We start from the raw sequence: 72,089 nt of genomic DNA, 5'->3' as shown, positions 1-72,089 counted from the left end.
ATGGGTATACGCATGCTCAAAACGGTTGTCTTCACAAGAATGGATACTGTAACTGAGGGGTACAATTCCCTGACTGTATTGATAAGTATGGTATCATTAAACCACTACCGCTTTATGTACTTTAATTACTGGCCATACAGTACACGATATATGAATATGATGAACACTTCCCACAATGAAATCGGTTCCAAACAAAGGTATAATCAAGTATTTAATGGAGCAAAAGGTACATATTATACTTTACATTATTCTTTGAATGCACTTGTAAGGCAAAGGAATGTGCGTAGGCAAATCAATAATGAATGTCCATTCTCTGGTTACGCAGGAGGTAATTATACAACCTGAATCTTAGGGAATTATATCTATGGTACACTAGTAATATAGCGGGAGATACTGGAAGGGTCCCCCTGGTTGTAAGCCAGCAGGGGTAGAAGATCTGTCGGTAGTAGAACGTCTGGTCAACGATGACTAAGGAGACTCCAGGTACAGGAGCCGGTGCAATAGCCTCTTGATCCACAGACGAATACAGCTGTTCTCCGTAGACTGTAGCTCCACAGTGAAGAAAGCTAGTCGGCCTCAGGCTCTCTGAGGCGCCGACTCGACTTGACTCCTCGCGGGGTAAATCCAACACGTGCAGGCGTCGGCGATTATCCGCTCCATAAATCACAGGACCAAAGCAAATATATTCCAGCCGCAAAGGGCTATGTAGTCGTCGGGTAGATTAATCCAGTGTACATGTCTATACGGTTCTCGTCTAGGTCTCCTCGGGTGAAAGCGCCATGTGGTCAGCCCAGCCTGGATAAGAACTCTAGCTAATACGAGGAAGCGTTGGAGATGCTGGTCACTGTAGAACTTTAACCGCACGATACACTATACACAAATAGACTATTAATGACTTAATAGAAATATGTCGCACTCGACGGTATAGCGCCAAACTCTGACAATTCAGTTATTAATTCGCACGCGGTCTCGATGCTCTATTCTGGGGCCAAACAGGCCATACTTCACCGCACGTTGTATCGTGGGTGAGGCTTCAACTTATTGGGTAACTCACTAAGGGGCTAAGGGCTAAGGGGCTTCTATATACACCTGCGCCGTATTTATACGCACGGTGAACAAACTAGTGCCAATCTCATTTCTGTCGCGTATCCCTGGGCAAGGCCGGGCATGTCCAGACACGTCTTGACGGTGACTTTGAACCTGACTCCGGAGGCCGGTCCCTGGCGCCGGTGGACCGCTGTCCAATAGGAGAATGAAATATTATGGTCTGGGCTAAAGGGATATTCCGTGTATATGTACAAGGAATATACAGGGGATATCAAACGATATACAAATACTATGCAATATATATCAATAAATAAATATATATATTCGGTTTAATCTGATCCTTTGTAACAGCCGCCCCCTAATTAGTCCCACCTAATTAGCTAAGCAGAGACAGATTAACCGCACTGTCCACTACTCAATGTCTGTTGTGAGGGGTCGGTCAGTTCACAAAGTCGTGGGGTCATGGTCGTCATCGATGGTATCGGGGAGCCTTGGCAGTTCTATTAGCCTCGCCACGGGTCGGGTGTAGATCCGCCCTTGGACGAGCACTTCGGCTGCTCGGACCTTTCCGTCGGCACCGGTGATCACTTTGCTTACGCGGCCAGCCGGCCACATAGCTCGGGGTAGTGACTGGTCGATAATCATGACGACTGTTCCTTCTGTCAAATTGTCTCTCTCTTTCACCCATTTCTGGCGGGTCTGTAGAGACGGTAGATAGTGGAGTAGGAAGCTGTTCCAAAACTTGTCAGCCAATACTTGACTGTACCTCCACATTCTTCGGCCGTTCGCTTCTTCAGGCCTGTACATTGTCTGTGGTAGCGCGGGGTCCAGCCGCCCCATCAAGAGTGTGTTGGGGGTGACTGGGTCGACATCTGCTACATCACTTGAGACGTAACCGAGGGGCTTTGAGTTCAATACTCCCTCGATCTCCGTGAGGACTGTCATTAAGACTTCTTCCGCCACGGTCTGGGCCCCAAGCACGGCGTACAGGGCTGTTTTTATTGAACGTACTTCTCGTTCCCAAGTTCCACCGAAGTGAGGTGCGTTCGGGGGATTAAACTGGAAGTCAATCTGGTATGGAGCGAGGTGGGTCTTAAGTTCTGGGCCCATAGCTTGGAAGCTCTCTCTCAGCTCTCTTTCTCCGCCTTTGAAGTTTGTCCCATGATCAGACAACAATATAGACGGTTTACCTTTCCGCGATGTGAATCTTCGGAAGGCCATAAGGAATGAGTCTGTGCTCATGGTTGGAAGGAGTTCTATATGCATCGCTCGGGTGGTCATGCATTTGAATACAATACCCCACCGCTTCTCGGTTCCTCTTCCTTTCTTTATATACAGCGGGCCGAAACAGTCCATACCGGTGGAGTGAAAGGGCTTGTCGCCGAGTCGGAGGCGACAGGGAGGTAGGTCAGCCATCCGGGGTATACTGGGCTGCGCTCGCCACTTACGACAGTCTAGACAGGTTCGCTGGAAGCGCCGCACTGCTTCTCTCCCTTGCAGTATCCAATAACGACGTCTGATCTCCGCGAAGACTCTCTCTGCCCCGGCGTGATGCACATCCTCGTCGTATTTCTTTATGATCAGCTCTGTGACCTTGTGTCGGCTGTTTAAGACTATCAAGTACTTGGCGTCATCCGGTAAGTCTGGAGCTCTCCGCAGACGACCACCCACTCTGATGAGACCATGGGCGTCGCTCTCGGGGGCTAGGTGGAGCAGTCTGCTGTCTGATGGGACGGGCTTTGCTCCCTGTAGACAGTCTAGCTCATCGGGGAACGAGTCTCTCTGGGCTCGTTGTAGTAGAAGAAGTTCCGCTTCTTCGTAGTCAGCTGCAGTAATGTCAGTAGTGAGCTGAACCTCTGGGTGGTGCCACAGGAATGTCTTTAGCTGCGCACTCTCTAGGGTGAGGCAATCGTCTATGTCGGGGTCTGTGGAGACGAGTGTGTTCAATCCACAGAACATAGATTTCTTGTTTTCTGCCTCCTCTTTACTCGCTTCCCGTGGGGTGGGTGTAGGCCACTCTTCTTCCGGGAGCTTGAGGAACTCTGGCCCGTCACTGTATAGGTTGTGACGGGTGAGGTCATCCAGGGACATTCCCCGGGTGATGACGTCAGCTGGGTTGTGTTTTGTGTCCACATACCTCCAGCTTGCTACTTCTGTTAAATCTTGAATCTCTGTGACTCTGACTCCCACGAAGACCTTGTATCTGCACGAATCAGACCGGATCCATGTGAGTACTGTCGTGGAGTCTGACCACAAGATTGTTCTTTGCACCGGAATGGTGAGTGCACGTTGGATTAACGTGGCGAGTTGCGCTCCTGCTAGGGCTGCGCAGAGCTCTAGACGCGGGATAGATTGTTGCTTTCGTGGGGCTATTCTTGAGCGGGCCAGGATGAAAGCAGTATGTATTTCTCCTCCCTCCTCTCGGGCACGCAAGTAGGCCACCGAACCGTAGGCTACTTCGGAGGCGTCGCTGAAGACGTGCAGGTCCATCTGGCACGTCTCCGGCCTCACTGTGGGTGGGAAGTAGCTGCGGCGTATGTTGACACCTGGGAGTGAGCTGAGTTCCGTCTCCCACTCTCTCCATGTGGATGCAAGGTGTTCGGGTATGGGGTCGTCCCAGCCCTGGTCCTTGTCCCATAACGCTCTTACAATCATCTTTGCCCTGGTGGTGTAAGGTAGAATACATCCCAACGGGTCATATTGTCTGGCGAGTGTTCTGTATACACTCCATCTGGTGGTCGGTAGTGCAGTCGACCTTCCCTGCTCCTTGGTCAGGGGTGTGTGTTTATAATGGAGCGAGTCTGTTTTGAAGCGCCAGACTAGTCCTAATGTCATTTCTTGGGCTTCTCCTGGGATGGTCGCCATCCAGGTCTCGCTGCTTGCTGCCTTGTCCTCGGGGGAGAGGCTGCGCAATACTTGCGGGTCGCTGCTGGCCCACTGCCTGAGATCAAAGCCGCCTTTGATCAGGGAGGCGCGGAGCTTGAGTAGAAGGGCCTCGGCTTCTTCTGGCGTCGAGACGCTTTGCAGACAGTTGTCCACGTAGAAACTATTTTCTACACTTTTTCGGACCTCTTCATCAGCTGCTGGGTCCTCTGCGACGTGTTTTTGCAGTGCAAACGTAGCACAGCATGGGCTGCATGTGGTTCCGAAAGGGAGGACTTCCCATTGATAGATGGCTGGTTGCTCATCCCCGATCCTCTCTCTCCATAGGAACCGCAGCAGGGGCTTGTCCTCTGGGGAGAGGCTGCGCAATACTGGGGGGTCGCTGCTGGCCCGCTGCCGGAGATCAAAGCCGTCTTTGATCAGGGAGGCGCGGAGCAGCGCACAACGTCGCCAGTCAATTTTCTTTATGTGTCCCGCTGTGATCCGCTTGTTAATCTCAGCGCGGTACACAGTCTCTTGAGCGGGGTCTCTGGCTAGGCGCCGCTCTGTGTTCAATAGATACCGCTCCGTCGCTTCTTTTGGGGCGTGGAAGGTAGGCATACCCTCTCGCCTCAGGAGTGGAGTTGCGTATCTCATCACTCCGTTGACTTTGACTCTCTTTGTCCCTTGCTCGAGGAGTGCTATAGCGTAAATGTCTTCCTTGGAACGAATGTCTTTCTTTTCGTTCTTAAAGGGCATTGTCTCTAGTGTCCATAGCCTCTCGACATGCTGTAGGAGGGTGGTGTCTTCTTCTGTCACTCTGGAGTGGAGGCAGCTAGTGGCTGCTGTTCGGTTAAGAGACTTAGCGAGGGGGCCTTGTAATGTCCATCCTAGGCGGGTCTCGACTGCTGCAGGACAGCCTCTGGGCCCTGTGTGGACCCGGTCTATCGGGACGATGAGGTCTGCATGGTCGGAGCCTATCAGCAGGGTCGGGGTGGCACCGTCTATGAGCGGTATAGGTAGTTGACGCAGGTGCACATATTTATCCATCAGCTTGGCGATGGGGTAGGTGTACTGCGACAGGCCTATTTCTTGGCTGGTGAAAGCATTAGTAATCCTATACCGTCTCTCTGGCTGCCCGCTTGCTGCGATAGTGAAGGAGACATTCTCGCCCTTTATCGTCTTTAGATCTCTTCTTATTGTCCGAATCGTCATCTGGTTTTCGCTCCCCCGCAGCCCCAGCTGGGCCGCAGCGGATGCGAGGAGAAGGGTCTTCTCTGACCCGTCGTCAAGGACGGCGTAAGTGTCCATGACCTTGTCTTGGTAACTCAGTGTTACGCGGACCACCTTTAAGAGCACTCGGGCGCCCCCGCTGCTGGCGGGGTCAATGTACATAACACTTGCCTTTGTGCTGCTTGAGGGTGCAGGCTTTCTTCTGTTACTGTCGTGTAGGACATCTAGGTGGGCTCCGTCACACCGACTACACCTCTTCTTTAAGCGGCAGTCGGCTGCCATGTGACTGCGCGCACATCGGTAACAGCGTCGGTTGGACTTTATCCATTGACCCACCTCGTCGGCGGTCATCTTCTTGAACGTGTCACATTGTGACAACCAGTGTTCCTTTTCGCAGTACGGGCACACCATCTTCCACTTCTCTTTCATCGAGGGGGTACTGTGGTTCTTGCTGCTCGGTACTGGTTCTGATTGGTGCATGACGGTCACCAATCTTCGGCCATCGTTTGCTCTCCTAGGTCCCTCTCTGGAGCTTGGGGTGCTCCGCATGAACGTATCCAACCGTAGGCTGTTGACTTCTCTCGCCAGGAAGTCGGCTAGGTCTAGGAGGGATGGCTCGGGACCGTTAGGATCACGGTGGTCTCTTTGCCGCCTGAAGCGCTCTTGTCGGGCGGGCGGAAGCTTCTCTAAAATCCTCTCGACATTAGAGTTTGCGTACAGTTCGTGCATAACCTTTTCTCTTTGCGCCCCCAGCATCCCTACCAGGGATTGTACCTTGATAGACAGGTCATCTAGTGAGCGATTGTCTGTGGCTGGGGGTAGGCGGTCAATATGCCTTATCTCTTGTATTACGTAGTCCCATATGCGTCCATATCTTTGGTCGAGTGCTGCTAGAGCCGCTGTGTATGGGGTAGTAGAGGTGGCATAGGCCAGCGCTATATTGTGCGCTCGGGGCACCTTGAGGTGCTTCAGTAGGATAGCATACTTGTACGGTTCGTCAGCTACATCGGACATCATTGTCTCTAAGCACATTCGTAGCTCCGTGTACTGTGCTCTGTTCTCGTGGGTGAAGTCCGGAAACGTCGGTGTGCCAATGTATGATGCCATGGATGGCTGGCACATCGGTGAGCGTTGGAAGAGAGGCCTCCTAGGCGAGTCTCCTCTTACGCCTCTTGGTGGGCTGGTACCTGCGGGGTACCATGGCCCGCGTATCCAGGTGCTATTCCTCGGGGCTGGTCGTGCGTCAAGCTCACCCGTGAATTGAGTCGGGGGTCTGTAGCGCAGAGCCGCGGGGGTAGAGCCTGGGCTGTACTGGACCTCCTGGTCCTGTGGAGTTCTGTGCTGCTGTCGGGCTTGACTCTCCTCCTCTCCCTCTTCTTCTTGCTCTGGCAGGTCCTCTAGATCCTGTAGTCGTCTATTTAGCCTCTCCGCGGTGTAGACCGTTTCTTCCTTGTAGCTGGTCCTCGCGTGGACCGGTCGGGGAAGGAGTTCGGAGGGGGGTATAGGCTCTCTCTGGTGGTCGGGCTCAGGGTCGCTTGATCGGGTAGGGGAGGGTGCCCTTGACCCGTGTCTTGATGAGGCCCTGGAACCCCGTGCGGAGGGAGGGGGTGTCGCCCTGGCGATCAGCTGCTCCATTATCTGCGCTTGTAATCGGTCGCGCTCGGCTTCGCGCTTGGTGAGAGCGAGGTCGCGCTCCGCTTCTCTTTGGGCACCGGCGGCGGCGCGCTCTGCTTCAGCCCGGTCTCTTACCATATTCTCTTCCGCCTGAAGGCGTCTAATCTCTAGACGTATACGATCTTCGTCGCTCCGTTGCTGCGCTTGAAGGCGTTCTCTTTCCATGGAAGAATGTTCGCGCTCACTAAGCGTCTGTGCTTGGAGTCGATCGCGCTCTGTTGAGGCTGCTAGGCTGGCGAGGAATGCCTGTGCCAGCATCTTGTCCGCCTCGCTGGGGGAAGACGCTGGTTGAGGTGATCCGCTCCTGGCAGTACTCGTTGGAGATCTGTTCTCCTGTGGCGAGTCCTGGAGATCCATCTCCAGGGTGCTCTCCTCTTCTTGTAGCGGGTAGAGTTCCATCCCTGGAGAGCTGTCTTTATCCTGGAGCTCTCTCCGGGGACTACTTCTTCGGTCTTGGCGGGGGGTAAAGTCGTGTCAGGTCCCTCCTGGTCCCTACCGTGAGCTTGGTCAGTTACGTTAGAACCCACTAGGGCCTCTATTGGCGGGGTAGCCTGGGCGATAGGGTCGGACATAATTTTACTATCTACTTTTTCCGCGTTTACCGTCTGTAGAAGGCTAGGTAGTATATTGGCAACGTAATCCTCTAAGTACTGAGGTGTCTGCCGTCTACGCTGCGGGCGTAACTTTAGGAGAACCGTTTTGTGGAGTGTTCATCATAGGCCATGTCAATATTAATACCGCTATATTAATATTACACTAGTTACCATCCGGCTCGAAGGACCAATTGTAACTGAGGGGTACAATTCCCTGACTGTATTGATAAGTATGGTATCATTAAACCACTACCGCTTTATGTACTTTAATTACTGGCCATACAGTACACGATATATGAATATGATGAACACTTCCCACAATGAAATCGGTTCCAAACAAAGGTATAATCAAGTATTTAATGGAGCAAAAGGTACATATTATACTTTACATTATTCTTTGAATGCACTTGTAAGGCAAAGGAATGTGCGTAGGCAAATCAATAATGAATGTCCATTCTCTGGTTACGCAGGAGGTAATTATACAACCTGAATCTTAGGGAATTATATCTATGGTACACTAGTAATATAGCGGGAGATACTGGAAGGGTCCCCCTGGTTGTAAGCCAGCAGGGGTAGAAGATCTGTCGGTAGTAGAACGTCTGGTCAACGATGACTAAGGAGACTCCAGGTACAGGAGCCAGTGCAATAGCCTCTTGATCCACAGACGAATACAGCTGTTCTCCGTAGACTGTAGCTCCACAGTGAAGAAAGCTAGTCGGCCTCAGGCTCTCTGAGGCGCCGACTCGACTTGACTCCTCGCGGGGTATATCCAACACGTGCAGGCGTCGGCGATTATCCGCTCCATAAATCACAGGACCAAAGCAAATATATTCCAGCCGCAAAGGGCTATGTAGTCGTCGGGTAGATTAATCCAGTGTACATGTCTATACGGTTCTCGTCTAGGTCTCCTCGGGTGAAAGCGCCATGTGGTCAGCCCAGCCTGGATAAGAACTCTAGCTAATACGAGGAAGCGTTGGAGATGCTGGTCACTGTAGAACTTTAACCGCACGATACACTATACACAAATAGACTATTAATGACTTAATAGAAATATGTCGCACTCGACGGTATAGCGCCAAACTCTGACAATTCAGTTATTAATTCGCACGCGGTCTCGATGCTCTATTCTGGGGCCAAACAGGCCATACTTCACCGCACGTTGTATCGTGGGTGAGGCTTCAACTTATTGGGTAACTCACTAAGGGGCTAAGGGGCTTCTATATTCACCTGCGCCGTATTTATACGCACGGTGAACAAACTAGTGCCAATCTCATTTCTGTCGCGTATCCCTGGGCAAGGCCGGGCATGTCCAGACACGTCTTGACGGTGACTTTGAACCTGACTCCGGAGGCCGGTCCCTGGCGCCGGTGGACCGCTGTCCAATAGGAGAATGAAATATTATGGTCTGGGCTAAAGGGATATTCCGTGTATATGTACAAGGAATATACAGGGGATATCAAACGATATACAAATACTATGCAATATATATCAATAAATAAATATATATATTCGGTTTAATCTGATCCTTTGTAACAGATACCCCTACCTAATAATAGAAAATGCACAGTATAGTATGGTCAGTTTTCTAGTTGCACAAAGGAAGAGAGCTACTGTAGAGAGGACCACAGAATCAGCCCTGTGTTGGTCCCCAGTCTCTGCCCAGTACAGTGTGTGTTTGCGTGCATGTTTCCTAGAATCAAGCCACACTCCGAGAACACTGACAAGACAGGACTTTTATTTTTTCATCCATTAGCCACAGTCACCCCCCCCCCCCCCCCATTAATAAATGAAATCTGTATTTAACTCATAGAAACTGTCGTGTTCGTTTATAGTTAGTGCTTTTCTGATTTTTACTTTGAAATGTAAAGGAAGTGTAAAACACAGACACTTACAGAAGAGACGTTGACACTCACACCTAAGTCTATTTTCAATAGTTTAACTATGCAGATTTAGATTTAATGGGTTCTGCACACCGGGTTTAGAGAGTTTTTTTTTTGTCTTTCAGAGTTTTATTTAAATGTGAATAAGCAAAGTACAAAAAATAAATTGCTCGGAAGCACAAAGACGTTCTGCCCCGAACAAGGAAATGCATGGGTCTTTACATTGTCACAGAAGGGCGTGCTGACAGCGCTTGTTGGTTCCTTTTGAGTTCTAAGCTAATGAGTAACAGCCACCTTTCTAGGGCGGGACGCGTGTATCACTTCCGCAACGGATTTAGTCGGATTTCGGTTTCCGGGTTGGCCTGATTGACCGCGACGGCCACGTAACACGCCGTGGCACGCCCCTGCGGCTTGCCGCTGCGCCCTGCTGTGGCGAGACGCTGGAGTTCACTTCCCCTTTCACATCGCGCCACGCTTATCTTGTCTAGCACAGACTCTAACAGTAACAGTAAGAAGCATTTTGGATAAAAGTATTCTGTACTTCTATATGACAACAATGTATGCCTTTCAAATGTTAAATGATAAATGATTAAATGATACACACTGAAATCTACGCTCTCTCATCCTGCTTTCCACAACGCGACAATATTATTAAACAGCAGCTCTGTCATTGAAGTGGGAAAAGTGAGCCGTATTGTATATTAGTACATTGCATAGTATATTGTATGGTAACTCAGTTACTTCTATTCTGTGCCGCGGGGGCGTGCCACAGCGTGTCACGTGGCCGTCGCGGCCAATCAGGCGAACCCGGGCACCGAAATCCGACTAAATCCGTTGCGGAAGTGATACACGCGGGCGGGACTTGCTGGTAACGGCTAAGGGGTTTCTTGTGAACAGAAACTTCTGTATAATATGTCATTGTAGAAATTCGTTAGGATTTGGTCACATGTATTGTGTAAGCGAGATGGGGCAGTTTGATAACCATATAAGGTAAACAAAAGAGGGACACAATGACGGGTGGAGAAGTAGACCAGGGCCCCGTTCCCCGTACGTGGCTAACTGAGTTAGCCGGATAATCTTCAGGATAACTTGACATAAGTCAGGTTTTTCGGTTCCACGAAGCAAGTTTGGCTAAATCACTATGGCAACAGATCGAAATTTTTTTTACCTGCTTCAGAGCAGGTTTACTTGCATCTATACTTTCCGTAGCCGCATTTCTGGCAGACGCTCTCTGATTGGCCGACGCCAGTTTCTACACTGGTTAAGCGTAGGCACTCTTCGAAGTTGGTTAAGGTTAGAGTTTGTCTTAGAGCATGGCGATAGAACGCCAGGTAGTTTGCAGGCTGTTCAACGCGGAAATGGGCAAAGACACAGCTCGTCACGCGATTGGGCAAACATGTCAGTGGCCAATCAGAGAGCGTCAGTCAGTGGCCAATCAGAGAGCGTTCGCCAGAAATGCGGCTACGGAAAGTATAGACGTGGTTTACTTGAGTTAGCTGGATATAAGCTGGCCACTCCCTCGCAAAGAAATGGCAGCTCCTTTCCTCAGAGATCCCATTATACCATTCTGAATAATGTTTTTGTGCTTAGTTTTTCTAGAGGGGTCGCGAGATGATTTCCATAATGTATTGATTTCATAGAATGTGTGAAATAGGCCTATAATTTAAAACAATTAAAATACATTAAACTGATAAAAGAAATGCTTTTGAAATGTAAAATAATAGACCTAAAATGCTGATAATAAATCATATTCAGCCTATGGATTTACTTTGTCCTAAATAATGCACGTCATAGCTATGGCGCACGCGACACAGACTGTGGTTATTTTAATAACAGAGCATTGCAAATGTGAATCCCACTGGGATATTTTTAATGAATGAAACTTGGATCAGAGGTGGACGGGGCATTTGGCTCTGATCCGTTTCATATTCTCCGCTGTGGATGGGTTAACCGGAGCGTGGATTGTGTTTCATTCAAGCATAAATTGAAGCGTCTTTATGTGTGGATTGTGGATGTGAATTACGAGGAATCTGAATCTGTGGATTGTGGAATTGTATCACTGTCACACGTTATTGTGATATTGTAACTGGGATTAAAATATATATAAGATATAGAGTGCGTTTGTTGGTTCATAGTAATCTGCTTGATTCACAATTTTTATGGCTTTCTTCTGCATTATGAACATTTGGTTAGTGTTTGTTTTATGTTTCCATATACCTACACACAGTAGGTTATGTAACTATGAGCGAACAGTACAAAAAATGGAGTGAGTTCTTGTTTAAGATATATTTAATTTTATATAATATTGCAATGGTTTTGGATGTTTTTCTTTTTACGTTTTTTATATGTGATTTCCAGTTTAGTTTCTCGGCAATTGTCACTCCCAAAAAATTATTAAATTTCAAACTGTTAATAGCCTCCAAGCCTCTCTGACACCGTTATTTCGGGGGTGGTGCCATGAAAACTTTGGGAACCATGTATTTATATAGTACATGATACCTACTGTAAGCACATACAGTACAGATATCCTCATAAGTATCTCTATTAATTCGTATCAATTAGATACTCTGGGCTTGTTTTTATCTACTTATTCTGAAAGAGTTGAACAAATTATTTTTGCTAGCAAGATCTCATTCCATTATTCATTCCATTAAGCCTACTGCCAGCAGGCACATTTAAAGAAATATAATCTGATTGATTGGGGTAATGAGGGACTTAAAATGAGCCTATAGATATTTAACTTGTCTGCGATATCTTCCCGTTAGAAAATCATAGTTTTCGGGGATCGACACCTCCCCCTTTTCAGGTAAAACGGCCACGCGCAATTATCCTGATTACTGAAGTCTGGTTCGAATTAACAAGACCAAATCTTCGAGAAACCGAGATAGCCTGACTTCAATCATCGGGTTAATTTAAGCTGGCTAATGGGACTTTTTATCGACTTAGTTGAACCAGGTACGGGGAACGGGGCCCAGGACACCTGGCAAGATGGTGGTGGCCGCTAAGCGCGCCCCGGTACAAGCTCTGTTTATGTCTCTGTTTCTCTTGTCTGTTCTATTTGTATGCAAAATGTCGATCCTCACCCTCACCCCGATATCCCAGAGGACTTGCTGACCAGTGAACAAGTAATCTGATTACTGATTACTCCTTTAAAAAGTAATCTTAGTTACTTTACTGATTACTTGATTATCAGAGTAACTTAGTTACTTTGAAAGTAACTAGGTTACGAAGTCGTCGTCCCTGCTGCTGCCACAACATAAGAATGACAAAAAAAATGTAGTAAAATGTACTCAGTTTGAGTAAAATGTACTAATAGGGCAGGTAGGTATAGATCTATAGATTTCACAAAAGATAAATGGTCAATAACACCACATGTAGGCTGATATGTAGCCTACCTTTGAGGCCTGCCCTATTCAGATATGGTTCGAATGTTCCTAGTGAAACGGGAGAGGGGTGAGTAAACCAGTGATTATATCTCAGTAACAGAATCTTCTCAAACCTCTTGTCAGAAAGTCTGTTCCTTCTAGGCGTGAGCACCAACCCTCCCAGACTAAAAAGCCGTTCCACAGGAGCACTTGATGGGTTGGAGTGTTATACTTCAAGAAAATGTTCTTTATGTTTGAAGGTCTATCCAGTATCTGAAGCTCATGCTCTTAAAAACAGTCTATTAAACGGTACTGCTCCTCCTATGCTATTATTATTATTATTATTATTATTATTATTATTATTATTATTATTATTATTATTATTATTATTATTATTTATTATTGTGTGCTACTGACAACCTACATACTGCAGTATGGTGTTCCATGTTCATGAATAGTGCAATGCAAAAGATGTTTAACTCAAAGGTGGAACATACCTGCACTATGGCATCTGGAAGGCCTGCAGGCTGCAGTGTCCTTCAGAGTGCATCAGCACTTCAAGTGTGGGTAGTAAAGTTTAAATCCAGTAAAGAAATCCAGCTTTTGCTGTTTGGCTGGTGCACCTCCGAGTCCTGTAGAAGTCGATGCTTCGGCTTTGGTTTTTTTTCTATCCGTTTGGCGTTTGGTCGTGCTGTGCTGTATATTCCAGATGCAGTAGACAGTATTTTGTTTCCTCCGCATAGTGAATGTTTTTTTCACCCGGCTTAGCTGACACACACGTGAAGTAGACTAGTGATTGAACTTCCAGTGCAAGAAAGCGTTACCAGCGTGAGCGTCTCCCTGCTAGCTCGCTATGTTTAGGTCAGCCTGACAATAACAATAATAGCCACCGCCCACCAGCATGGGTTGCGTGCTGTGACGTCACTCCCCAATACAAGGAAAACAGCTCCAAACGTATTTTTGACTGTTGAAAACGAAAGAAAATACTGCATTCCGCCTGCATTATGATGAGATAGTAACGAAATAGTAACGCACAGCCACTTGGACAAGTAACTGCAATCAGATTACTGGCTTGTAAAGATTAACGCGTTAGATTACTATTTTCGGGGAAAAGTAATCAGATTACAGTAACGCGTTACTTAGTAACGCGTTAGTGGCATCACTGTTGCTGACTGCCTGGTCACCTGGGTATCCATGCAAACAGGGACCCCGAAACAGCGGCAGGCCAGTTGGGGTTTTCTCAGAAATGGATATTTTTTAAATAAAAGTTACCATTGTAATTCCATTTTAAAAGGTTTTATGCATAAAACGTTGTTGAAAATGTAAAAAAATTATAAAAATACATGGCAAATTAATGGTAAAATGTCTAGTAAATAATAATTTAATATGTAATATAGAAAGTATATATATACTGTAACTGAGGGGTACAATTCCCTGACTGTATTGATAAGTATGGTATCATTAAACCACTACCGCTTTATGTACTTTAACTACTGGCCACACAGTACATGATATAGATATGATGAACACTTTCCCACCATGAAACCAAGTCCACACAAATGTATAAGTCGAATATTTAATATATAGCAAAGGGTATATACAACGTTCACTTAATGACATTTATGATTTGAATGCACTTGTAAGGCAAATGAGTATTCGTAGGCAAATCAACATTGAATGTCCAATCTCTGGTTACGCAGGAAGCAAATATACAACCTGGTTCTTTAGGGAACTATAGCGATGGTACTTAATGATTATAGCTGGATATACTAAAGGGGGGTCCTGCTGGTTGTAAGTCAGTAGGGGGGGGGGGTTAGGAGAGCCGCCGGCGATATCCCATCTGGCCAACGATTTCTTGGGAGAATTCAGAGTGCTGAACACGGTGCCCACAGAACCTTGGTCCACAGATGAATACAGTTGGGCCCTCTTGTAGACGGTAGCTGCCGGTCCACAACGAAGAGACGTGAGGCGACCTCACTCGGGGTAGAGCGCCGTCTCACCTGGACTCCTCTCGGGGGGTAGTTCCAACACTCACCAGTGTTGGCTGTTATCCATGGCATAAATCAAAGCACCCAAAGCCAGTAGATAATCCAAGCCGTGTAGGGCTCGCCGTCGTCCGGGTAAGGTAATCCAATGTGCAGGTCCACTCGTCCTAGCCCAGAACTCCTCGGATGAAAGCACCACACGTGGTCTGCCCAGCCTGGTTAAGACTCTAGATAATGCGAGGAAACGATGGGGGTACTACTCACTGTATAACTCTAACCGAACGATGCACCATACATAATAGACTATTATTAACTTAATAGAAATACGTCCCACTCGACGGTATAGTGCCAAACTATGACAATTCAACTATTAATCCACACGATGTCTCAATGCCATTCTGAGGCCAAGTTGACCATACTGCACCACACGTGTATCGTGGGTGAGGCTTAACGTCTTGCCACTAGGTTGGAGGGTAAAGAACTAAGGGCTAAGGGACTAAAAAGGAAGTTCTACTTTACTTGCGCCATATATATATGCGCTGTGAACAAATAGTACCATTCGTATTTCGGTAGACGTATTCCTACGCGGAACCGGGGCTAGTAACGACATGTTCGTTGGCACAATTGAACTTGAACCAAGGGGCTTGGCTGCTGGCGCCAAGTTCTTGTCCAATGAGAGAATGAAACTATTATGGGCTGTTAGTAGACTAAAGGGATATTCAGTGTATATGTACAAGGAATATACAAGGGATATCAAACGATATACAAATACTATTAAATATATATCCATAAATAAATATATATATTCGGTTTAATCTGATCCTTCACAACATATACATTATATATATATATATATAATCTAAACCCCAGTCATCAGCCTAGACCACATGTTAAAAGTTGATTAAAACAGAAGTCTTCTTTCATTAGCAAAGGAGGTTAAACCTATAGCAGTGTCCAATTCACCTATGGGACCTTAACCTCATTCCCAGCTTTATCTATCTAGATAAAGCCTAGTAAAGAACTACGGCCGAAAGTGTGTATGGGGTAGAATTTTCGGTGTATGTACTTCCCCTGGAAGCTGCCTCCGAACGGACCAAACTTTTCCCGAATCCTGTCGGCAAACAAGCTAGAACAGGCCGGTCGCCTCTATATTAAAGGCGGCCCAAGAGCCCTTCCGCATACGCCTGATTGGCCCCTGTAACGCACCCAATGCGCATTTTCTTTTTCCCACAAGCGGAAATGGAATACATATTTATCCAAACGAGGACCCGATTTGTTATGTTATTTCACACGCGGAAATGGAATACATATTTATCCAAACGAATACATATTTATCCAAACGAGGACCCGATTTGTTATGTGCTTTCGGGCGTTTACATTAACACAGCCCAGCTGTCAACTGTACTTAACAGCTGTCAACTGTACGCCGTAACGTTATGTGCTTTCGGGCATTCATAACGTTATTTCGCGCGACTGTACATTGTAACGTTAGTTAACACAGCCCAACACATATGTAATATTAATAGGTTTTGCTATGCATAGAATAACAGAACAGATTGACAGGTGGTGACAAAGCACTGCGCATTTATTTAAAAAACATACATACCCTAAGCTATGCATATGTAGCAGGGTGGATTATCCCTGCTTCGTGGGAACGGGTGTGCACAGCCACTGGGTAGCGAGACACAGTAGAACTCTGGCTAGCTGCACCTTCGTCTTTGGGTCTGGAGCGTCAACTGGAGGCTGGCAGTGGGAGTGGATGGGGCCCGGGATTTACCAACCTGGTCTGGTACTCTGGTCTTCCTCTCCCTTCCAGGGCGGTCAGCAGTACTCCCCAACTCGCTCTCACTTCCCCCAATACCTCCTTTAACCCTCCCACACCTAGTGACTGAATTGTAAATAAATAACTTAGTTCCTCCCGCAAGCAGTACCCTCCCTCGGTGACATTAGAAACCTTATAGTAAAAAGGGAAGAGTTGGATAGGAAGGGGTTAATGGTATTAACGTTACCCACACCAAAAGAGTTGTTCATAGGCTCAGGAATGGACACGCACACAGAACTCCCATCTAATTCTTTACTGTTACTTATACTGGTCAGTTACAAAGATTTAATAACAATGGGTCAAATGGAATGGAGTTTTACTATTACCCAATTTGTAACTCAATACCTTATAGACACTTAGATTATACATCCACACCGTATGGAACCAGGTATTGCCGACCTAAGTATAGTATAATTCAATGTGCTTAACTCATCACCCACGTCTGGGTTAGTACCAGGGATAATACCTCTCTCAGGCTTTAATTATATGGTAGTGATAATACCTCTCTAAGGCTTTACTTATGATACAACCGGTCGGTAACCTCCCCACAGGGGAAGGGTTAATTAGATGGGAAAATATTATTAAGAAACAAACACGTTATCACACTCAAAGAAAATGAAAAAGGTGGGCCCACTTTACCAAACAAAACGACCGCCGGTGCAGAGCAGATGCAGAACGCAGACGAAGACAGTCTGCTGACGGCCTGTGCTGGGTTGACGCGCAACAATAATCTGGCCCTACCTTAACTGAAGCTACTCTGTGGGTCCTAGACAGCCCTCCTGCTAGCCGCAACATACAATGATGCAGGGTGCCTCTAACCACCGGTCCTCTTCAAGCCACGCTGGCTGGGCACCTCACTGGAGGGGATATCGTTAACATAAGCCAACACTTGGCTATACCGCTTTTCTTCTAGGATAACTCGTTGTATCACTAGGGTTATTCAGTGGGGACATGCAACACGCTACTACGCTTATATTTCTAGTATAACCCGTAATATACTCAAGTTCAATACGTTCACCCGCGTGATCCACAACGGGGCTCTGTCAAGACACGACCGACCAGGTCCAAGTCCAATGTCGAAGAGGCTGGCTCTCCTCACTTCCGTTCCAGTTGACTTGCTTCCCTCTATGCCTCTCTCGTGCGCTCCGCCTGCCACCGCCGCCCCCTGCTGGTACCGCCAACTAGCCCCACAGGAAGAACTGGGTGGATAGAATATGATTCAGTTTACTGTTTATAATCCATATTCCAGCCGGTGAGAGAAGGAGAAACCCGCGTCATTGTTCGAGGGAATATCAATGGAAACTAGTTAATATGTCTTTGTGCACAAAGGGGAGATAAAAGGCAAGTCAGCACTTCTGAATAATAGTCACATATTCAGGGTGCTACACATAGAATAACAGAACAGATTGACAGCAGTGTTTTAGAGGTTATTTTGGTTATAAGATGTGACATACTGTAGTTGTTTATATGCAGGTGTCTTTGTGTCAACATGTCTGGGATTAACCGTGTTGATGTTCTGTATCGTAACGGCTCTCGCTCGGCGTCACTTACGCACTGCACCTCGCTTGTGCACGCGCACTGAATAAAATTCCACAATGTACCTTTATCCCAATATTCGTCTGACCACACCCCTCATCAGCTTACCTTCATAAGCAGGTGTGTGGCCACCTACTCGCCTCCTTCTTCGCTTTCACCACAAGGAAGTGTCTTTGGAGAGATCCCCACTTGACGTGTTGCTAGTTGAAGAGAGTTGAGACGTGTTTACATTGTGCTTATTTTTTTCTTCTCTCATAACTATTCAAAAGGAAAATCTAAGTCATAATGTCTACCTCGGAGAGTAGACCCACTCTTCACCAGCGGTTCTCCATTCCCGCCTCTGTCGTGTGCGCTGGTGCGGGGCTGCTGCCACTTTCATGGTTACCAGCCCAGCCCAGGAGACAGCCGATGGGTAGTTTGCCTATCCGAGGAGCCGGTGCCTGATCCCGACTCTGGTTCCTCTGGTTCCGGGGAATCGTCCGTTCGTGAGCGGCCGGTTCCTTTGGTTCCGGAGGATTTGCGACGCAAACTTTTCGCGTCTGCCCGTTCACGTCGCAAGATGGTGTCCTGCAGGCGCAAACGGCCTGGGTTTGGGGAATTGCTGGAGACCAGCGAGGATGCGTCGGTCTCTGCATGCCCGATGGAAACTGAGGATTACATGGAAGAGTCGGACGGATTCTTGTTTGAAGGCCCTGTGGAGGCGAGTATCCCTCCTGTCCAGGTAACACTGGAGGGGGGAGAAATGTCTCCTTGGGGCGCCTTGTTCGAGGATGTCGGGGAACCACCTCGGCCTCATCGGCAGGATGCCCTGCTATCAGCCACATCAGACTGTGGCTCCTCAACCGGTCGAAACCTGCTGCATGTGAGGGATGCGGGTTCGGTGGAGGAAGGTCAGCAGGGGGAACTGCAGGCTTTGTTCCCCGAGCTCATGGCGGTAGCTGCCGCTGCAAACAGCGTGCCGCTGCCGCAGCCATTGCCTGCTCCTGCCCCCGATGATCTCATAGGTCATCTCTGGCAGCGTCGCCCGGTGAGAGGGGTGGACGTTGTCTACCCATTTTTCCCCTCGATGGGGGCCTATGTTCGTCGGGGCCAGGTGGTGTCTCACATCATGGGACTTACCCCCGCCTACGTACCGGTTACGCGGGTGGCGGGGTTGGTCAAAGGTATGAGAGAGGGCGTGCCACGGCTTGATAGGCCGATGGCCGCTCTCCTCTGCCCGGATGTGGTGTGGGAGCCGTTATGCAAGCCGGTTCTCCAAGGAAAATCGGCTAGGCGATTGGCATATTGGGGTGACCAGTCATTTATCGCTGGTACACAGTCGCTGACTGCTGCTTCTAACATCGCGCAGCTGGTTAGATTTGTATCGGGGATAATGATGGGCGGCACGGATCTGACCGAGGTGCAACGCGATCAGATCACCCAGTCGTTCTCCAACCCCATTTTCCGCCTCCCGTCCTTGCCGGTGGAGTCAGAAGGCTTCCACGACGTCGAGCTCCCTCCGCCGTGCCTACCACTGCCTCCGCCGCCACTGCTGGCCCATCCAAGAAGGCCAGGAGGAGAGACGGTGGTTTTGCTGCCGCCGGACCATCCACGACCGGAGGAGACGGTAGGGAACGACGAGACCAGCAGCCGATTAACTACCGTCCCTCCGGGGCTTCTCGGGGTGGCAAAACCCGAGCGGCTCGAGGCAGCAGACGCCGCTGAGTGACTTTTTCCCCCTGTGGTCCCCTCTATACCCTCCCCGGCCCTCATGATAATTGTGCCTAAAATAAATAAAAAGTCCCCTTAAAGGGGGACTATATTATTTGGCCAAACAAACTGTGTGTTTCTTCAACAATACATATGATGAGGTTGCGAAATGTGAATCTGCATTGTTTACATTGAGGGATGAGTTACGTTCGTGTTATGAGATTAAGCAAGGTCTGCAAGCATACACTCAGTCATAGAAAGGTTCTATCTTAGCCTGACGCTCCACATGCAGGTAGAAGCTGGTTGTATGATCTGTTGCTTAAGCAAAGTAATGTTGATCCACAACACTGTTGTGTTGGTTGCAGTAATACTCATATACACACGTTCCACGGCCTAGCCATTATACTCTCTGTCAGTGTTTTTTCTATGTACAACATAGAAAGCGGGTGTAGGATTCACACACACACGACTTGGTTTTGTTATAAATCCTGTTCACAGTCTGTGGGTAGCGAGCATTGTATTAGCTTACGCTATACATTAGCGTTCTACCAAAGGTCTCAAAATGCTACAGTTGTTATTGTGTGTAGGGAAAAAGGGTTTTTTGTGAGGGGGTGCCGAATAAACCCCTCCTTCCCACTTACATTTAAATTTTTTACATTTAGTCATTTAGCTGACGCTTTTATCCAAAGCGACTTACAAGTTCTGTGCGACAAGACAGCAAGAAGGGTATAACTCTATCAGCTGAGTAACAATGTTCATCAAAGTGTTGCGTGTTACAGTGTAGGTTAGTTTATTAGGACAAGTGCATGACATTAAGGTTAGTCGGGGTTAGATTTTTTTTTTTTTATCATTTCAGATAATGGTTGAAGAAGTGAGTCTTTAGTCGACGGCGAAAGATTGGACGGGATTCGGCTGTCCTAACTGGGATGGGTAGTTCATTCCACCATTGTGGGGCAAGGACTGAGAATAGGCGGCTTCTCTTTGATGACCCTCCGGGAGCTTGGATAGGAGTAGATCTGAGGCGGCCAGAAGACGCAGAGCGTAGGGGTCTTGAGGGTGTGTAGTTAGAGACCATTGACCGGAGGTAGGCGGGAGCAGTTCCCTTTGCCGCACGGTATGCTAGGTCGAGGGCCTTGAAGCGGATACGTGCAGCAATGGGGAGCCAGTGCAGGTCCCTAAGAAGTGGGGTGACATGGGCTGACTTCGGTAGGTTTGAGATCAGGCGGGCCGCTGCATTTTGAATGAGTTGAAGAGGCTTGGTGGCAGTGGCCGGGAGGCCAGCTAGCAGTGCGTTGCAGTAGTCGAGGCGGGAGATGACTGTTGATTGGACGAGGAGTTGGGTGGCTTCTTTTGTCAGGAAGGGGCGTATCCTTCTGACGTTGCTCAGGAGGAATCTGCAGGTTCTGGTTGTCGCTGCGATGTGAGCAGAGAAGTTCAACTTGACTGGTCAAGGGGATTTTTTCTCATTTCCTGTTGAGCCAGTCAGGGCCGAGCCGTTCAACGACTTGGCGGGGGAGGGGGGGGGGGGGAAGGGTTGTCCTGACACGGCTCCTATTACAAACAGGAGTCGTGTGCAGGGTTTCCCCCCGTCATAGCATATACGTTGCTATGACGACGGCTTCCGTGAGTTAGATCTTTACGTAAGGTCTGTGGTGTTAAAGTGTCGGGTTAGAGCGTAGGACTTACGGGTCTGCTACGCTCGATTTTTTGTGTACACTTGAGTCAGTTGGTCACGTGACTCACAGTTGACATGTCTTTTTCATACTACGACTCATGTGGGAAGGCTTTCTGGGGAATTTCGGTCTAAACCCTCTAAGTAAGGGGTGACTGGATGTAAAAATTTAAACAGTTTTTACTCCCGGCTGTGCAGCTTGGGTTTATGTTGTTGATGCTTCTTTCTTTGTTATTAAAGAGAGTTGGGGTTAGGAAGCATCGCACCCCTCTTGTCGTTCCCCTGGGCGCCTTGGGGATTCAATGAAAGGTCTAAATAGCCTGTTATTGATGTGGATATGCCCCACGCACACATAGTGCTAGCTCGGGGTGTTCTGTTGAACATCAAGCAACTGACTGGCGCGCCTTGGTTGCTTGGGGTTGAAACAGTGTTTTTATAAAGCAACTGGGATGGGGGTTTTTCCTCTTCCGACGACCTATGTTGGTTGTCGACGGATTCTCGTTCATATCGGGGGATGATGACGGAATGGATCTGAACATACGTAGAAGGGTCTCACGCCCTGGGGGTGGGCCACCAGGCGCGGTTCGCACCGAACGTCTGGGTGGCGCCTTCTTTTCATGTTTAAGATCAACACGCATATCTGCCCCTTCTCCTGGAGTTGGCATGTCGGCGTGGTTAGGGCACGGGACTGGTTCTGGTCATGCTGGTCCAGGTCAGTTAACCCGTTGTCCGCCGGGGATGCAGATCTGCTGTTCTGGTACCCTGAGGGACTTGGGCTTTTTTCCTGGGGGAGAAATGCCAGGTCGGTCCGGGTGTCACAGGGTTGGGCACTATAGAGACCCTTGTGGGTACATAGTACTCTGCACTGTCGTAATGGCTTACGGCCGTGCCAACCTGTACACGCCCGATCTCGTCAGATCTCGGCCGCTACGCAGGTTGGTCTTGGTTAGTACTTGGTTGGGAGACCTCCTGGGAATACCGAGTACGGGGTGCTTGGGGCTGGTTCTCCATTCCTTTCGCTCTTCTCTTACGCATGGCGAAGAGGGGCCTGTTGGGGTGGTCTTTGACCTCCTCGGGGGACCCTGTGCTCCCCGTATCGCCGGGCCCGGTCCGAAGTAATGTTTCGTTGACCCGTAGGCCTGGGATAACCCTGTTGGAAACTAAAACACTTGTACTGCGGTAGTGCCCGCAGGTACGTTTTGGAGTTTTAGCGTTATGGGACCAACCACCGCATAGGGTAACGTCTGGGTGGTTGGTTCTCTGGTGTGTTGGTGCAGTGTCAACTCCCGGGTTGCCCGGTTGAGTGTGCCCCTGCACGTTCATGACGTCTGCCAATCGTGTCAGCCTTCGCTGCCTCATTGAGGGAGGCTTTGTCATGGTGGTCAACAACGCCAGCATACGCCCCTTCCGACGGGGCGGCTGTTTCAGCTGACCCCTCTGGCGCCTGTCTCGTCCGCAGTACTCCAGGCTCGGGTTACAGCCTGTTGCCTGGTTTTTCCCCGGTGCGCTGCCTGCTTCCGTGGTAAGCCTTTGGTTCTTACGGCCATGCTGGCTGCCTGTCCTGCAGGGTCGGTGTGCCAGGCGGTGTGCTATTGGGGGGACAGGGCCCGCTCTTGTGAGGGGCCTTTGTCCGAATACGCTGGCGATGTGGGGGGCGGGGTCACTAGGTGACCACCTGGTGGGGTCTTGATGCTGGCATCATGGACTTCTCCGGGCCCCCGTTTCCAGGGGGTCCAGTTCCTTTGGTGGGTCTGGGTCTTCCTTCGCGCTCCGCTGCTACGGCCTTGCCACAGGGTTGGGTTTGCTCTTGACCCCGTGATTTCTGGGGGCAGTAACGAGGTCGTTCCTTCCGTTCGTTCCTGGGTGGCATGCGGGTTGTGCGTGTGGGTAGTCGTGGGGTCAGGCCACGGTCTGCTCACCCTGTGCGTTGAGTTGCTTGAGTGCCTCTTCGCACGGTCGGGTCCGTCGCTCTCCTGTGATCCCCCAATAGGGGGGGTGCCCTCCATTAGGGGGGGTCGGGGGGGCTCGGTCCTCCCTGATCTGATGGTTGTGGGGGGCCTCAGCGGGGTGTATTTGTCGGCCGATGGCTCTCGCTCGGCCTCCCTTGTGCGTGAGTGACGCCGAGCGAGAGCCGTTACGATACAGAACGTTAGGTTATGACTATAACCAAGTTCTGTTAGTAATGGTGACGCTCGGCGTCCGACGCCGTTGCAGCCCTTGATCTCACCTTGTGGTGAAAGCTTGGGAAGGAGGCGAGTAGGTGGCCACACACCTGCTTATGAAGGTAAGCTGATGAGGGGTGTGGTCAGACGAATATTGGGATAAAGGTACATTGTGGAATTTTATTCAGTGCGCGTGCACAAGCGAGGTGCAGTGCGTGAGTGACGCCGAGCGTCACCATTACTAACAGAACTTGGTTATAGTCATAACCTAACGTTCTGTATCGTAACGTTTTGCGAGGTGAACCAAGCCTCAACACGAACCAAGCACCAAGCGCGCGTTGATGTTCTGCGAGGTGAACCAAGCCTCAACGCGAACCAAGCACCAAGCGTCCCAAACGACCTCATGCGCATGCGCGGCGAGCACCTGGCTGAAGCATCTGTTTGGCAAAAGAAAATGCGCATTGCGTGCGTTACCGGGGCCAATCGCGGGAATGCGGAAGGGCACTTGGGCCGCCTTTAATATAGAGGCGTCCAGCCTCGCCTATGTAGTAAATTCTTCAGGCAAAGCCGTTGCAGTGGCTTAAACGAGGACATATTGTGCACTTCACACGTTTCTATAATTGTTTTGTCGAAACTGGAATGCCTGTAGCCTGTACTTCCGTTTAGACATTTCAGGAGACATATCTTTACCAGCCTACTGGGACCTTAACTGTAGTGTTAACTCAGTTTAAATCAGAACTTCCTGCTCCATATTAGATACATCCTGTGAGCCACACATGGCCTGATAAAAGTTGATTAAAAACAGATTCAGTTGCAAAAAATACCAAATGATAAAGGATGGTCATTGTCAAATAACGTGAACCCATAGCAGTGTAAAATAGACATCTGGTGTATTTTTACTGCAGCGTCAACCTCTTATCATGCAAGGGGACCTATGTGGGACATTTCTAGGACGATTTGCCGACTGGCACTTTGGCGACCCCTAGTGGCTCGGGTGTGCATATTTTGTAATACAATATATATCGGCTTATTTGTTGCCTGTCGATAGCGACAAAATCCGTTCTCGAGTTACATGCCGGTATTTGAGGCTTGTGCAAAGTACACGGTATTGCGCAAAATACCACTCGCGACTCTTGGGGCTCTAGTTCTGTCAATCTAGATCCGATCTAGAAAATTATTGTGGAGGGTTGTAGCCAATGAGTGTGGCTTTCCAATGATAGCCCACCTAGGGATGTATGAATCAGGGATCTGGTGAAAAACTAACGAGCGAAAACAGGAAGAGAAAAACAGCAGAATGAATTGAAGTCTATGAGAAAACTCAGTTTTTCTTTTGTACAGTTTACCTAAATCACTCCTAATCACTCATTTCTGAATGGATCTTTATGAAATGTACATGTACAGGTACATAGTACAGGACATGTACTACATAAGGCTTCAGGCTATGGGTCCGTATGGATTTGTAAGCCATATACCACCTTCTGGGGAAATACTACCTCTGGACTACTAACTACTACAGAAAAACTTGAGTAACAAGTTTTTACATTAGCACTAAAATTGAATTTCAGAATGTCATCTTTCAAAAGAGACCAGGCTCATGCGTGTGCTATAAGTATAAAGTATGTTGTTTTGGTTTGCAAAAAAAGTATGCAGTCCTCAAAAATGAAAACTAAAAAGGCCACTTTTGGGGGCGCAGGTTATAATTTTAAAGTGAATACTTAAGGGGTATTATTTTCTGCAACAATGTAAGTGAAATACACAGCCAGCTCGACCAAGAACCCAATAATTTGTTCTGCAGAAAGTCTGAAAGCAAAAAAAGAAAGCACACAGATGACGGCGTAAAGACACGGAAAACAGCAGGGGCCACAGTCACCCATTATTGTTTTAACCTTCTTTACTAATTGCTATATTGCTGTACTCGCCAGTCACACTAGTAGCCTCAATGCAAGAATAATTTATTAAATGACCAACGCTTCAACATGGTCTTCTTCAGGGTAATGAGGGGACGGGGGGATTCCCTGATAGTTTGAAGACAGTCATGTGGAAATGTTGGTAACTCAATAACTTATTCTCGCATCGAGGCCATGGTCCCCTGCTGTTCATCCTCTACTTTACTACACTTTCAGATAAACGAAACTCTTCTCTGCTCGTCTACTCCCGAAAGATCAGTTCCCTCTGGTGCATCAGCGAAGCAACCATGGAGACCTGCATCTCCGTGGCTCAGAAACAATTCACCTGTCCTGTCTGTGTGGATCTACTGAAAGAACCCGTCACCATACCGTGTGGCCATATATGTATGGGCTGCATCAAACACTGCTGGGATCAGGAGGGGAGTTAGTACAGCTGCCCTCAGTGTAAGAGTGTAGACAGTCTCTGCATATATATATATATATATATATACACACACACACACACTTTATAAACCTTTTTTGAATGTGCAATTAAAACATTTAATTAAATCAAACTATTAACACTGTCCTTATATGTATTAAGTTACACAAGTGAACTTGAGAGCCGTGTTAATTCCATTTATTGATTTTAGAATTGAAGAACCAAGTACCTCACGCACTGCCATCATGCTGAAGGATTCCCATTTCATTCAATAAAATCCATGCCACACAAACGCAACGCGAATGGTTTTTAACAGTTTAACTTGGCCATTATTCATCTTTCACGGTAAAACGCGAGCTGACCGCTGGGATACACAATACGTCAACAATTGTACACTACAGCGTTGCTCTGCGTTGACACATAAAAAAAAAGCCATTCCTACATGGCAATATGACGAAGGAAGATACATCTCAAACAAAACCAACAAATGAAAGAACAGTGAAAATGTACAAACCTGTAGGGCTGTTCTCGACTAAAGAAATTCTTTGTCAACCAATCATAGGATTTTGTCAGCTCTTCGAAAAATCTATTTAATCAACACATTAAATTGCTTCTCAGAAATGCTTCAAAGCCTTCTGTAAAATGAACGTAATCACACAGAAGGACCTTAACACATCTAGTGCACTTTTGTATAATTGTTATGCCAATATCTCATGTTTCAGGAAATAATTTATTCAGCATGAACAAAGAGCATACAAAAATGTATAATCGCCTTGAAAAGAAAAGTCTCAGTAGATTATAACGACGTTAACTACAGATTAGTTGACTAATGAACTAGAGGGAGCAACTCTACACATCTGTTTAAAGGTCACATTTATTTTTTAATAAAGCAGGTTTATGTGCCATATATACTCAAGTATCAAAATACTCAAGTCTACAGAGAAATACACAGCCTGTATTCAGAAACTGTGCTTAATTCGAGTCATTTGGATTTGACAATATTATGCTCATTGCATGGGTGGTCCTTGACTTGTGTGTGTCTGTTTTTCAAGATGGCGTCTTGCTTTCTTTCTCTTTTTCCACCTAAATGATTCACTAATATGTTTCCGACAACATTTTAGGCAAGAAATAGGATATGCAATTACTGGATCTAAGTTTAATCTAGTTTGAACAGGACTGAAACAAAGGGGTATAGAGGCATGCTAGAATCTGAGCATAATCTGAGGTATTAAAAAAAAATTCAAATAATAACACGTTTTGGGAACCTCAGATCTATATTAAATTGTTGAAAATGAGTATAATATGTGACCTTTAAGGGTTACAAAAGGTGATTTTCCCCTGCCCACCCCACCCCCGAGTCTTTATGTAGCCTTCACGAAGGACATTTTGAAACTGTGTTTCTTGTCTGTACCGTCCTCGGGCTGGTTGGAGGACTCTGGCTTCGGCTCGGGGTTGGATGGTTTTTCCTGGGGCTGATCGGAGGCCTTGGGTTTGGGATCGGAGGACTTGCGCTTGGAGGGTTTTTCCTGGGGCTGGTCGGAGGCCTTGGGCTTGGGGTCGGAGGGTTTTTCCTGGGGCTGGTCGCAGGCCTTGGGCTTGGAGGGTTTTTCCTGGGGCTGGTCGCAGGCCTTGGGCTTGGGGTCGGAGGGTTTTTCCTGGGGCTGGTCGCAGGCCTTGGGCTTGGTTTTTTTCCCCTGGGGCTGGTCGGAGGCCTTTGTCTTCGGGTTGGGATCCGAGGGTTTCTCCTGGGGCTCTGTGGGGCCTTTTGGACTGGCCGGTTCCTCTGGTTCAGACACTTTGGTCTGACTTGGGTCTGGCTCTCCGGGAGCGGGTAGCTCAGACTCTGGATCGGACTGCAGGGAGATATAGATAGATATATATAGAAGAGAGAGAGGGCAAGTGAGTGAACATGTGATATCAAATGCAAAACTGGTGGATATGTTGTGTTTCAACAGTAATTTATGGTTAATTGTGGGAGTTAACAGGGTGGGACTCGAGGCTCGTTCATGGGCCACAATTTGAAATTGAATGGGATTCATAGATTTTTTTTTAATATAATGTTTCCTCATTCCTACGTACGGAAACATTTAGTGTGGATTCTCCCCACAGTTCTATAAATGAGGCCCTGGGGTGTTGACGTGCACAGAAGAACTGAAACAGACAGTTTAATGGAAGGATTTGAATGGCTTGCAGTAATACAGTGACGTTAACAACAATATCCTACCCAGTGATTTTCACAAAAGCGAATGACCTACGCCTGGCAACTGGCGAATATTTTCCATCCCTTTTCAACATCAACGGCAGTGTGAATGACATTCAGTAAGGTAGGCTGAGATTTTCTAAAACATACACGGTATATACACAACATTTGTTAAACACAGGAGCAATCTATGGTAATGGTGAGAGAAGTCAGAATTGACTGGTATGATGGTCCTTTAACACATTGGTCGCCAAGATCGCTGTCCAGCGTTATTGAGATCAATATTTCATTTTTTCGCCATGGCATTCATAATTCATATATACACCTGCGGTGCTGCAGCTGGACCCTATAGGAGTCTGCCGACAGACACTATGTACATAATGGATCGCTTTCTAAACTTAATAATCGATATGATTTTGGCGTTTATTGCGACATACAAACCGGAAATGGACCTAGGCAATCACAGTCGTATACTTGGGATCTTTCACCGCCAGTCTCTTTGACCCACGGTAAGAGGAATATAACGTTATTTTCAACCCGATTGTGCGTTTCCTTGTTTGCAAACCATCTGATCAATATATCCAACCAACCTACATAAAGCATTTACTGATGATCGGGGAATTATAAACGACCCCCCCCCCCCCCTTTCCTCCGCGCATGATGAGGCATAATGTATACCGATCATATACATTTGAGTTTTTTGGTGTAGCGTGTATGGGGGGGAAACGGCAATCCATAATCTATATAATGCGTTTGGGCCTATAACTAGCGTTTTTGGAATTACAGCAGAAAAGATTAAAATCATACTTATATTCTAGAAGGTATTAACACAACAATGTATGAATGAAAAAGTATAACGTTCCCACATCCTGAACGATAGATAATCGATGTTGAATGGGCCATAGTAATGTCAATATAGCAATACAATTTTAAAAGTTATAGCCCTGCAAAGAAGGTAAACATCTCCATAGACTTACAGCGCTGGCAGAGAGGGTACTTTGATGGGTACAATGGCTGGCACAGAAAGTGTTAACAGTTCTCTATGTAAGGTATGTATCTTACCCTACTACCACGACAAATAACCTAAGAACATGTTCTTTACCTGTATCTATTTCTCACGTAATCCGTTATCTGTATATATCTGACACATTACTCCCTGTCGATATGCAACTAGTCCCTCCAGGATTTTGTGAAATAAATACAAATTTGACCAATCCGTGCAATATTTTCATATTAAAATGGTCAGGCTGCGATTTTATGGTCCTGGTTCTGATGGCACTATTCTATTCTATTGCACTTTAACCAGCACGGCACCCGTCCTGTACGCTTCTCCGTATGCTTCTCCATTACAGAGTTGGGAAGGTGGGCGGATTAAAGCAAGATGTTCGTAAATCAGCTCTCTGGCACCAGTTTACAAGAACATCGAAATGCCAGAGTGAACCTCATATTGTAGTTGATATACCTAAAGTGGTTAATGCATAGGTATTTCAACTACAGTATGAGATTGTAAAGTGTTGATTTCCATTGACCAATCAGTGGTCTTCAGTATGGGATAGCAGCAGAGATGGTACCCTTGGTACCTACTGCAGAGCTGGAGCTAAAATCGGCACAGTAACTCAGCTTGGTGCGGCCCTCAGTTGGCAAAACAAAGCGGTAGCACAGATTCCGGCACGATGCGGCACGGTGGTGGAAAATCACCATTAATCATGAAACACTGTGGTGACGAGGAACCATCTTCATTGAACAGCACATTTTGCAATCTCAAATGTTTTTCATCACAATTTTCTAGGGCTGACCTTCGATTATTTTTTTGGATTTCGAAGCTTCGGGGCCGAGATTCGATTTTAATTCGAAGCTTCGGAAAAAATATATATATATATATATAATTAAAAAATTATTTATTATTATAATTTTTTTTTATGTTGTGGGACTTGTACAGCACTTTGTTCAACTTTGTCAGTGCTGTAAAGTTTAAACCTTTTTAAATCTTAGACAAACTAAACACTTTGCTTCCATGAAATATTGTAAGCCGTCATTTGAGGCTTTATAAAAGCAGCACAATGAACACAAATCTGTCAGTGCCGAGTCCGACCTCATCTTAAATAACAAACAGCATTGCTTGTTGTAATTAACAAAGAGAGGCAGCGTTGATTTTCCAAAAAAAAATATAAAAAATATATATATTCAAATAAATTTGGTTTGTTTACATAATCGAATTTTATTTTCATATTCGAAGCCCATGCCCATCGAACGAAGCTTCAAAGTATTTAAGACAGCCATACAATTTTCACAATGTCCCATAACACAGAATGCGGCAAATTTTATTGCATCTTTTGAGAGAAAGACACTGCAACATCAAACATTTTGGCTCACAAAAATACTTGGGTCGCGATATCCTAGTGGGTCAGATGATTAGAAATTAAACAAATTAACTTGAGTAATGTTTGGAGACATCTTTATCCACCTGACGATTTTGTCAGTATGTCAATATGGACATTTAAATATGAATACATTTTCTCTCTATGCACAAGTTTCCAGTCTGCTGACATCTGTAGAGAGATCCATATATCACTATCTGTATATTGATCGTACGCAATCGAGCAATTATATACATATATTTTTTTGTTGCTCAAATTATTTCTATTATCATCAATAACATTTGTATTATTTATTGTTGACGAAAACATTGCAACGCTCCTCTTTTGGACAGTGGTTACTCACCTCGCTGAAACCCAGGCCACAGTGTCGCTGGTTGCGTCCCGACAGCTTCCCGTCGAGGCCCTGCTGGTACTGGTACTCCAGGTCACAGTTCATCTTATTGTCTTCCACACCTGCAGAGGAGACACCAGTCACACGGCAGCAACACCCACCCACTACAGGCCTATCCACGCATGGACAGATCTGATCAGTGGGTGGATAGCAGGAGGAGACAAGTTAAAGGGGCACGTTGCCATTTATATATATTAAATATATCTAAAATATATCTATTTTCTGCACACGGTCTCACACAAGTTCCAAATCCTTTTGTTGTAATACAAATTAATTTGGCTTTGCAAGATACTGAGAGTCAACGAGTTTTGAGTTTGTCCTCATGTGATGATGCCAAAGAATGCGGAATCCTTGTGTTGCGTTAATTACAGCTCAGTGAAATGACGTAGATGAGAAAATACCACAGCCTAAAGATTTATGGATGGATAATGGAGGGATAATTATAATTAGTATAATATAGTTTTAAGTTAGTAAACCTGTTTTATATACTCAGTGAATACATACATACATATGTATGTATATATTAATTCAAAACAAAGCATTATAACCAAATATGTGGTGTGCTGATTACAGTAATCGTTCTTGGAAAATGAACTATACTGAAGACGGGGATATATAAAATAGACTTCAGATGTATTATAGGTGAAATGTATTCAAAAGGTATTATGGGATTATGTGTAATGCAGTCAAACAACAACCTCTAGGGAAAAGAGCCCTGCTTGGTATTGCACTTTGTTAACACATTGAGTGCCACGCCCCTTCCGGGAAGTGCATCTGGCCTTGCCGTCCATTAACCCCATGTAAACGCGCACCTTGTTTGTAGAGCTAAACCTATATTTTATATTATAGCTATGGGTCTAATAACGCCGTAGATTGTCAGTGAGTTGCTTCCAGTCAACGTGCAAAAAAACAGATAATTTTTTCATCCGTAGATTTCTGTTGTGAATATGAATATAGTTTGGGTGCTTCTGAGTAATTCCAAGAAAAAGATGTGAAAACAGTGTTTTTGTGTAATTCAATAAACACGTTGTAATCATACCCGTCAACCCTCCCGTTTTCCCCGGCATTCTCCCGTATTTCACCATTCATTCCAGCCGTCCTCCCGGTTAAATATGTCCCCGTAAATCTAAATTTTTTAACGAAAAGGGTCTGAAATCTCCAGTTTTTTTTTTTTTACAAAAAGGCTGCAATTCCCCTCCGTGACAACAGGTGGCAGCCGTGTAGATTAGAACGTTAGCACAGGAAGTCAGACCGGGTGAAGGTGGCGACCCGAAGAAGAAGAAGTAGGCCGACCGGATAAAGAAGGATTCTAGGCTAGAATAAAGTCACCAAAGCCGATGTTAAAATGTCTATGCTTTGTGCAAAAGCCAACGTGGCCTTCAGTTTTTGTGACGATTTCAACCCGAGCGTAGCAGACATGTTTCCTGACTCTGCCATTGCTCAGAGGTACTCGGTGGGGAAAACGAAAGCTCATCTCATCAAAGGTAAGATGGCTTTGTTATGGCTAGCCACAGACTAGCTAGCAGCTAACGTTACTAATGAATAGACAATATACTAGCCTAGGTTTACCCTGCTTTCTGTTAAATGGCTGCTGTGAAAATGATCTATAGATATAGACTGTTTCGCAAATATGAAGGACAATCAAATCTAATCACTGGACTCTTTTGCTCAACAGGTGCCATAGCTGTGGAGTTTGATGACGAAGTTACAAGCATATGTAAAGCTCAGCCAGAGTGCAACTGTAACAGAGTAAAGTGCAACAGTAATATACAATGTACTGGGTATAAAATATATAAATGAGTACTACTGAGTAATAGTGCTAATCAGATGTATGTACAGATCACTTTAAAAGAAATGTCACTAGAGCTGCCGCGGTATTGATGTTTTCCTTAACGCACAAATTTGCAAAATATTTCCTACCGCCGCGGTTATTACACAAAAAAATTAAAAAAAAAGTTTGAATGCATTTTTTTTTTTAGTAGTAGTAGTCTACTCTTTATAGCATATAGCCTGCCTCTAGTCTAAATGTCTATCTTTAGAGGATGACTTTGCAGCATGAATATTGTTTGGGATTCGGCAAGCACGCATTAGTTATTGAAAGTGAAACACGGATTCGAAGTTTCCCCTCTGGTCGTGCGCCGTTCACTCGGTGTTGCGGGCAGGGGTGGTTACCCCCCCGACCCTTTCTTATTATTATTACTATGAAGTTACTACTTTATAATAAAGGCATTCGTTTTGTGGCATTAACATTATATAGTTATACGTTCAATAACATCAGCGTATTTACCGGACCATAGCAAGGCAAGCAATACTCAATTCATATCTCAGTTCCTTTCTTTGCTCAGAGCGTGCTGAGTTGTCCCATTCTGCGGTCTGTTAATAAAGTTTTCAATCAGACAAGTGTATAGAACGAAGGGCTTTTATTATAACATTCGTTGCAGACAGTAAAATCATTATGTCTCGTTTAGTACTCCTGAGGAGCGATGGTAGTCCACTCCGGCGGGGAGCTAAAGCTAACGTTATTAGCCGTATTGTGATGAGCTCTGATCAATGGCTGACATTCAGGACGTAAAAAACTGCAGGACGCTCCCAACGTGTGACGCGTCTCTCTTCTGACCAATCAGTGGTCTGCAATGTTTCACATGACTTTTCTGGTACCCAATAGGGTCGCTTGGAACCTCGATAGAGGAGTAGGGTATATCTGCAGAGCCGCAAGCCCAACGAGAGGAGGGTACTTTATTATTATTATTATTATAAAAAACAGCGGTGATGCGGTATTCAGCCTACTCTGCGGTGGCCGTGATGTAACAGCGATACCGCGGTAATGCGGTAATCGCGGCAGCTCTAAATGTCACTTTAAAGGAAGGAGGTATTGTAGTATAGTTTAGATCAGGGTTCGAAATTAACGGGGGCTCGGGGCAAAATGCCCTTGAAAATGGACAAAATGCCCCCGAATATCAGTTAAGGGGGGCAGAAAATGCCCCCGACAGTTTACTAATTATATATATAATTATATATATGATCTACAGTGCGAGCATTTCCCTTGTATTTGGCCCTAATAATATGTGTGTGTGCGCCACCCGGAAAAATCATTTACTCGAGACGAGTGACGATTACAAAACAGCTCCGCTGTTATAATAGTCCCACATTACACAAGGCGCATAAACGTCCAATCACAGTAGCGCCCGAAAACAAAGTCACGGTACCGGCTTAGGCAAGTTATACATTCAGAATCAGACAACGCAAAAAAATCAGCCAGCCATGAAGCCCATTCATTTTTATTTTGAGCAAAAGATAGACGAGGAGAAAGAGAGGAATCCGGCTGACATGGCTTTTGAAGTGATATTCGCACGTGTTTTTGCGGGTCCAGTCCCCACGGTATGTTGACAGAATTCGCAAAACACCTTATCGACTGAAGCATAAAAGTCATTAGGATACTGCTCTGCTCTGAATTTAGGGCTTAGTGGGGAATTTCTTCCGACGTTAACGTTAACGACGCACCGAAGCAGCTAGACCATTTCTCCGTGTTGTGTGTAACACGCAGCGGTCCCCGCCTCCTCCCTCCTTGCAACAAACGTTCCACCCAAAAACGGAATTTCTATTTCATAATGAATTAAATAATTGTATAAAGAATTTTCAATGTTCTGTCATCTAATAATATATTCCATTACCTTTCCTATCTGTATCAGTCAAAATGTTGGTATCATAACAACACTACAACATACAAAAGCAGCTTGACAACCGATATCCTTTGCGTTTGATTGATTGAAAACTTTATTAACAGATTGCAGAATGGGTACAATACAGTACAGCTCAATACACACAAGTTAAGGGGATGCAGACCAGAGAAAGACTTTCGTCTTGTTTACATCAGGGTCCCCCATTTTCAATTCATAGTGTGCACACGCACAGTATAATAATGCATGAGATAAATAGTTAATAAACTCTGTGTTACTTGAACAATTTTCACTGTGCTCCTAAATTTCTTTGTGTGCTCCTAAATTTTTATTTAGATTTTATTTATTAACATTTTATTTAGGAGCACATGTGCTCCTTGGGAAAAAGGTTAGCGTAGAGCCCTATATATGGAGACATTAACATTACATTATCAAACATAGGGACGAAGACTGTAAAAAAAAGTGTCAACAATGTTTTATAATCCTTATGTTAATTTTCATCATAAAAATTCAGTGCCCCCGAAATACAAAAAAAAGCCCCCGAAAAGCAATTAAGGGGGGCAAAAAAAGCCCTTGAAAAAAAGTTAATTTCTAACCCTGGTTTAGATACATTAAGAGTTAAAATTGTATAGTAGTGTACATAGGAACCAGTTTCTCAGGAACTTAGCATGTCTTTTTTTATCATGCATATCTTGTGTCTTACCTATTTTCTTTTTTTCTATGCCTATTTTTATTGTATTTTGCACAATCAATGCGGGCATGACCACCTGCATTTCACTGTATTCCCTGATATGTATGTGACAAATAAACCTCTTGATTCTTCTTGAGTTGTAGTATTAATATGTACAGTGATGAAGGTATTATGAAGACACTATGGTAATACATTGATTGATTGATTGAAAACTTTAACAGATTGCAGAATTGGTACAATACAGTATGGCTCAATACACACAATTGTTAAGGGGATGCAGACCAGAGAAGGACTTCTTGTTTACATCACGGTCCCCCATTTTCAATTCATCGTAACATTTATGTATAAATTGTAAAATATTTCAATACATATGAACATGTTAATGCTATACTACTACATAAAGTGAATCTATACTGAATTTGTCTTACGCTTACATTCATTTAATGCAGGGATGTTCACAGCATTTCACTTTCAACCAGGTATCTGATTAATTGAATTTAATGTAGCAACTAGTAGTTCACCCAGTCCTTCCTTGTTGGACTGATAAGTGGTTGCCTAGTGGAGATTTAGGATTCACTGTGTACCCTTGCCTGTTATTGATTGATTGATTGATTGAAAACTTTATTAACAGATTCTAGAATGGGTACAATACAGTACGGCTCAATACACACAATTGTTAACACTTTGGATGCCACGCCTCCCCGTCTCAAAATATGGTTGAATGCCAGGACCCACTTCAACGATAGCGTTGTGAACGCATAAACTATGTCTTAAATTATGGCTATGTGTCTAATCTGGCCGTCGCTTATCAATGACTTGTTTGCAGTCAACATTGTCGAAACGGATTTTCTTATTTTTTTTAAATCGTTTCATTTCCGTTTTATACCATTTTGAAAAACCCTTGTTTTCTTGAAAGTTTCAGGAAAATATAAAGATTCTGTGATAATGGCCCTTTACTGGAATATTCTGGAATACACAAAAAACGGTGTCATTTTTCGGCCTATTTATGAATTGTTTTCAAATAAACGCTAGATTATCGATAGTATATGTGTACTTATGCACGCTAGAGAAGCAAGCTGAAAAATCGATTCTCTCATTTCCTGATCAGCGCACACACACACACACGGCACACGCTGATATCTCTGTGAAAACAGCTCTGATTATCCTAAGACTGGTAAAATAGATTCCTTACCTCAGATCAGATGTTCTCCAAAAAGATTATTCCAATTCCTGATCACCATTCCAAATATCGATCGCGTTTATTGATTCAGCGCTGGGTACTGGAAATATTGTATTCCACGCTGTTTTGCGGCTCGGCAATGACTTGGATCTCTTCGGATGGATTGCCGGAGAAGTAAAATGAGGAAACTGGATTCCCCCCCCCCCCCCCCTGTAGTTGATCACCAGGTATGTTTTATTAACGTAGAATAATTCATATATATATATGCGCGCACTGACAGTCGGCTAATTGACATTTCCTGTGAAAAAAATAAAATCCTCTCGTCCCGTTTGCGTCCCAAAAAAGATTTCTGTTCGTCCCAAATCAATATTTGATCGTCCCCGGGACGACGGGACATCGTTAGTCTCGAGCCCTGACGTGAACGGCACCCAATGTGTTAAAAGAACACACCAACATTTTGGAAAATTTGCTTATCGTCTTCTCCAGAGAGACAAGAAGATAGATACCAGTTTTCTCTCTGTCCGTTCAGTAGAAAGCTATCTGGCTGCACGTTAGCCTAGCTTAGCACAATGAATGGAAGCGGACATGGCCGGTTAGCCTAGGCATTGTCCAACGAACACCTCTCCCGAAGGCTAACCTAACCGGCCATGTCCGCTTCCATTCATCGTCTCTCTCTGGAGAAGACGGTAAGCTAATTTCCCAAAATGTTGGCCTGTTCTTAAGTTTACATGTTCTAATAAAAGTTAAAATGTAAACAAAGATATTAAGTACAATACCAAATAGGGCACTTTTGCCTAGAGATCCCCGTTTGACGACATTACAAATATTTTACGAAGGGATGAATGAAGTACGACTAAATGGCCTGGGATAGTATTAGTAGCTTACCGGTATGTAGTATACAGTTAGCTAAATAAACAAAGTGTTACAATAGGCCCTTTTCACAACAGCCATTCTGTCATGTCATCGCAGGGTAAACACCAGTGCAATTAATAACATTAATTATCGTTCTATTCCATTTCGGTGTGCTGGAGCCAGTGCCCGATGTTGTGCATGCTGGCTTGCTGGAAGGGTTCTGGCACACACAATAAATGGAACAGAACTAGGGATGTGCCGATCCGATCACGTGATCGGGGCAGATCACGTGATTTTCCGAAGATCGGGATCGGCAAAAAAATAATAATAATAATCGGGATTAAAAAATAGAAAAAATTCATTTTTTTTTTATTCAACACACATGATCATGTTCACGTCTTAAACTCATACTGAGGCCTTAGTTTTGGTTTTAAATTGCATATCATCATTCATTTATTTATTGTCACACAGAGCAGAAGAATTTTGCCAAAACAAACACATTTCCTCGCTTGAATGAAGTTAACTTTTCACCTGGATAACGTCAACATTCAGGGTGAATGTAATGTGAGAAATTGGGATGGGAAAAAGATTATAACAAAATTTAAAAAAATATATTTTTTTTATCGGATCGGGAAAGATCGGTATCGGTAGATACTCAAAATCACATGATCGGGATCGGATCGGGAGCAAAAAAATTTGATTGGGACATCCCTAAACAGAACCATAATTAATGTCATCAACTACACCTGTGATGACAAAATGGCCACTGCAAAAAGGGCCCATAAGAAAGTTTGTGCACCTCATTGTCTGCATTTTTACTTAATTGTACTTAGATTGTACCTTAGTTTGTATACTGTATTCCTATATTGTATAGTGTTATTCCTCTTTTACTTACTTTTTTACTGTATGAAGCACATTCTCAGGGGCTCATACAGAACCAAGCATTTCACTGTAATGTACAATGTACCTTATACGTACGTGACAAATAAAAACAAACTTGAAAACTTGAAATTAAGACTGTGAAGATGCTCACCGCTGCGGAAGTGGGATGTGGACTTGTGGTCTCCAATGACAAGGCGTCCAGTGGTCTCTTTCTGGGAACGTAAAAAACAACTCTACTGTTACTAACTTACCTGACTGGCTCATCGGTTATCAAGACAATGGTGATAAGGGCATGACAGTTATTATTTAGATGAATTAGCTACAATGGCAGGTATGTCTGATAATTCACAGAGACTACCTTACTATGGTTTACCTGCCAGAAGTGCTGGGATAATTAGTGAACGTAACTTGATTTGAAGATAGAACCTGCACAGTAAGTATAGATTACATTAATTTAGGACAACGAACATATTGATCCACGATGGATCTTCGCATGGTCATTTGTGTGCAAGTTCTACCTTCATTTTCTACACTTTTTTATTTTTCAAAAGAGAGGTTTCGGTTCGAGGATCATCAGGTGGAACATAACCACCACTGGCCACCCTGCCAGGCGCAGACGTCATTAGACCACACGCCTTTGTGGGAGACTCTTTTCCATTGCATCCAAATATGATGTGTCCATAGTTACCCAGTTAATGATTCTTCATCATAATAACATGAACATTACGATGAATCACAGTATATATCACATGTTCACGCATCATAGATAAATATTGAATGTCATATAAGTTACATTAGCATATTGTGTTTACCGTCATCTTCACCATCATATACAATATAGCTTCGAGTTGCAAAGCAACATCCTCAAAACTAGGGATGCACCGATCCGATATTGGTATCGGTATCAGCCGCCGATATCACTAAAATAGCTGGATCAGGTATCGGTAGAAAAAATATATCAGATTTAAAAAAAAAAAATTATAATAAGAAATAAAATAAGAAATAACAATTCAGTACATTTATATCTATGTGTTAATTTGTTACATTTAGTTTCACTAAGTTAGGAAAGTAATGTTTTAAGTCAAGCCTGATGTTGCCTTGCAGAAAAGAATAATCCCAGTCTCTTCCACACCGTGACAGTGAGGCATACAGTTTATTAATTGAATGACGTTTATTTTCTGTCTTTGTTTACAACAAATCAAAAACACACTTGTGATCCTTTACAATTCTTAAAAACTTCTTTTTGATCTACTTTTTCTCCCATTTTCTATTTTTCTCCCATCCCAATTTCACATTGTCCAATTCTACCCCCCCCCTGTCTCGAACGCTGTTAGACCATGCCTCCCACTGGCCGGCTGCAATGTGGACGAAGCCTTACATCACGTGTCCCCTCCGGTACACGAGGAGGCAGCCGTCGCATCTTTTCACCTGCACAGCGCAATCTCTCAGCGGCAGGGGTCTGCGTGACACGCCGCCCGCGTTGCTTCCTGATTCTGCTGCGCAGGCGCACCAACCGACCTGTAGGAGTCGCTGTCCACAACGTCCGATCCCCACCCACCAGCTTCCCACCCCTAACACTGCCAATTGTGTTAGTATGAACGACCAGACAAGCTGGTAGCAATGCCGAAAGCTGGGCTCGAACCCAGCATCTCCTGCATTAGTGGCGAGCGCCTTGCCCACTGCGCCACTTAGCCGCCCATAAAACAAAATATATATATTTTTTTAAACTTGATTTTGAACAATGGGTTAATACTAGTTAACATTACCTCTCCTGGGAAGTTTGACTCTGTGGCACGATGCTTGATGAGAGCCAATCTAACATGGCTGGTATGTAGGCACTCCCATCTGCATCACCCCTCCAGCCTTTAAGCTTTCGCTCTGTTTTCACATATCTCTCTTGCAGACATTTACACTTCTGCCTTTCAGCTTTCTCTCTGCCTTCACATATCCGTCTCACAGATATTTACACTTCTGCCTTTCAGCTTTCTCTTGGAGGTTTGTGCATAGATAGGCAGATGACGACATTTACGCCACGCATACCAAAGTGGACGCGGAAAGTATGAATTTGCCTTCAAGTCTAATGGATAGGATAGGTACTTGGTATCGGCCGATACTTCCAAGTTTAGTACGATCAGGATAAGTATTGGCAGTGAGTGGTGTAGGTGCATCCCTACCTACAACAAATCAAAACACAACCAACCTTCCCAGCGCCCATCAGCCGCAGGAACTTCTGCTTCCTCTCATTGCTCCCCAGATCTGCTGCTGCCCACTGGGTAGACCCATCCTGCCAAGATAAACCACAGTCAGGTAGCATCATTATTTTCTGATACTCATCAGATCCCAGTGAAAAGGAAAAAACAGGCCTACATCTAAGTGTGTGTGATGAACTTTTTTTTTGTTTTTTTTGTTTCTGAACCATTTTAAGTCAGCAGGGGCCGTCGATCAGTGGGATTGTTGAGAAATTCAGTTTCTGAACTGCAAGGACAGCTGTCCCATTGGGGGAAATCGATACGTAGTAGTATCGCAATACTTTGCGTTAGGGATGCCCCGATCACGTTTTTTGCCACCGATACCGATCACCGATCGTCGTGAGCCATATCGGCCGATACCGATCCGATACCGATTGTTTTTGATTAAAAAGAAATTAAAAATTATTTTATATACATTTTTTTTTTTTTTTTATAAAATATATATATTATATAATTAGACTTGTACTTGTATTATCTGCGAGACATCGCCACCACGCAACAAGTCAAAATGCTCGCTATCTGCAAACAGCTCCACTGTCTGTGTACTCTAGTAGCCTCCAGCTCCAAAAAGGATTCTCCGGCGCTGCAGCTGGACCCTATTGGTAACGTTACGGTTCTTTGGTCATATCACATTCAGCAAGCCCTCAGCTCCAATACGCATTGAATCAATGTTATAAGACATTGATATCAAGAGCTATCTGTAGCTACTGCTAGCCGGCTAGATGACGTTAAGACAGAACTTTAGTTCAATGGGACATTTCGTTTTGAACAGAGAACTAACGCAAGCTAACGCAAGCTAACGGAGGTATGAACATGGACTACTAGACTTTCTGGATCATTTGTTGATATCAGGAGCTATCAGTAGCTAGCCGGCTAAATACCGTTAGACAATGCCTACTAAACGTGAATAGTTGACTGGGTAATTTTGTTTAAACAGTAACGATAGCTAGGTAGCTAACGTTAGCTCAGGTCGAATGCACTACAGACTCGAGCAGGGGAGCCTCCTCTCAGTCCTCAGTGTTTACAAACTCTACACGGGGGCGGGCGGGGCTAGGGAGGAGGAGCAGCGGCAGTTTGCAGGTCGTGTGTGTCTGAGACAGACAGCGAGTGAGACCTTCGCTTGATCGGTTTCCGCGATCGGCGAATATGACTCATTATCGGAATTCACAGATTGCATATTTATACTGAGTATCGGCCGATAACGATCGGTGGCCGATCGATCGGGGCATCCCTACTTTGCGTGGCGATACTGTATCGATACAGGGACGCCAAGTATCGATATTTAATTTTCTTTTTTGGTATAAGGAAGTCGCATTGTTCATTTAAATACCTGTAATAGTACAGTAGTCCACACACACACATGTGCATTCAGTTAAGTTGGAATATGACTGTAATACAAACAGTTCAGTTTGTCAGGTACATGCAACACAGATTACAGTGTTTACATCCGTCTGCTTGAGAAAATACCATGTTCTGCAATAAAAATGATTGAAGTGAGATGAACAGACTGAACTTTACTCAGCGTATCATGACGCAAGTATCGCGATCGTATCGTGAGGTCTCTGGCGATTCCCACCCCTAGTAGATATAGCGGTATAGTTCTTGGACAGATGAGTTTACTGTCGAGCCTTCTGGTGACGTGGAGAACCAAATTCAAACACAAATACGTATGAGAAGTGTCTGTTTGATAACTCCAATGACATGCAGCCTATAATAACCCTGTTTCCTCTGTTCCTCTGTTGGCAGATGTCAAATCTGAGCTCATGAAAATTGAATGTGGGGTACCGCAAGGTTCGGTTTTGGGGCCCCAAACTCTTTCTTTATATTAATGATATTTGTGATGTTTCAAAACTATTACAGTTTGTCTTGTTTGCTGATGATACAATTTTTTTTGCTCTGGAAATAATTTAAAGGAACTAGCTGAATATATTGTGTATGAAATGACAAAGCTAAAGAAATGGTTTGATGTAAATAAGCTATCACTGAATCTGAAAAAAACAGATTCTACCAGACAAGCTGGTAGCAATGCCGAAAGCTGGGCTCGAACCCAGCATCTCCTGCATTAGTGGCGAGCGCCTTGCCCACTGCGCCACTTAGCCGCCCATAAAACAAAATATATATATTTTTTTAAACTTGATTTTGAACAATGGGTTAATACTAGTTAACATTACCTCTCCTGGGAAGTTTGACTCTGTGGCACGATGCTTGATGAGAGCCAATCTAACATGGCTGGTATGTAGGCACTCCCATCTGCATCACCCCTCCAGCCTTTAAGCTTTCGCTCTGTCTTCACATATCTCTCTTGCAGACATTTACACTTCTGCCTTTCAGCTTTCTCTCTGCCTTCACATATCCGTCTCACAGATATTTACACTTCTGCCTTTCAGCTTTCTCTTGGAGGTTTGTGCATAGATAGGCAGATGACGACATTTACGCCACGCATACCAAAGTGGACGCGGAAAGTATGAATTTGCCTTCAAGTCTAATGGATAGGATAGGTACTTGGTATCGGCCGATACTTCCAAGTTTAGTACGATCAGGATAAGTATTGGCAGTGAGTGGTGTAGGTGCATCCCTACCTACAACAAATCAAAACACAACCAACCTTCCCAGCGCCCATCAGCCGCAGGAACTTCTGCTTCCTCTCAATAAAAATGATTGAAGTGAGATGAACAGACTGAACTTTACTCAGCGTATCGTGACGCAAGTATCGCGATCGTATCGTGAGGTCTCTGGCGATTCCCACCCCTAGTAGATATAGCGGTATAGTTCTTGGACAGATGAGTTTACTGTCGAGCCTTCTGGTGACGTGTAGAACCAAATTCAAACACAAATACGTATGAGAAGTGTCTGTTTGATAACTCCAATGACATGCAGCCTATAATAACCCTGTTTCCTCTGTTCCTCTGTTGGCAGATGTCAAATCTGAGCTCATGAAAATTGAATGTGGGGTACCGCAAGGTTCGGTTTTGGGGCCCCAAACTCTTTCTTTATATTAATGATATTTGTGATGTTTCAAAACTATTACAGTTTGTCTTGTTTGCTGATGATACAATTTTTTTTGCTCTGGAAATAATTTAAAGGAACTAGCTGAATATATTGTGTATGAAATGACAAAGCTAAAGAAATGGTTTGATGTAAATAAGCTATCACTGAATCTGAAAAAAACTAAATTTATGATTTTTGCCAATCGAAAACTAGATGAAAATATAGTACTGACCATAGATGGAGTTGATATAGAGTTAATGAATTTCGTTTTCTTGGTGTGATTATGGATGATAAATTAACATGGAAATCGCACGTTAAAAAAAAGATGTCCAAGAATATTTTTGTTATGAATAAAGTAAAGGATGTGTTAGAGTATGAGGCAATGAGAACACTCTACTGCTCACTCATCTCACCTTATACCAGTTATTGTGTTGAAGTATGGGGGAATACTTATGGGACTAATATAAAACCATTATATATACTACAGAAGAGGGCTGTACGAATCACACATAAAGTGAGTTATCGAGAACACACAAATATATTATTTATTAAATCTAGAATAATTAAACTTGAAGACATGGTTAAGTTTCAAACAATGTTAATTATGTTTAGGGCAAGAAATAATACACTGCCAGAAAAACTACAAAATCTTTTTCATTTAGAAAGTGAGTTTAGTAGGAGAAAAAACTATTTTAAACATCAGTTTGCACGTACCACACTTAAACAGATGTGTCCTTCAGTTATTGGTGTAAAGTTGTGGAATTCTCTCCATAGCGAGCTTAAGGGATGTAATAGTGTTTATCAATTCAAAAAAATTTATAAAAAAAAAATATTTAGTCAGTATGAAAATCAAATGTGATCTGAATAGTGAGATTCTTTTTCTTTTTTCTTTTATTCTTTATCATTATTATTATTATTTAATTTTTTCTTGTTTAACTGTGGATTGTGTGTTTCTTTTATAATGGTATAAATTATTATTTGTGTAAATTAGGTTGTACGCCGACCATTAAGTAAATACTTGTTAGTTTAGGAATAAGGTGCAGGTAACTATAAGATTTATTCTTCTTCCTGCTCCTTTTGTCCATGGAATGACTATTTATGATTGTGTAATGAAGAAACTATGATTGTATGATTCCATGTGGCAAATAAAAACTCTGAACTGAACTGAACTGACATCGGACTGAGCAAGGCGTCTATCTATACCTAATGTAAGTTTCATTAATTAATGTTTATGGGCACGTCGTGTCGTATACATATCTTCTCGAGAGTAGTATTGACAATAAAGGAGACAAAACATGTTCATTTGAAAAATAATCGAAATCTTGAACATTCAGAACTGCCAACTAAGGTGAAATAAGCTACTACTAAGTAGTGTGTTGCTGCAACAACATGCAGCTCCTTTACAGAAGCTAGTACATGCAGTACGAGCCGCTAGCTAACGTTACTGCTGCTGAAAGCCCCCCTTCATAGACCTCTCACACTCCCGAGTCTTCAGTCTTTGCTGCAGCTCTAGGAAAATAAATGTGCTATTAATATATCGCTCATAGCTTAGTCTGGGGTTCGTGCAGCTGTTACCAGCGTCCAGCTCTCTATGATAAACCAGTGGATTTAGATTTGTAAGCGGCAGTTTAAAAAAGAATCGCTATCCAAAACTAGCTCATCATTGCATATCAGGACAGGACAGGACACCCGACGCCACCAGCATCAGTGCATTCTCTGCAACATCCGGTCATGTAGGGTTAGATTGATTGAAAACTTTATTAACAGATTGCAGAATGGGTACAATACAGTACAGCTCAATACACACAATTGTTAAGGTTGCAGACCAGAGAAAGACTTTCATCTTGTTTACATCAGGGTCCCCCATTTTCAATTCATCATAACATATATGACAATGACATACAGATAGACAGTACTGCTACATCTAGACATTTATGACATACCAGATTTACAAATACAGTACTGTTTGTGATACAAAAAGATTGATACATTGATACATAGCAATTTGGCTTTTGAAAATTGGAACGTAAACAAAACTTTTTCAAAAATGTTTTGATGAAACGCAATTGTCCCATTAAATTAACCCCACGTGTGTAGTGTCAAGGACAACATTGCCGATCATGGAAAAGCCCGTTCCTTTCAGCCATAGAGGCGGAACACATGCACCAGGGGTTGTCATGCAAATCTTGTAAATCTGGTATGTCATCATAAATGTATAGATGTAGCAGTACTGCTACACCACCTCCTAATAGACAGTCTCCTCACCACCGCATGTATATATTCCCTCCCCGCCGTATGTATATTTCCCTCCCACCCACCCCCTCCTAATGTACAGTCCCCTCCCCATCATATGTATATACTCTGTCAGGATCTAGGGGTAACAGTACTGTATATTTGAATACCGTTATGTCACAAATGTATCAGTACTAAATACCTATATGTCCCTATGCCATAAATGTCATGTATGTTGTGTATGTCATAAATGTCTATATGAATTGAAAATGGGGGACCCTGATGGAAACAAGACAAACGTCTTTCTCTGGTCTGCATCCCCTTAACAATTGTATGTATTGAGCCGTACTGTATTGTACCCATTCTGCAATCTGTTAAATAAAGTTTTCATTCATTCATTCATTCACTGTCTATCTGTATGTCGTGTATGTCATATATGTTATGATGAATTGAAAATGGGGGACCCGGATGTAAACAAGACGAAAGTCTTTCTCTAGTCTGCATCCCCAATTGTGTGTATTGAGCTGTACTGTACTGAACCCATTCTGCAATCTGTTAATAAAGTTTTCAATCAATAAATCAATCAATGACGTCACCGCGTGAGAGCTCTATTGTCAGGCCGCTAACAGTTAGCTGTAACCACAACTGCTTCTTTCTTAGGCTTAACTCAACAGGCAAACAAGCTAACATACCTAGATAATAACCATCCATCCCATGTGAATAAATAAACCAGAGTTTAAAGAAGATGTCAGATGAGCCACCACTCTGGTTAGAAGAAAGCACAGCAGGCTACCTATATAGCACGGTCGGCAAGCTTTAGCCTGATAATACTACGACTTGTACACTAAGGAGTTAGTTAAGTTACCCACTTCATTTGGGGATGCGGGTCTTTTTGTCCCGTGCCTATCCTCTGGAGAACTCATCGTTATCAATGCAGCAGCGGCCGTTCAGTTTATTACGAATAATAATATCAACATGCCACAAAAGCCAAGCTAAGGTTAACGTTAGCTGTATATGTCAACAACCCGCCACCGAATCGTCACTTCCTGTCCTGTCTTCTACTGGCAGGGGAAATTACGTTGTGCTGCCCCCCCGCGGGTGGATAGAGTTATAGCACCAAAGCTCCCTGTGCCAATAGGGTCCAGCTGCAGCGCCGGGAAAATCCTCTCACTGGGCAAGCCTGTGGCAGGCAGCCACGAACCTGCGCTGTTTTAATTAAGTGAGCGTGTGTTATTGGATTGATTGATTGATTGATTGATTGATTGATTGATTGATTGATTGATTGATTGATTGATTGAAAATTGTATTAATGTCCGCCTTGTTTCGAACTGGTTATGCTTAGGCCCTCTTTCGAAGTCGCCCTCTTTCGAAGTCGGTTATGCTTAGAGTTTGGAATCCGGGCTGGTGGTCTATCCCAGTGGTTCCCAAAGTCGGGGTCGCGACCCAAAGGTGGGCCGCGAGCAGCCACGGGTGGGCCGCGAGATGATTAAAAAAAAAAAAAAAAAAAAAAAAAATATTTTTTTATTTTTTATTTTTTTATTTTAATTTTTTTTGTCAGGCCACTGAACTTAGAAGCAGGCCAGGACAGTGTTTCTAGTTGTATTCTAAAATTATATTCTATTGTATTCTAAAATGTGACTATATGGTTTTATATTAACTTAATAAATAAACAAAAACGAAAAATCTACTTATTTCAACGAACATTTCAAACTAAATAACAGATTATGCACATAAAACGCTGAAAACAACCGAAGCAACAATAGTATTTTAATGAGGCTATTATTATTATCATTATTATTTTGCAACAAGTTAGCCCTCTCATAAATAGCACATATAAATGAATAACTAACTTGAACTAACTTAATAGGATTGAAGTGATATTTGGCTTAAAAAATCGGTCGCCTGGCAAAAAAAAAAAAAAAAAAAAACAGACGATGTGCATTGGGCCGCGGCTCTCTGACGCCTTATTTTCTGGGCCCCGGCCTGAAAAGTTTGGGAACCCCTGGTCTATCCAGTGGTGCAGTGGTGGTCCCACGTGGTACCACGCCGTCCGAGCAGTTTTCTGAGCAGAAGTACGCGCACGGATGTGCACACGCATGCACGCGCGCACACAAAAATGCGTTCACAACTTTCACTCGACTCGTCGCGCCGTGTGCCAAGTACCGGCACTTATCTATCACCTAGACTTTGCATAATAATAGGATAACAAAGAACGAGAAGTGCAAAACCAAAATACAAGCCCTGTGGGGGTTTGCTTGAGCTGTGGAGCTCTCACTATGTGACAAATGGTCCCGACTGGAAGGATGAGGCATTAAGTTGTGCTTCAGAAGGAAACTGTCCTTCTGTAAACTAAGTTACATTGTTAATTTAGTTTGTATTTACTTTTCTAGTTTAAGTTAATTCAATTAAAGAAATTGTAACTACAATATTGTATCTACAATTGCATTTAAAACATTGTTTGTTTTTCAACCATATCTGTTGACAATATAATTTCTTTATATATTGAAGGCTACATCCTGCTACCTTTTTCAGCTTCTCTATTTCAAGGCAATATTTACAAAAACTAAACTAAAACTGGTAATTTCCTATACAAACATGTTTCCTACTATTTATGCATAATAATCATCTGTTCTGTGCGCACGTGAGGGAACATGTATGCGCATGCTGCACCCCTGGGTCTATCGCCCTGCTCTAAAGATAAACCCTAAGCATAACCAGTTCGAAACAAGGCGGACATTAATACATTTTTCAATCAATCAATCCAATAACACACACTCACTTAAAACAGCGCAGGTTCATGGCTGCCACAGGCTTGCCCCTTGAGAGGATTCTCCGGTGCTGCAGCTGGACCCTACTCCCTGCACAGTGCACTGCACATGAGCACACACACAAATGGACAGTATTTCCATTATGTTCAAGATTCAAGAGGTTTATTTGTCACACTCACATACATACCAGGGCATACAGTGAAATGCGGGTGGCTATGCCCGCTTTGATTGTGCAATAATACTAATAATAAAATGTGCAGTGCTTCCCTGATCCAAAAATGCGTATGTCTGCACAGTCTGGTTCGAGTTTGATAACTTTATTTGAACTGGGATAATTGGTAGGGTTTGTTGGCCACACGTGTGGTTTCTGCCATTTAAAGAGACTAATGCACTACTTACAGAAGCTGCTTGGGCGTATTTATCAGAGTTGTCTTTTTGTTCAATTCTTTTCTTGTAGTTGTGCAGTATTGTTGGATGTTTCATTGAACAAACTTCACATTTCATTATTTTCTGACAGTCTTTGCTTAGATGTCCTTTCGTTAGACAGCCAAAGCAAATTCCTTGTGCTTTTAAGCAGTCAATTTTTTCATTGTGAGATTTTTTGTTCATCTCACATGTTTCAGAGGTGTGTTCTCCTGCACAAAATACACAGCGCTTCTGAACAGTAATGCCTTTATTGTCTGACTTGCTGTTTTGGAAAGGTTTTTGCTCTTCATTGAATGGTGGGCTTGTCACAGTAACAAAACTACTACCCTTATACCCATGAGCAGGCTTATTGCTGGGTGATTTGTACACTTTGATATCCCTTTTTGGCATGACATCCTGTATGTCTCCAAACATGGGGTCTGATACAATGCGTGTATGCTTTTCAATGAAGTCGACCAATATTGGAAACTTTGCTCTTCTCTTATTGTGTTCATAGTATGCATATGCATTCGTTCTCCACTTTTCCCTAAGTTGAAATGGGAGTTTCATGATCACATTTCTCATGTTTGATGTGCTATTCATTTCATCCAAAAACTCAACATCTTCCATTGTGTTACAACATCCACGAAGAAAGATAGCATAAGAATGAAGTGCCTTTCTATCTTCGCTCTTGATGGCATTCCAATTCAACATTCTGTCCAAACAAGCTGCTGCGATTAAGAGTTGATGTCCATAGTTCTCTTGGAGCAGTCTTTTGGCTTCCAAAAAGCCCTTTTTTGGCTCCATGTATTGGCAACTTTTTACCAAGTCTTTAGCTTGGCCTTCTGTATACTGCTCTAGAAAGAACGGAAAGTTCTGTTAGTAATGGTGACGCTCGGCATCACTACTGCACTGTACCTCGCTCGTGCACGCACACTGAATACAAATGTACCTTTACATCCCAGCATTCGTCTGGCCACACCCCTATCAGCTTACCTACATAAGCAGGGGTGGGGCCACATACTTTCACCACAAGGTGAGATCAAGGGCAGCAGCGGCGTCTGATGCCGAGCGTCACCATTACTAACAGAACTTGGTTATAGTCATAACCTATTGTTCTGTATCGTAATGGGCTCCGCTCGGCATCACTACTGCACAAGGGAGGCCGAGCGAGAGCCATCGGCCGACAAATACACCCCGCTGAGGCCCCCCACAACCATCAGATCAGGGAGGACCGAGCCCCCCCGACCCCCCCTAATGGAGGGCACTCCCCCTATTGGAAGTTCCCGGGAGGGCGACGGACCCGACCGTGCGAAGAGGCACTCAAGCAACTCAACGCACAGGGTGAGCAGACCGTGGCCTGACCCCCCGACTACATTTACATTTACATTTAGTCATTTAGCTGACGCTTTTATCCAAAGCGACTTACAAGTTCTGTACGACAAGCCATCAGGAAGGGCACAACTCTATCAGCTGAGCAACAATGTTCATCAAAGTGTTGAGTGCTACAGTGTAGGTTAGTTTATTAGGACAAGTGCATGACAGTACGGTTAGTTAGGGTTAGATTTTTTTTTTTTTTTTTTTTTTTTTTTTTTTAATTCAGATAATGGTTGAAGAAGTGCGTCTTTAGTCGACGGCGAAAGATTGGACGTGATTCGGCTGTCCTAACTGGGGTGGGTAGTTCATTCCACCATTGTGGGGCAAGGACTGAGAATAGGCGACTTCTCTTTGATGACCCTCCCGGAGCTTGGATAGGAGTAGGTCTGAGGCGGCCAGAAGATGCAGAGCGTAGGGGTCTTGAGGGTGTGTAGTTAGAGACCATTGACCGGAGGTAGGCGGGAGCGGTTCCCTTTGCCGCACGGTATGCTAGGTCGAGGGCCTTGAAGCGGATTCGTGCAGCAATGGGGAGCCAGTGCAGGTCCCTAAGAAGTGGGGTGACATGGGCCGACTTCGGTAGGTTTGAGATCAGGCGGGCCGCTGCGTTCTGAATGAGTTGAAGAGGCTTAGTGGCAGTGGCCGGGAGGCCAGCGAGCAGTGCATTGCAGTAGTCGAGGCGGGAGATGACTGTTGATTGGACGAGGAGTTGGGTGGCTTCTTTTGTCAGGAAGGGGCGTATCCTTCTGACGTTGCTCAGGAGGAATCGGCAGGTTCTGGTCGTCGCTGCGATGTGAGCAGAGAAGTTCAACTGGTCGTCGAGGACAACACCAAGGTTCTTGGCGGTCGGGGACGCAGTCACAGCTGCATTCTCGACTGTGATTGAAAGGTCGGTTAGGGGGGAGGATTTGGCCGGCAGGTGGAGCAATTCTGTTTTGCTTAGGTTCAGTTTGAGGTGGTTGGACGACATCCAGGCTGAGATGTCGGACAGACAGGCCGAGATCCGCACAGAGACGTGGATATCTGAGGGAGGGAAGGAGAGGAAGAGTTGAGTATCGTCGGCATAACAATGGTAGGAGAAGCCATGAGACGTGATAATGTTACCCAGTGATTTAGTGTAGAGGGAGAAGAGAAGGGGTCCTAAAACCGAGCCCTGGGGGACACCCGTCCGCAGGGGGCGGGTGGCCGACAGGGTCCCTCTCCATGACACTTGGTAGGAGCGGTCATTGAGGTATGATGACAGCCATGTCAGCGCAGAGCCAGCCACTCCCATTCCTGCGAGGGCCGCAAGGAGGATCTGGTGGTTGACTGTGTCGAAGGCTGCAGATAGATCTAGGAGAATCAGGACAGAGGAGAGGCCTTTCGCTTTTGCTAAGTGAAGTGCCTCTGTGACCGCAATGAGGGCTGTCTCTGTGGAGTGACCAGTCCTGAAGCCTGACTGATTAGGGTCTAGGAGGTCATTCTGTAAGAGATAAGTAGTAAGTTGGTTGGATACAGCACGTTCAAGTGTTTTAGAAAGGAAGGAGAGAAGAGAGACAGGACGGTAGTTGCCTATGACAGTAGGGTTCAGGGTTGGTTTTTTTATGAGCGGCGTGACTCTGGCTTGTTTTAGGGAGGTGGGGACCACCCCCGAGTTGAGTGAGGAGTTGATGGTTGCAGTTAGGAATGGGAGGATGTCTGGTGCTATGGTCTGGAGGAGTGGGGAGGGTAGCTGGTCCAGCTGGCAAGTAGTCGGACGGTTTGACGTTACCAGTGTCAGGGTCTCTGCTTCTGTAATGGGAGAGAAAGATGACAGAGTGAAGGATGAGGTTCTCGATTCAGCATTTGGAATGGGTGGGGGTTGGGAGAAGGAGCTGCGGATGTTCTCCACTTTTTCCTCAAAGAAGATCGCAAAGTCTTCGGCAGAGAAAGATGAGGGAGGGGGGGGTGGGGGGGGAGTGAGGAGGGAGGACATGGTAGCATGCAGTTTGCGAAGATTCTTGGCAGAGGCCTCGATCCTATGGTGGAAGAAAGAAGCTTTGGCATTAGTGATGGTTTTGGAGAATGTTAACAAGAGGTTGTGATATGTGTCGATGTCAGCAGTGAGGCGTGACTTTCTATACTTCCTTTCAGCTGCTCTCAGGACCTGTCTTTGTTCTCTCACTGGATCTGTCAGCCATGGACTGGGTGGGGAACGGCGGGCAGGTTTCTCAACGAGGGGACAGAGCTTGTCGAAGGAGGTTGCCAGGGCTGAAAGGAGGGTGGAGGTTGCCATCTCTGTGGAGAGAGCAGAGAAGGTGTCACTCAAAGGTAGAGCGGATAGTATGTCAGAGGAGAGGGTGGAGGGGGATAGGGAGGGCAGGTTGCGTCTGAGTGAGACTGTTTGAGTTGGGGTGAAGACCTTTCGGTTAAGCATGAGAGTTAGTGAGAAGGATATGAAGGAATGGTCAGATACATGTAGGGGAGTTACCGTGGTGTTAATGATGCTGGAGTTACGGGAAAATATGAGATCCAAGGAGTTGCCTGCTTTGTGGGTGGGAGGCATGGCAGTGGGAGTCAGGTCAAACGATTGTAGGAGGGAGACTACTATGACTGACTGAGATGAGTCAGGCAGGTTGAAGTCGCCCAGTAGAAGGAGAGGGGTACCATCTTCCGGTAAGGAGCTAAGAAGCATGTCCAGCTCATCTGTGAAGTGATCGAGCGGACCTGGAGGGCGGTAGAGTGTAACAATGGTGAGATTGAAAGGATTAGAGACAGATACTGCATGATATTCGAGAGAGGAGAGTGACAGTTCTGGGAGTGGTGTTACGTTTGTAGCCCATGAAGGAGATGTCATGAGGGCAGTGCCTCCACCCCGTCTGGAAGGTCGAGGTGTGTGAGTGAAGTTATAGTTTGTAGATAATGCTGCAGGTGTTGATGAGTTATTGGGGGTTATCCAGGTCTCAGTTAGAGCCAGGAGCTGCAGATTTAGACTATGGGCGTAGGCAGTAATGAAGTCAGCTTTCTTGACTGCTGATTGACAATTCCATAAGCCTCCCCGTACTGTGACAGGTGTATTAGTGGCTGTAGGAGGGTAGGAGAGATTAGCCGGGTTACTAGCACAACCCGCATGCCACCCGGGAACGAACGGAGGGAACACCTTCGTTACTGCCCCCAGAAATCACGGGGTCAAGAGCAAACCCAACCCCGTGGCAAGGCCGTAGCAGCGGAGCGCGAAGGAAGACCCAGACCCACTGAAGGGACTGGATCCCCTGGAAAACGGGGGCCCGGAGAGGTCAATGACGCCAGGCATCAAGACCCCACCAGGCGGTCACTTAGTGACACCGCCCCCCACATCGCCAGCGTATTCGGATAAGGCCCCTCCAAGAGCGGGCCCTTTCCCCCCAATAGCACACGCCTGGCACACTGACCCTGCAGAACAGGCAGTCAGCATGGCCGTAAGCACACAAAAAGGTTAACCAACGGAAGCAGGCAGCGCACCGGGGAAAACCAGGCAACAGGCTGTAACCTGAGCCTGGAGCACTGCGGACGAGACAGGCGCCAAAGGAGTTAGCTGAGAACAGCCCCCCCGGCGGAAGGGGCGTATGCTGGCGTTGTTGCATGACCAAGCCTCCATTTAAAAAAAAAAAAACCCACCCAGAGGGGTTGAGGCAGAGAAGGCTGACATGATTGGCAGACGTCATGAACGTGCAGGGGCACCCTCAACCGGGTAACCCGGGAGTTGACACTGCTCCAACACACCAGGGAATCAACCACCTTGTCGTTACCCAATGCGGTGGTTGTTCCTATAACCCCTCAAGAAAAAACTCCAAGGACTTCCGGTATGAGAGCAGACGGGTAACACACGTGCGATAGAGCTCCTGGTCAAATGAGTGAAAAAACGGATAAAAAAAGACCCGAAAAGTAATTAAAAAGGAAAATGCTCACGAGAAGTAAGGAAGAGACAACGATTGTGAAGGAAATAGAAATGGAGAACATACGAGAAGGAGAGAATCTGAAGAAACAGAATCCCTGAAGCGAAGCCGAGAAAAGCCAGGCGAAAGAAGGGGGAGGTACCGCTGAGGCAGACACGGGAATGCCAGGATGGGCCGTGATCATGCAGGCCGGGATACTGGAGAACATAACAGCGGCGATAAAACTGAACACGGACACGATAAGGAATGATATTGGGAAGCTACGGGAGGAATTGAGGAAGGAACAGGAGGACTTCAGAGGTGAAATGAATACAGAAATCAAAAGGGTGGAGGAGAAGATGGCGGAACAGGACAGAAACGTGACCGAGTTACAGACTAGTACGGCACACGCGGAGGAATGGAACACGGAGATACACGAGGTATTAACATGTGTGATTCAGAAACAAGAACAGATGGAGACAAAGATGTCGGACATGGAGGGGAGGTCACGGAGAAATAACATCAGAATATGGGGACTGAAAGAAGGAGTCGAAGGGGAATCGATGACCCTGTGGAAAAGCTTATCAAAGAACAACTGAAGGAAACGGGACTGGAAAAAATGGAGATACAGAGGGCCCACAGGGCGTTGGCTCCGAGACCACAACCGGACAGACCTCCGAGGGCGGTGATTATTAACTTTCTGAGATTCGAGGTTAAGGAATTGGTACTCAGAACCGCGTGGACCAAGAAGATTGAAATCGAAGGGAAAAGACTATCATTTGATCACGACTACTCGACAGCGGTAGCAATAACACGCAGGTCCTACGCGGGACTGAAGAAAACCCTGAAAGAAAACGGAATGAGATTCCAGTCACCCATGACCTCGCTAAGGATTCACTGGGAGGAAGGGGCGGCGATGTACGCGACGGCACGAGAAGCGGAGCGAGAGATGAGACGGCGAGGGATGCGGATGACGGAGGACGGAGAAGGAAGGAGGCGGGAGGAACAGACGCGGAGCCTGCAGCAGAGATTGGAGGGAGCCCGCAGGTGGATCAGAGTGGGAGACCGAAACCGGAGGGAGGAGAGAGGAGAAGGCGGAGGTGAAACGTGACGGAGCGAGGACGGAGACGGATGAGGAGGCCAGACGGAGAGGAGGCGGGAGGAGGCGAACGGATGAGTACACGCACAAGAGATTGAAAAAACTATTCAAATAGAGACAAAGTATAGAAACTGAAATAACATATGCATAAGCACACATTCCCAGGTAGAGGCAGGATATAGAAATGAACGTAACGTATACATGGACACATAATACACAAGCTGATGGAGGAAATAAATGGAAATATAACTAGGTTTGATAGGCGAGACACAGAACATACTGAAACAGATACATAGACACACGCTGTGAGTAACACAGTTGGGAGGGATTAAGGGGATAAATGGACATCACATAGAAAATAGAGGAGAGGAAAAGAAAATAATAAGGGGTACACGGGAGACACCGCACACGGATATGGGAGGAAGGAGGGACAATGAAACATATGAGTCACATTGAGAGGGACCAAGAAAAGAGGGTCTTTGATCAAAAGGAAGGACAGAGCGCTTTTGACCAGGAGCTCGAAAGCAAAAAAAAAAAACAGTAAGAAAGCTGGACAAATATGACGAGCGATTGGGGGCAAGGGTTTCAAACCCCCAAGCCGTCAGGAGGGGGCCCCTCGCTAGGAGGGCAATTACCCCTCACCCACCAGCAGGGGACAGGGGGGGACACAGGGACCCCCCGAACGCCTTGGGAGCACTTTATGTAAAGTTTATGTTTTTTATTTATGTTAATCATTATATGTATTCGGTGAAGAGAGCGGAGGCTCCAACCGGAGGGGGGAATGAGTGTGACATGGGGGGGACTGACAGACGAAAGAAGAAGAAAGATGACAAGGGTTAAAGGTATAAAAATGATGTCGTTAAACGGTAATGGAATGAATAATGCGATAAAAAGGGGCAAAGTGATGTTGAAATGTAAAAAAAGTGAGATGGAAGTGATTTTTCTGCAGGAGACACATTTGGTAGCACAGGGTCATGAGAAACTGAAGAGATTTGGATATGAAAATGCATACTATAGTTCCTTTGAACAAAACCCGAGGAGAGGAGTAATCACGTTAATCAAAAACACAGTCAAATTTGAATTGATCAAGGAAGTAAGAGACAAGGAGGGAAGGTTTGTTCTGGTGAAGGGGAAAATGGAGGGCCAAATGGTTACGTTAGTAAATGTTTATGCACCCCCAGAGAGTGAGAGGGATTTATATGAGACCATTTTTGACATGATAGTGATGGAACTAGAAGGGATATTGATATGTACGGGAGATTTTAACGTAGTACTGAATCACGACCTAGACACCACGAGTACTAGAAAAGGACGGGCGCCCATCAGTAGATATATGAATATTCAGATGACGGAAATGGGAATTACAGACGTTTGGAGGGAGATGCACGCCATGGACAGGGAATACACACATTACTCACACCCACACGTGACATATGCGAGAATAGACTACTTTTTGATGACGACGGGGGACAGTTACAGGGCACGGGAGAGCAGTATAGGAGTGGCGGACATATCGGATCACAGTGCCATATATCTGACAGTAGATCTAGAAGGGAGACGGAGGAACACGATTTGGAGACTAAATGTAGGAATATTAAATAACAAAGGGGTGGTGAGTCAGATCAAGGAGGAGATATAAGGAAGAAAATGACAACGGGGCGGTAGACCCGAACATTCTATGGGACACACTGAAGGTAGTGATAAGGGGGAAATTGGTGGAAAAAACAGCAATGCTGAAGAAGGCCAGAACGGAGACATATCACAATCTGATAGGGAAGCTGAAGAAGCTAGAGGGGAGACACCAGATATCAAAAGAACAGGAAACGCTCGGAGAAATCAAAGAAGTAAAGGCCAGGATAAATAGGGAATTATTGACGGAAATAGAAAAGAAAGCGAGGTTCATGAAACAAACTTACTATGAAGGGGGACCAAAAGCGACCAGACTGTTGGCTAGGAGAATTAGAACGCAACAGAAGTTGAACACGATACACACAATAAGGGATACAAAGACTAATGAAATATTGAGGGACCCAGCTGAAATAGAGAGGACATTTAGAGAATACTATGAGAAATTATACACACAGCCAAAAGCAGCGGGAGAAGAGGAAATAGAAACATATCTGGAGAAGCTAGAGTTACCATCGATAGGGAAAGAACAGAATGAAGAATTAAATAAAATAATTACGGAACAAGAACTGGAAGATGCAATTAGTAGAGCTAAAAACAACAAGTCTCCGGGGAGCGACGGATTCCCATCGGAATTCTACAAGACATTTAGAACTGAATTAGCACCCATGTTAGGGGCGGCGTTCAGACACACGATGGAAGAGGGGAAAATGCCCCCCTCGTGGAAGGAAGCCATAATCACCACGATACCGAAGGAAGGGAAGGATAGGGAATTATGTAGTAGTTTCAGACCTGTGTCCATACTCAACGTAGATTACAAGATGTATACATCGATAATATCAAAAAGATTTGAGACGTTTATGCCAGACATTATAGATGAAGATCAAACTGGATTTATTAAAGGGAGACAGACACAGGACAACGTGAGAAAGACATTACACATAGTAGAGGAGATACAAAAACAAGGGGGTAGCACGGTACTGATTAGCCTAGATGCAGAAAAAGCGTTCGACAGTGTGAGCTGGACATTTTTATATAAAACATTGATGAGGTTCGGACTGAACGGGAGGGCGATGAAGATGATCAAGGCGCTATATCAAGAGCCGACAGCGAGGGTTAAGGTGAATGGCAGCTTGACGGATAGAATCAGATTAGAGAGGGCTACCAGACAGGGATGTTGTCTCTCACCGACGCTCTTCGCCGTTTTCATAGAACCACTGGCACAACTGATCAGACAGACCGAGGACATCAAGGGAGTAAGGATAAAGGGAACGGAATATAAACTAGGCCTATTTGCAGACGACGTGATAGTATACATGAGGCAACCAGAAAAGAGCTTCCCGGCACTGATGGATCTACTGAAGGAATATGGCCACTACTCAGGATACAAACTAAACGTGACAAAGACACAGACCTTAGCATGGAACTATACCCCAACGACGGAAATTAGAGAACAGTACGGGATAAGATGGGACATGGACAAGATTAAATACTTAGGGGTGAACATCACGAGAGGGGTGGAGAAACTGTTTGAGGCGAATTATACACAGATAAATCAGAACATCAAGAGAGACCTAGAGAGATGGACAGTAATGCCCTTGGACTTCAATTCAAGAATAGAGGTCATTAAAATGAACATACTATCAAGGTTACTGTACCTATTCCAGTCACTACCGATACAAATACCACAGAATCAATTCAGGGAGTGGGACAGACTGATATCGAGGTTCATATGGGCGGGGAGAAGACCACGGGTCAGATATAAAACACTACAACTACCAAAGGAAGAGGGAGGGATGGCAGTACCCAGCCTACAAGATTATTACTATGCAGCACAACTGAGAGCAGTGACGTGCTGGTGTAACGACAGATATGAGGCAAGATGGAAAGACATTGAAAAAGAAGGGGAGGGATACAAGGTACAAGCTCTGGTGGGGGATAGGGAACTATTTAAAGAAAAAGAGGGACTATTAGATCCAATCACCAAATGCACCTTGACCATATGGAACAGAGTAGTAAAAACACACAAATTGGAGAAGCAGTCAGGGGTCCTGAGATGGGTAGCACATGACAAGAGATTCAAACCAGGGAGGTTAGACCATGGATTCAGAAGGTGGGAGAGGGGGGGGGGGGGGCAACAGCGATATGCAAAATGATAGAGAAGGGAGAAATGCAGACACTACAAAAATTTAAGGAGAAATTTGGACTAGAAAACAGGGACCACTTCAGATATCTACAGGTTAGAGACTACTACAACAAAGAAATAAGGGGGGCCAAAGACGAGGAACAGAATGGAATAATAAAGATGATAGTATGGGCATACGAAGGGGGGCAAGGAAGAGTAATATCAGCAATATACCGGGCTATAATGACCAGCAAGGGACACACGACCGATTATATAAGGGAGAAATGGGAGAGAGAACTAGAGATAGGAATAACAGGGAAGGAATGGGGGAACATATGTGAGGTACAACATTCAACAACAGGATCGAGAATATGGAAAGAATTTGGATGGAAAAACATAATCAGATTCTTTATAACCCCAGAGCTGAAGGGAAAATATGCACCAACACAAAAAGCATGCTGGAGGATGTGTGGGAAGGAGGGGGCAAATCACACGCACATATTCTGGGGATGTCAGAAGCTGAAGGGGTATTGGGAGGAGATAGGGGAAGCAATGATCAGAATATTAGGATACGGGCTACCACAAACAGGACTGGTGCTTTACTTAGGAGACCTGACACACGAGGGAATACAAGGGGGGGACAAATATTTAATAAAGATAATGTTGATAGCGGCCAGAAAAGCAATAACGAGACTGTGGTACAAGGAAGACCCACCGACAATAGCAAAATGGGTAGGAATAGTGGAAGAAATACAGGATATGGAAAGGATAACACACATGCTGAGGTTACAGGAAGAGAAATTTGGGGAAAGATGGGGAAAGTGGGAGGATTATAAAAGGAACGAGAACGACATCACAGAGGAAGAACCAAATGCAACACAAGAGAGCGAAGGGTAAAGGAGGAAAGATGTTCAAGCAGGGTCTATGAACCCATGTCACACACCTGTACTTTAGTTAATATTTTCTATTTTGTTTTTGGGATATTACAATTGCTGAATGCTTTTATACCTTATTATTTATGTCTGTTTAACGGTGTGATATTAAATATTCATGGATGATGTGGTTTGTGTATGGGTGAACCAAAAGGCAAAGTGAAAGTTAATAAACAAGAGAAAAAAAAAGAAAGGACGAAGGAGAAGGGAAGAAAGAAGCTCAAGGAGGGTCTCTGGACCCAGATCACACATACAAACCTTAGTCAGCATTTATCGTCTTTGAGTAGGAATTACCTGTTTATGCCTGTTTAAGGGAGATACACAATCAGCCTTTGTATCAAATACCTAGAAAACAACAGTAGGGGAACCAGACAACTAACCATGTGATACCCATGTAAATATTTATGTGCACTGTTTTTTCTTTTTGTTTTTATTGTGATGCTAGTCCCTTCATTTTTTATTATTTATTCTTTGTAAGTGCTGTCTGTCTAAATAACTGTTAATAAAAAATGTAAGTTTAAAAAAAAAAAAAAAAAATCCAAAACACACCTGCGGGTACACACTGGCTATACCGCAGTACAAGTGTTTCAGTTTTCAAAAAAGGGTTATCCCAGGCCTACGGGTCGACGAAACATTACTTCGGACCGGGCCCGGCGATACGGGAAGCACAGGGTCACCAGAGGAGGTCAAAGACCACCCCAACAGGCCCCTCTTCGCCATGCGTGAGAGAAGAGCGAAAAGAATGGAGAACCAGCCCCAAGCACACCGTACTTGGTATTCCCAGGCGGTCTCCCAACCAAGTACTAACCAGGACCAACCTGCGTAGCGGCCGAGATCTGGCGAGATCGGGCGTGTACAGGTTGGCATGGCCGTAAGCCATTACGACAGTGCAGAGTACAAAATGTACCCAACCAGGGTCTCCATAGCGCCTAACCCTGTGACACCCGGACCGACCTGGCATTTTTCCCCCTGAAAAAAGCCCAAGTCCCTCAGGGTACCAGAACAGCAGATCTGCATCCCCGGCGGACAACGGGTTTAACTGATCCGGACCAGCGTGACCAGAACCAGTACCGTGCCCTAACCACGCCGACATGCCTACTCCAGGAGAAGGGGCAGATATGCGTGTTGATCTTAAACATGAAAAGAAGGCGCCACCCAGACGTTTGGTGCGAACCGCGCCCGGTGGCCCACCCCCAGGGCGTGAGACCCCTCTACATATGTTCAGATCCATTCCATCATCATCCCCCAGATATGAACGAGAATCCGTCGACAACCAACACAGGTCGTCGGAAGAGGAAAAACCTCCATCCCAGTTGCTTTATAAAAACGCTGTTTTAACCTCAAGCAACCAAGGCGTGCCAGTCATTCGCCTGATCTTCAACAGAACACCCCGAGCTAGCACTATGCGTGCGTCGGGACACAACCACATCAAGGAAACCAGGAAACTCCCCCCCCCCCCTCCCCCCTCTTACCCTGTAACGTGCCGAACAGCAACGTGACAGGAACCTTGAAGGACAGGAGGTTTTAACCCCTGCCCATCAAAGAAGGGGAGAAAAGGATTACCAGTTCACCCCTTTACGACCCCACACCCATGATACGATGTAATGACAAAAAGAGAGTATGACACAGTCATAGTCAGCTACATGAAGCGTCTAACAGCTTCACACAGCGCATGTGCCAAGGAAAAAACACAGAATAGAGAGGGCCCCCTTAAGAGCCCCGGTACCAGACTTACACATGTGCTTCTGTGGCCAACCCAACCCAGTTGTAGGTCACACGACACACACAACCCATTATCACCTACAAAAAATGGCAAAAACACTCTACAGAGGAAGGCCGTTTTTCATAATGAGAGAATACATAATTCTCGATTAGTATCGGCCACAGGCCTTGCTAAGCACACACGAAAAGTGACCAAACAATCTTTTCTTTTAGGAAAATACAGTTCCTCAAGCAGTTATAGCACAACCCCAGCAATCAAGCTAAGGGTTACATCGTATCCCACCACACAGTGACACAATATATTGTAACAACATGTCTGAGAGGAGGGTGAGGAAGTCCCCAGGGAACCGGGGGGAAAAACACCCCTCCTACTTTACCCTTAATACGGCCAGTTGAAACAGGTAAACCTGTTAATATGTGAACACACTGTTCATTGTCATTACAGGCTGAGAAAATAATTCATTCTTCACTCATATGTCACTAAGCATAGCTTTATAGGTTAGTTTAACCCCCTTAGTTGTGAGTACACGGTACATGAACACACATGATGTTTCTCAACACAACAAACCAGATCATTTTCACATCTGTAACAAACAACCCGATTTGCATGGAGACCAGTGACAAGACAATTCACACATAACTCGCGTCGTATCCTAAATGTAGTGCAGCAACACTCGTTTTGGAAAACATCGTTATTTACAAAACATTTAGAAGGGAAAGAAAGAAGAAGTGTTCAAGGTCTGGTCAGGACCTTTCCTACCGTGAGCGCAGATCAAGCGAACTGCCGTCTCTAACAAGACACCGATAGTAAACACAGCATTCCTGTGTTGTCGACATGGGCAGCGTCGCCGCTCCAATGCTCCATCCTGCCGCTACGGTTCTCCTTGTTGACGCAGTCCTCGCCGGCCGGGCTCAGGGTAGGTTCGACTAACATCCTCTGTCAAAGATGATGTCGTAGTCAGAGTGTTTAAAGCATGTTATAGTCTCAGAACATTCAACAGTGTAGCATTAAGCTAAAGGCCGCTCTCGGCCGATAGCAGCAAGCTAACGTTTCCTAGCCTAGTGACACAACAGCTGACTGGCTAACAGGTAGGCCACAACTAGCACGCAAGCTAAGCAGCTATCACCTGAACTTGTACACAACGATATAACAAGCCACACTCAGACAGGCCGCCGTTCTGAAACCCTCCTCACCTTTTAAGAGAGAAGAGAAACGAGATGTTAACACAGTTTTACAACAGTGATTTTACCATACATCCGGCGGAGCCAGCACAAGTCCCATCTGGGCTGTAGCCGACTTGAACATGGATCTTCCGATAACGAACATCCATGTCCACATTTCCTCGTTTAGGGTATACTCTCATTTGCATATGAAAGATGGGGCCTATACGGTGACAGAGAAGTACCCACGCGTCCAGAGATCCTGGGATCACCAGTTTACTGGTCGTGGCCCACTAGTTGCTATAATGGGCTTCAAACCAAGATCCTCCGCCGTCGCCTAAAAAGGCTGAACAAAGGACCCTAATCTGGGGCCGGTTTTCGTAAACATTGTCAGCTAGCCCCCATAGCACTAACAGACAAGTGGTGCTCGCAAGCAAACATTACTCACCAAACCTGGAACCCACCGTTTCTCACAACAGTCGTGCGTCCTACAGTCCAGCTGTGTCGCTGGAGGGTTTTACCCCATCCAGCCGCAGCAAGGAGGACTGCAGTTGGGAGGCATGTAAGCGGCGTGAACTCCCAATACGAAAAAACCGGTGGAGGTGTAGAATGATCATCATCTTCCAGACACTCCAGTACGAAGACAATATCGCCGTATTTTCTCGAAATAGTGAGAGAGAAAATAAAGATATGATGTCAACGTATCTCTTGTTTTCCAACTTTCTCCTACTAACAGCCTCGTCAAGTGGGGATCTACCGAAGGCACTTCCTTGTGGTGAAAGCGAAGAAGGAGGCGAGTATGTGGCCCCACCCCTGCTTATGTAGGTAAGCTGATAGGGGTGTGGCCAGACGAATGCTGGGATGTAAAGGTACATTTGTGGAATTTTTATTCAGTGCGCGTGCACGAGCGAGGTACAGTGCAGTAGTGATGCCGAGCGGAGCCCATTACGATACAGAACAGCCTGTCTTTGTAATTGTCAGTTTTAACTTCTATTGTATGTTCGAACATTCTGATGAATGAAAGGTACTGTAATGGATCTCCTTTAAATATGGGTATTTCTCTGGATGGGAGTAATGTTAAGTGTTGCTCCTTCATTAGCATTTCAGTGATTTCATTTTGTCGTTGCATTACTTGGATAAAGTAATAGACAGTCTCCTCCCCACCGCATGTATATATTCTCTCCCCGCCGTATATGTATATTTCTCTCTATCTATGATCTATGAGTAACAGTACTGTATATTTGAATACCGTATATGTCACAAATGTATCAGTACTAAATACCTATATGTCCCGACCCTATGCCATAAATGTCTGTTATTGTTATGTATGTTGACTGTTGAGTATGTCTTAAATGTCAATATGAAATGAAAATGGGGGACCCTGATGTAAACAAGACAAACGTCTTTCTCTGGTCTGCATCCCCTTAACAATTGTGTGTATTGAGCCGTACTGTATTGTACCCATTCTGCAATCTGTTAAATAAAGTTTTCATTCATTCATTCTTTCATTCATTCATTCAAGGCATTGCTTTCCGTCCGAGAGCTTTGTCTGACTTGGATGGAGTGATGCTGCTGTGCTGATGCTTCCGTCCTTGTTGTGGGCCCTGGTTGTAATACTTGGACATGACCACTAGGGGCTGCATGACTTGAGTTCATTGAATTGAAGTCTATGAAACTCTTTTTATTTTTCTTCTCCACATGTTGGTTCTCTTCATCCAGGAAATCATCCTTTTCATCTGGCTGACCAGTGTCATACTGCTCCTCCCCCACACGAGGGTCAGGATCAGAGCCATCCCATCATCCTCAAAAGCTTCCAATGTTTTAATTTTGGCTGTTGCAGCATCAATATCAGTTTGAAGCTCAAGCCTTTCTTTTTTAGCTCCGATATTGGCTTTCATTGCTTCCAGGTCAGCTTCCTGTTTTTCAAGTGAGTGTTTCTCTGATAAGGCAGCAGAACGTGAAATAAGCGCAGCTCTCTCTGCCTCTGTTTTTCTTCTTACTGATGAAGCTGTTGAAGATTTATTGCTACACTATAACGTTTACCTACGTTAATTAATCTCACTATGAATTGAAATTGGGGGACCCTGATGTAAACAAGACAAACGTCTTTCTCTGGTCTGCATCCCCTTAACAATTGTGTGTATGGGGGGGGCAGGTGGCGCACGGAGATTACGTTCGTCACCAACACCGGGAGACACTAGGATTCGCCTGTTCGAATCCAGCTCCCGGCGTTGCTATCAGCTTGGCTGGCCTCTCACACTGATACAATTGGCTGTATCAGGGGGTGGGAAAGCTGAAGGGTGGGTCCTGGGCGTTGTGGACAGCGACCCCTACAGTTCGGTCGGGGCGCCTGCTCAGCGAGGGTTGGAACTGAGGAGAGATAGTGTGGCCTCCCACACGCTACACTCTCCCCGGTGAGAACCTGCGCGGCCAGGTTGGCCTGCCCCAGGCTGCACATGCGTCGGAGGAAAGCATGTGACAGTCTCCGGTCTCCCGGACCAACAGTAGGGGAAAGTACGCAACAACCAGGAAGGGTGGGATGGGAGAAAAATCGGGAAAAAGGAGGGGAAGAAAGATAAAAAAAATAAAATAAAAAAAAACAATTGTGTGTATTGAGCCGTACTGTGTTACGAGTCTGGTTCTTGACTACGGTCGGGAACCTCCCACTTTCTCTGTCATCTGTCACTTGATTACTGTCACTTGGTTTCCCTGTCATTTAGTGCTGTCAATTAGGGGTTGGCTTCTGATTGGCTGTCACGGGGGTGTGTGTGGAATGTTGGTATTTGGTGGCTATATAACATTCCTTTCCTCTGCTTGTCATTTGTCAGGTCTTCACTATAGGCGTTCGGAGATAACGCGGGCGGTTCCAGTTCTGGACCACCACTAAGCTCCATTCGGGGTCGGGGGTCAAGGACTACAGCCCCCTCAGCATCGACGGGGCACCGGTTGAGAGAGTGAACAGTTTCAAGTACCTCGAAGCCCACATATCCGAGGACTTGACATGGACCACACACATTGACAGTGTTGTGAAGAAGGCACGACAACGCCTCTACTTCCTCAGGCGCCTAAGGAAGTTCCAAGTCAGTCAGAAGATCCTTAGGAACTTCTACTCATGTACAATAGAGAGCATCCTGACCGGCAACATCACCTCCTGGTTTGGGAATAGCACTGCACAAGACCGTAGCAGACTACAAAGAGTGACACGTTCAGCCGAACGCACAATTGGAGGGGGGCTTCCCACCCTCCAGAACATTTACAACAAGCGGTGCAAGGGGAAGGCTAAGAGAATTATTAAGGACTCGAGCCACCCGAACAACTGCCTCTTTGAACTGCTGCGGTCAGGCAAGCGATACCGGAGTCTTAAGGCGAGCACAGAAAGACTCAGAAGAAGCTTCTATCCCCAGGCCATCAGGCTGCTAAACGAACAATAATCACTATGCAACCACCATCAAATGCACACAGCACACACACCCACACGCACACACTCACTCAAACAAACAACACACTGCAGCACCCACTCTCCACACTTTAGATCACACAAACACACTTACACTTTATATTTATTGATAAAGGATTTGCACTACAACTCGTACACCTACTGTGAATTGTACCTAAATTGCACCTCGTCCCATTTCTCCATTTCTGCCTTGCACTATATAGTATTGTATATTAGTACACTGCACAGTATTGTATATTGTATGGTAACTACGTCTATTCTGCATCGAACATTGTACATATGTCTAAACTGAACACTGTGACCTCATTTTTTTACTTCTAATTTTACTATGTTATTTTATTTCATACTTATCTTGTCTTGCACAGTCTCTGGAGCGCAACAGTAAGACGCATTTTGTATAAAAGTATTCTGTACTTCTGTATGACAACTATTAAAGAAACTTGAAACTTGAACTTGAAACATTATCTAATTCTCTCGTTCCCTTGCCTTGGCATAGTATCCTAGTATTACTCTTTGTGTTCTTTACTATTAAAGTCGAACCTGTTCAAGAGTATACCTTCTCCGTCTCTGTGATTGCCTACAACAATTGGAACTCACCTACCTCCATCCTGACAGAAGACCTGACCATCAGAGTTCCATGGAGGCAATCATGGAGATGCTCCGGGCACAGAAGAGTGCACAGGAGCGCATGGAGGAACACCAACATCTGGTCAGCGCCGAGTTGGTTCGGCTGGGAGGGATCGTCAGCGCGTCGCAGGAGACAGCGCAGTCGGCGCTCAGCACAGCCCGGCAGGCACAAGTCGAGGTGGCGGGGGTAAGGACGACGGTGGGTGAGACGGCGGCAGGAGAGGCGGCGTTCAACACCACGTTCAACACCGAGGAGAGTCGGGGAGCTCTTGGGCACCAGGATCGGAACCAGGAGCCACGGCTACCTGCAACAGGCGGCTACGTGGGAGCACCGGAGGGATGCAGGGAGTTCATCACCCAGTGCTCACTCGTGTTCCAGCTACAGCCATGCTCATTCCCCTCTTCCAGAGCACAAGTCGCATATATTATCACCCACCTCACCGGTCAAGCACTCTCCTGGGCTACGGCCCAATTAGAGAGCGGTTCGCCTCTCTGCGACTGTGTGGACGACTTCACCAGGGAGTTGAGAAGGGTATTCGACACTTCCCGAGTACTCTCGGTCTTCGAGGCCGGTGGGCGGCTTCTCGCTTGCCGGCAGGGCTCCCGCACGGTCGAATTTCGGATCGTGGCTCGGGAGGCGGCTTGGCCGGAAATTCCTTGTGTGGTCCTATTTCTCAAGGGACTCTCCGCACGGATGCGAGACGAGTTCTCCGTGCGTGAGATCCCTGAGCAGCTGGAAACGCTCATCAACACCGCCATACGGATGGACAACCGACATCGGGAGAGAGAGAGGGAGCGTGAAGATACTACCCAGGTACGTGTCCTTTCTCCTCCCGTTGTTGACATCTTTCCGCATTACACGAGTGGGCCACTGGGTGATGAATCCATGCAAGTTTCAAGTTTCTTTAATAGTTGTCATACAGAAGTACAGAATACTTTCATACAAAATGCTTCTTAGTGTTACGCTCCAGAGACTGTGCTAGACAAGATAGTATCAAATAACATAGTATAGCATGTAAATTAGAAGTAGAAAATGAGGTCACAGTGTTCAGTATAGACATATGTACAATGTTCGATGCAGAATAGACGTAACTGAGTTACCATATAATATACAATACTATGCAGTGTACTAATGTACAATACTATATAGTGCAAAGCAGAAATGGGATGAGGTACAATTTAGGTACAATTTACAGTAAGGTGTACGAGTTGTAGTGCAAGCCTTCATCAATAAATATAAAGTGTGGGGAGTGGGTGCTACAGTGTGTTTGTTTAAAGTGAGTGTATGCTATAAAGTGTGTGGAGTGGGTGCTACAGTGTGTTTGTTTAAAGTGAGTGTGTGCGTGTGGATGTGTGTGCTATGTGCGTTTGATGGTTGTTGTTGTGTAGTGTTCATTGTTCGTTGAGCAGCCTGATGGCCTGGGGATAGAAGCTTCTTTTGAGTCTTTCTGTGCTCGCCTTGAGACTCCGGTATCGCTTGCCTGACCGCAGCAGTTCAAAGAGGCAGCTTGGGGCGCTGTCGCTCTCAGACGACGAGCGGCGGCGCTTCATCGAGGAGCGACGCTGCTTCCGGTGTGGCCGCACCGGTCATCTTTTCGGCAGCTGTCGGGAACAGGCTGGCTCAACTCGGCGCCAGTCGGGAAGGGGAGGTGCTCCGCCGGGCCTCGAGAGGGCGCCAGCAGGTGGGCTCACCCCAGCACTACCATCTGACTCACGTACATTTCTGGAGGTGGCGGTTAACTGTGGGGGTAACGTTAGGGGAACGAAGGCTCTCATTGACTCAGGGGCGGCGGGCAATTTCATTCACTTGGGGTTGGTGAGAGAATGGGGAATCCCGGTAGAAGAGTTGGGGGTTCCCATTCCTGTCTACGCCCTGGACGGTCAGCCCCTGGGCAGTGGGAGCGTCACACAACGTACTGTTCCTATGCACATCCGGGTGGCGGGTGGGAGTGGGTTCAATTATTTGTTATTGTCTCCCCCTATTCTGTTATGGTGTTGGGTCATCCCTGGTTGTCTTCATGTGTACGGAATATTAATTGGAGCACGGGAAAGCTCTCAACGGAGGTCGACGTGAAGTCGGTCGTCTGCGAGAGTTTGTCCACTCCCTTGTCTCCCTTCCCCTCTTCTCTTTTTTCTCCTTCTTCTCTCTCCAGGGTGGTGGGGAGCGTCGCAGATTCTGTTCCACCCTCTAATCCCGATTTGATAGGGGTTCCTGAGATCTATTGGGACCTGGCGGACGTTTTTAGCAAGACGCGTGCTAAAGCACTACCGCCTCATAGATCATACGACTGTCCCATTAATCTTCTACCCGGTACCTCCCCGCCTCGCGGGAGAATGTTCTCTCTCTCACGCCCCGAGACCTTGGCCATGAACAACTACATTGAGGAGGCATTGCTTGCGGGGCACATACGTCCTTCCACATCCCCGGCCGGCGCTGGTTTCTTCTTTGTTGACAAAAAAGATGGGGATCAGCGCCTGTGCATTGATTATAGGGGATTGAATGACGTTTCCATCAAGAACCGATATCCTTTACCTCTCATGGACACGGCCTTTGAGTGCTTACAGGGGGCACAGGTCTTTTCTAAACTTGACTTACGTAATGCATACAATCTGGTCAGGATTAGAGAAGGAGACGAGTGGAAGACTGCATTTAATACACCCAATGGTCACTATGAGTATTTGGTCATGCCCTTTGGTTTGGCTAATGCTTCGGCAGTCTTCCAAGCCCTGGTTAACGACGTGCTGCAAGACTTGATTGGGGTGTCGGTGTTTGTTTACCTAGATGATATCCTAATTTTTTCTCGCGATATGGTGCAACACCAACTGCATGTTCGGGAGGTGCTAGACCGTCTCCTCAAGCATCAACTATTCGTTAAAGCTGAGAAGTGTGTGTTTCACACTGATACCGTTTCCTTCCTGGGCTTTGTGTTGACAAAGGGTGATCTACGCATGGATTCGGCCAAGGTGAGTGCAGTCTTGGACTGGCCACGGCATTCGTCGTTCAAGGGGTTACAACGGTTTTTGGGCTTTGCACATTTTTACAGGCGCTTTATTCGCAACTTTAGCGCTTTAGCCAATCCGTTAACAGCTCTCACTAAGGCCTCTCTCCCTGGCTTTGAATGGTCGCCTAGGGCAGAGTCGGCCTTCTGCGATCTCAAGCGTCGGTTTACATCCGCTCCTGTATTGATCCGCCACGATGCAGAGGTTCCATTCATTGTGGAGGTGGATGCCTCTGACATCGCTGTGGGGGGGGGGGGTGCTCTCTCAGAGGTGCTTAAAGGATGGGAAAGTGCACCCGTGTGCTTTTTTTTCTTGCCGTCTGTCATCAGCCGAGCGCAACTACGACGTGGGTAATCGGGAGTTGTTGGCTATCAAATTGGCACTGGAGGAATGGAGACATTGGTTGGAGGGGGCGGCACATCCTTTCATTGTTTGGACCGATCATAAGAACTTGGCTTACATCCAAGGGGCTAAACGCCTTAACGCTCGCCAGGCCAGGTGGGCGTTATTCTTCACACGATAAAGATGCAATCCTTATACAACGTAAATGCATCTTCTGGTTCTACTGGTATGTGCTTGGTTGACGCGCTCAGATAGCAGCACTCGGGAGATCGGATTTTGTATATGACATTTATTTTCCTTTCATATTTTCAATGTAGATCTTCGGATTCCAATAATCCCCACAATGAACCATAGGAAATGTTTATCTTACCGTTTGAAGGCGAAATCATATTGTAGAATCAAAACTCAAAACATAGGCTGCTCTGCAGCGGTCAAAAAACCGTGTCGCCACATACCAGACATTCTTAGAACACTGGCTGTGTAACGGCCAGCCCATTTTAAACACCTGATGCCTGTTTCCCCAAATTAGCCACATGCATCTCATTTGGCATCTCCCTAATTAGCTTATCAAAAATATAATAATTACAACAATACATGATCACAAAACCCATTATGTATATAAGTCATGACTTCATTCATACCAATAACAATAATAATAATAATTTCACAACCATACATTTGGCACCAACAGTGATTATATAGATTATGGCATTTTAAGTGCTTCTATAGGCTATGTATGATATATATGAAATATAGACTATAGACCTATACAATTATTTACGAAGTAAACGAAATCATACATTTGGCTCCAACATACCGGCCCCTAATTGTCGTGGAACCTTACATGGCAATTACCAAAAACATGCTTAACGGAGCCAACACAATACTTCTTTGTTTTACAAAGTCTGTGTCGCATTGCACACTGTTCAATCTTCTGCTCCTTGAGCGTAGCGCGAATGTGAAAAACGTAGCGCACAGTTCATCTACGAAATAGTTGTGTGTATGATGCGTGTAATGTGTGCGTGTGTAAAGGGAGGGGGTAGCGTGTCTTCTTGGGGGCGTGGGGAAGGGGGGGGGGGGAGTGCATATATTCAAAGGGAGGGTAGGATAAGGGCCGTCTTAGGGTGAGGAGAGGGGGGTGGATGCAGGCTGTGGTTCATCTTGAGCCTCTACCAGCAGAACCAGCTTTGAGATTGGCCGGCGAAGTGTGCTAGTCTTTGTCCTAACCAGCACTTGCCGCACGAATCCTCTTGCATCCGGCAGGACTTGAGTGACTTGGCCCATTAACCAAGAGTTTCTCGGGGAGGTGTCATCGATGATGAGGACCACGTCTCCTTCTGTCAAGTTTCTTCTTTTCTTGGTCCATTTCTGACGTTTCTGCAGCTCTGGCAAGTACTCTTTTAACCATCTCTTCCAGAACAAGTCCGCCATGTACTGAACTTGACGCCACCTTCTTTTCCCATAGCCGTCGCTTGGATCAAATGTGCCGGGAGGAAGGTAAGGTTTGGTCTTGAGCAGGAGGAGGTGGTTAGGTGTTAGTGGCTCTAGGTCTCCAGCGTCGTTGGAAGCGGTAGTGATGGGCCGATCATTTATGATAGCCTCCACCTCGCACAAAAGAGTAGTGAGCCCTTCCTCATCAAGCCTCTGCTGCTGTGTGAGGGCACTGAGAATGCGTCGGACCGTTCTTATTTGCCTTTCCCAGATTCCTCCATGATGGGATCCTGTTGGTGGGTTAAATATCCACTGTATCCCTTTAGTCAGCAGGGTGTTCTGGATCGTGGTGTGGTTTAAACCTTGGATAGCTTCTCGCAGCTCCTTCTCAGCTCTAACCAGGTTTGTCCCATTGTCTGACCTCATGATCTTCACGGTGCCTCTTCTTGCCACACATCTCCTGATGGCGTTAATGCATGAGGTGGCGTCGAGACTTTGAGCTAGCTCCAAGTGCACTGCTCTGATGTTGAGGCAGGTGAAAACCACACCGTATCGCTTCACTGTGGATCTTCTTTGCTTC

The 72,089-nt window shown here is 45.5% G+C and overlaps 1 protein-coding gene across 2 annotated transcripts; it reads right to left on the bottom strand.

Moving 5' to 3' along the window:
• Positions 1 to 26,029: 26,029 nt before the first annotated feature.
• On the bottom strand, positions 26,030 to 70,538 carry LOC311245655 (uncharacterized protein). 2 transcript variants are annotated; one of them, XM_084335588.1, is made up of 5 exons: positions 70,449 to 70,538; positions 40,300 to 40,383; positions 38,251 to 38,311; positions 30,770 to 30,879; positions 26,030 to 27,701 (listed from the first exon to the last, which is right to left on the bottom strand). In XM_084335588.1, exons 2-5 carry the CDS (start codon positions 40,312 to 40,314, stop codon positions 27,210 to 27,212), a joined length of 678 nt encoding a protein of 225 aa, XP_084191714.1. In that variant the 5' UTR covers positions 40,315 to 40,383; positions 70,449 to 70,538; the 3' UTR covers positions 26,030 to 27,209. The 2 variants fall into 2 exon arrangements, with proteins under 2 accessions (XP_084191714.1, XP_084191713.1); XM_084335587.1 differs by lacking the exon at positions 70,449 to 70,538 and adding an exon at positions 46,438 to 46,591.
• Positions 70,539 to 72,089: the final 1,551 nt, after the last annotated feature.

The sequence above is a fragment of the Notolepis coatsorum genome, assembly GCF_963971535.1.
Source record: "Notolepis coatsorum genome assembly, chromosome: 18".
Lineage (NCBI taxonomy): Eukaryota > Metazoa > Chordata > Actinopteri > Aulopiformes > Paralepididae > Notolepis > Notolepis coatsorum.
Note: the sequence above shows the minus strand (reverse complement) of the source record. Positions and strands in the feature narration are given on the sequence as shown.

Excerpts from the sequence above, each read along its gene's own strand:
- LOC311245655 (XM_084335587.1), bottom strand. The coding sequence starts at position 46,491 with ATGAGTTCTCCAGAGGATAGGCACGGGACAAAAAGACCCGCATCCCCA. Across the intron at positions 38,312-40,299 it reads GGCTGATGGGCGCTGGGAAG|AAAGAGACCACTGGACGCCT; the intron begins GTTGGTTGTGTT and ends TTACGTTCCCAG. Across the intron at positions 27,702-30,769 it reads GTGGCCTGGGTTTCAGCGAG|TCCGATCCAGAGTCTGAGCT; the intron begins GTGAGTAACCAC and ends ATCTCCCTGCAG.